The sequence below is a fragment of the Engystomops pustulosus genome, chromosome 7, assembly GCF_040894005.1.
Source record: "Engystomops pustulosus chromosome 7, aEngPut4.maternal, whole genome shotgun sequence".
Classification (NCBI taxonomy): domain Eukaryota; kingdom Metazoa; phylum Chordata; class Amphibia; order Anura; family Leptodactylidae; genus Engystomops; species Engystomops pustulosus.
The window spans coordinates 61,167,372-61,239,460 of NC_092417.1; the positions used below are offsets into that span (position 1 = coordinate 61,167,372).

At 39.6% G+C, this 72,089-nt stretch overlaps 1 protein-coding gene across 4 annotated transcripts; it reads left to right on the forward strand.

Annotated features, from left to right (window-relative positions):
- Positions 1–26,771: 26,771 nt before the first annotated feature.
- BMP4 (bone morphogenetic protein 4) lies at positions 26,772–38,024 on the forward strand. Of its 4 annotated transcripts, none has more exons than XM_072116138.1 (3): positions 26,772–26,900; positions 33,013–33,386; positions 35,320–38,024. In XM_072116138.1, exons 2-3 carry the CDS (start codon positions 33,020–33,022, stop codon positions 36,159–36,161), a joined length of 1,209 nt encoding a protein of 402 aa, XP_071972239.1. In that variant the 5' UTR covers positions 26,772–26,900; positions 33,013–33,019; the 3' UTR covers positions 36,162–38,024. The 4 variants fall into 4 exon arrangements, with proteins under 4 accessions (XP_071972239.1, XP_071972237.1, XP_071972238.1 ...); XM_072116136.1 differs by lacking the exon at positions 26,772–26,900 and adding an exon at positions 31,931–32,277; XM_072116137.1 differs by lacking the exon at positions 26,772–26,900 and adding an exon at positions 31,945–32,281.
- Positions 38,025–72,089: the final 34,065 nt, after the last annotated feature.

Below are 72,089 nucleotides of genomic sequence, written 5' to 3' on the forward strand. Positions count from 1 at the left end.
TATGCAGTTTTTTCACCTGCAATTTTTCCTGTTCGAAGTTGATTTCGAATAGCCTACATGCATGTTGTTTTTCACATGTGTAAGGTCTATGATCTGCAAATAAACAGAGCATGCACAATATGTTTTGTGGATCACACATAAGGGTGTTTTTAAGGACATCCACTCATCTCAGCCACATTTTTAGCTTTTCTTCATTGTGGAGATATGATGTGACTTTTTTACCGATGCATCGCTACAAGTCCTGAACTCATCCCACTGACTTACAATGTGAAATGATGTTCCAGTTGTAATGACAGTAAAAATAGAACTTTTTAAAAAATTTTTTATAAAACTAAGGATTCTTTGTTGGGATTTCATAATATTTTTTATCTACTTAGAATAAATGTAAAGCCTTTGATTTCAGTAAATCAAATATTGATTGATCCCTTTTTACTTAGGATACAGATATCTGTCTTAAGTACCATATTTTACAGAGCAGGGGTACTAGACACTGCCACACATTTTTCTTTTACCCCTTTATCTGCCACCCGTACCCCAAGTGCATCTATAGCAATTCTTAAATTTATTTTGATAAAATGTTATTCAGATTTTACCCTCTTCTTCAGAACTTCATGACACTCCCCCAAGAAAAGGCACCGAAAAGTAGCATTCCTGGCCAGTGACTACTCATTCTAAATTTAAAAACAGAAACCTAGTAATTATCTTGATTGTTTTGCAGCCAAAGGCAGGAACTGGGAATTTTTGTGTTTACCTCCAGGAATATGGTCACAAGCCTTTATTTTGGTACATTAAAATAATTAACATTATCTGAATGAGCTTAGCATGTTTTATTATGGAAATGTCCTTTAGGTAAAAATGTACTGCTTGGTGTAACTAAGATCAAGCCATAAGTGAGGAGGTTAATGCTGTCTTTTGATACCCCTTTCTATTGATCCAAACCAAAAGATGGGGCTCCCCCTTGATCTTTTTTGCTATGGTCCTTCTATTAGGTCCTACTCATGGTACTTTGGATCATACTGCAGAGACACAAGTGAACACTGTTGTGGAATACAATGTTGACTGGGGAAGAAGGCTGGTTTACTCAAATGGCTGCTTTTTTAGGTCATTTAAGTGGAAAAAATAAAATTTTATGAAAAATGTGGAAATCTTTATTATTACTTTCCATTATCAAAAGTAAATGGATGATGTATTTGATGGATTAATTAACCCTTCAGCGTTAAGAGAAAAAAGTAAAAGCTTTGAAAGTCATATTAGTGTTTGAACCGGACAGGAATGTACATGCTGACATCAAAGTGGACCAGTCTGTGTGATCTGCCCAGATGTCATCTGACCTGCCATCTACTGCTTGCTATTACTGTGATAGAACTTTTACAGGTTTCTCAGACGAGAGCCTTTGTCTCCGGTCCGCAGACAGCCCTATGTAGTCATACTTCAAACCAATGTAAAATAAAGATGCTACAGTTAAAATTCACTTGGAAGTTTGGTATCTTAATACAATCTACACTGTACATTTGGGGTTTTTATTTGCTTACTTAAAGGAGGCCTTCATGCCTAAGTGGTGTGTCTCTGAAATTACAATGATGACATTGAAACTGTGAGTGGAATCGAATTAATATTTGCATGAAAAACCGATAAAAATATGCTTCCACACTCTAGCGTTTGCCTACATTCACAAGTAAAAACACAGTGTAAGGCTCCATGCACACACCCGCAAAGATAGCAGCTAGTTAATGGCTGCCATAGACGTTCATTGTGCACGGGCAATGCAAAAGATTTGAAACATGGCCGCTCAATTCCCTATGGAGAGGGGATAGGTGACCAGCTGACCTGCGGCTCACGGCACTCATTTGCTCATGCGTGTGTACATGGAGCCTAAAAGAGCTTTTCCTATCACTATTAACATAGCAAAACTCATTCTCTTGATCACCTGGTCAAAAGTCATGGTAACAATCAATTGCAGTTGTTCTACACTGTTTTGGTCATCTCTATTTAAGCCCTTAACGTACCATGATGTTGGGGAACGTCATAGTGTGCTTGTACATAGTGCACCATGACGTTCACCAACATCATGGAGATTGCACAGGCTCTGCTTCTGCTCCGTGCAGGGGGCTGGCTATATTTAACAGCCGGAACTCTGCACCAACAACCGGGATTGCAATAGTGGTGATCCTGGCTGTTTAACCCTTTAGGCGCTGGAGTCAAACATGACATCCAGCATCTAAAGCGCTAACCCATCTCTGCACCCCACAATCAGCACCGTGCTAAGTTCGGGGGTGCCAATAGTCTCCACGGCAACCAATGAATGATCCCAGGGCTTCCAAGTCCACCTGCCGGTTGGGTCCTTCCAGGTACAGGACCGAGCAATGCAGGTGTTTATATGTAAATGGGATATCACCATAATCATACTGACCCATAGAACATAAGTAACATGCTATTTGGTGTATACAACACACAAAAGAAAAAATCAATGACAAAATAGAAATTTTTTTTGGCATCCACCCCACCCCCCCCAAAAAAAAGCTAATAACAGTATATTGCACCCCAAATATAGTGTTACTTTATTCCTTCAGTGGTATAGTTTTCAAAATGGGTCCACTCTTTGAAGGCTTCTACTGCTATACTATCATTGCGACATCAATGCGTAGAACCTGAAATTTGTTCAAGCAAAATCGCGCTCCAAGAGCCAATAGACGCTTATTCCCTAGGCGGGTTTTAGACAAAGTGGGGCCCTCTGGCAAAACTAAAAGTGGGGCCCCAAAATAAAAGTATTTTATGAACAGTCACAGTCAGTAAGATGCTCCTTTAGCCCCACACAATAATAACACTTTGTAGATTACAAGCAGTGGTATGGTGAGGCAATCTGTAATATGGGACTGTATGAGAATTTTATAGGAGATAGACAGATGATAGGTAGATTGATGATAGTAAATCATATAGATTTATAGACAGATGATAGTTATATAGATGGATAAATATAAAGTAGATTATATATATATATATATATATATATATATATATATATAGATAGTGAGATAGATAGATAGTGAGATAGATGATAGAAGATAGATTGGAGAGATAGAAGATCGATTGATAGTTAATAGATAGAAAGATAGAAGATCTATAGATAGACAAAAAGCTAGATAGATAATTGGTTAGATAGACAGATATATAGAAAAGAAATAGATAAATTATAGTAGATAGATAACTAGACGGATAGATAATAGATGTATGGACAGGAGATAGATGATAAGCATCTACTCTAAAGCACCATGACGTCAGCCACTAGGTGATATTATAATGTGAGTGCCGCCATCGGCACACACTATGTCACCAATTGGCCAATGTCATGGTGCGTGCGTTGACTCAAGTCATTAGGCTTTTCCAGTTTTTGTGTTAAAATCGGGTACCTTGGCTAATACTAAGGTCGGCTTATACTTGAGCATATACGGTAAAAGAAATTTGGTAAACATCTTAAAAAATTTGTAATTTTCTGATTTCTAAAGGTTATTCTCATCATACAGTCTAACCGTCCAAACTGGTCGTTAAGTAGCCTTTACCATATGTCTGCTTTATGTTGACATAACTTTTTATATTTATTTTATTAAGATAAAATGTCAGGAGGCATACAGTTCAAACAGCAATTTCCCAAATTTGTAAATTTCAGATTACTTGAGTATATACGGTACATTTTATACAATTTCAACCAAAATATAGCATTAACGTGAAGTACAACATGTCATAAAAAACTGTCTAAAAATAAACTTGGTTTGAAAGGTTTACTCTGGTCAATGTATCCTCTGCCAAGTGGATTTTCTCAGATCTCCCCATATACTACCCATTCATTGTAACTTTGGCAGAGATTCAGATTTCAATATAAATTACAGTCATGCCCTTTACCTCTCTTGAGCATCCTACATAACCCCAAATTTTCCTCAGGAAAGGAACCAAGAACATTTGTGTGGTGGATTAGCAAAAATATAACCTTTGTTAATAACTTTCGGTGTGGGAATTACTTTTTGACTCTGGCTAAATTCCCAGCTTTTTATAACCACCTACCCTCCCGATTCTGAGATTGTTTGCCTTAACCAGATCCTCTGTTTTTTAACAACTCTTCCGAAAGTCACCTCTCTACCTACCCCCACCTTTTTTGAAAGAATCTGTACGGATACTCAGTTTGCAAGAGGTTCTATCGCCTATGTTTATTTCATATTTAATGCTCCTCCTCCTAATGTTAAAACAACCTTCATGGAACATTGGGAACCTGATATGGATCACTCGCTATCATTGGCGAGATGGCATCACTGTTGTGACACATTATCCAGAGGCAGTAACCTCTCTTTTACAGAAACAAACTACTCCATTGAACCTACCACGTTCCATCTAGGTTTCATAATTTTTTCCCTTCTGTCTCTGTATCGTGATTCCACGGCTGTGACAAAGCGGGTAGTCATTGGTACATATTGTGGTTCTGCCCTATTGTCTCAAACTTTTGGTCAGCTGCAGGATGGCTCATAGACTCTATATTTGCAGGACATCTTTCTCTTTCCCCATCAGTATTGCTTCTAGGTGACAAGCCAACTCGATTGACAGGACTCATTGTTTTATTCAATATCTTGCTATGGCAACAATAAGTCACATTGCAGCTAACTGGTAAAAAACCACACTTTGTATTTTCGCTATTGCCAACAGACTCAATCTCATTATGTTATATAAACGCATTGAAGCTACGAGATTTGATAAAATGGATCATTTCAATAACAACTGGCAACCCTGCAGATAGCATCTCCGACCCTGAATAGAGCTCTTAGACTCTCACCTTAAGTTGTTGTACAATATCCTCCATCTGAATTTGTTATTCGGGTCTTCCCCATAATCATACCCCCCATTCCTTTCCCTTTCTTCACTTTGTCTTGATCCCCTGTTTTTGTCTACTGCCTTGTTCAAAGCATATGGGGGTTTATTTATCATAAGCCGGCGCTTGTGCGTCAGTGTATGAAAGCCCCGCTGACGCTCTGGCCTATTGAAGTAACAAGTGGAGGCATATGCAGAGTTTATTTGTAAGCCCCCCCAGCGGCCCAATCCCTGCCGTCCCTGCCCACCCTCCACCCTCGCGCCCCACTTCACTCCCCTCCATTCCCCTCTGGTGTAGAGGCTGCGGAAAGGGGAAAATAATTGCAAGTGCTAGCAATGAATTAGCATTTGCCACTGACATTGCGCAGAAGCCCTGATAAATACCCCCATGTTGTTTTATCTTTTGCTCTCATTGTGGCATTCATTACTGTGTGGGGAATTCTTTAGTGTGACTGTACAGCTTTCCATATTAATCTCTTTGACAATAAAATACTTTAAAAATTAAAAATAAACTTGGTGAGTTAAAGCTTTCCAAAGTTATAACTGCATAATGTGAAGCATGGCAGATTTAAAAAATGTTGCTGGGTCCTAAAGGTGTAAATGAGTCCTTATGGGGTTAGTGAATGGAAATGAGATGCAATGCCTGATTTTACCAGAATAGGATATTATTAGCAAGCAATGCAATCATAATGGGGTTCATTTACTAAGGGTCGCGCTGCTAACATTTGTCGCACTGTGCGCCTTTTTCTGGGATTACACGACTTGTACAGGTATTTAACAAGTGTATGCGCTAGGATTTGGCACATGCAATCCTTTTTTGGCGCAACTGTGCTGGCTTCCATGCGACACAAGTGGGGGGGCGCATGTCGTCGGACGATCCGACTGATTCGGACTGAGCACGAGATATAATATTCAAATTGTGTCGCAAGCCCATGCACTTACATGCACCACTAAAAAGATGGTGAGCTATGTCAGACCTGAGCAGGGAAGCGACACATGCAGGATATCGGGAGCACAATCTTAGTGAATCGTGGCACAGTGCATTATCGTTGGACAATGAACTTTTGGTAAACTCCAACGTCCAGGTATGTAAATTCAATGCAAATCCAAAGGATAGCAAATCCTCTCTCATAGATTTCCTTGAAGTATAGCTGGTTGGTAAAACTATAGGTATCACAATAAGAATGTCACGGTTCAGCTGTTTTGTAAGGCAATGCAAGCTAACGTCGGGTGCGGTATCTTTTCAGATGAACTGTAAGATCCATAATTCGATTTTACCAGTAAGGGTAGTACTGTGCTATGAAATACATCAGCGATAATCAACAAAGACATTTGCTTGCTGAGAGCTTGTAACAGAATACAGAACGAGTGAACAATATTGCATTTAGCCATCTTTTTCAAATATGTTTTCTTTGACAGATGTTATAGGTTTTAGTTCTTGGCACCAGAATTACAGCTGGGGATTTTTCATACATAAACTTAGCATGTTTAAATGAGAAGACAGTTCTGTCCAAAACCAACAGCATGTACATATCATACTTCATATTAGGTTTAATCAAAACTGAACCCATTGCCCATGAACCAATAAATTATCAATGCATGAGAGTGCTGCTAACTGCCTGTTTATATCATATTAATGAGATCTGATAAAAAAGACACATATGGAGTGATATAAAAGCCAAATACTTGGCACACGTGAAACATGTGATTTCCACCATGTGTTCCCATAAATCATCGATTTCCATACATTTAAGAAAACTCCTATACAGACACATACATGAGCCTGCCATATTTATTCAACAGCATTTCCAGACAGATATGAAAATACTTCTACCTGTTAAAGGGACATGTTCAGCAGTTTTTACCCTGTTGAGAGGCTGGAGGGCTTTTGGTGACATATTAAAGATAAGAATCATTTCTTTCAGATTGCATCAACCTTGTGGTTCTGTGAGATACAGAATCCGGAATTGGATTTTTATCCGCATCTCACATTTCCAACTATGTATTTATCTGCATGTATCTCTATTCCTGTAGCTCTCCAAACCACTAGCCATTAGAAAGATGAGATACTTATCTTTACTATGATACCAAAGGCTTGGCCATGAAATGTCAATCCCCCTAAATTAATAAGCTTATATGTATATACAAACTTAATTAGAACAAGCACAAAGACTCCCCCCCCCCACACACACACACACACTGATTTTTTTATATACAGTGCACCACTAAATAAATAATAATAATAATTATATTTTATATTGTTACCCCTGTAATAAATATTATATGTATTGCCCCCATAATTATTATATAAATAGAGCACAAATATATGTGTATTTGCCCTAAAATGTAGCTCATTACTGTCATGGTATATGTGGCAATATTGCAGTCCCAAACACAGCCACATGTATGAATTCGCTACTAAGGATACGCTATTAAAGTAAGACAGACTTAAAGAAAAAATACAAGTTATGAGTAGTGATAAAGCTAATCGGAAGTGGCAAATTGGGGTCCATACCAAATTCGGCAGGTTCTGGACCCACGGACCCAAAGCAGAATGTCGAAAATAATACATGCTTATAAATTTCCCTTTTCAGGGCAGTGTGAAGAACTGGATCTACTAATTGGCTGCTATTCACCTCACACCCATTCAAATGAGAAAGGGTGTCTCAGCCTTAAGTCATGGAGCAGTCACTAATGTTCTATGATAATTCTATTAGCTCGGATTTCTTGGGCCATACACCTGCCACTGTCCCGGGTGCACACCATCCCAGGGAAACGTTCCAGGGAAATTTGACAAGCAACCCGCTCATCACTTCTTATGAGAACTAGATTGTGTGAGTGGAACTTGATCCAGGGATTTATTATGATATATTTGCAAATCCATTCCATCTATGAAGTTGCAAATATTTTCATCATATATGGCTAATTGGTATCTGCCTCTTTGGGATTGTTTGCTTTCCTCTGAATGACTTTACTGTATTTTGGACTTGATGGACATACATTTTTTCTTCAGCCTGATGCAAAATATTACTATTGTCCAGTGATATGACCAAACAAGAAATGGGACAGGCACTACCAATAGATAAAGATAAATATTTAGTCCACGTATCCTAGGGAAGCATATGACCAACACAAGAACAAGAGAGAGGATACGTATAATGGACTGCGGTAATATAGAAAAAACTTTATTAATACATATGCATAATCACAATAACAACAAGACCATGAAATAAAAACACTTAAAAAGTACACCATGCAAGGTGTACTTAACCTCCCAGGACCTGTGTGTCCTGGGCTCCCCAGCCCAAAACCGACCCAATCAAAACGACAAGTGTCTACAGCAGGACAATAAGGAAAGTGCTAAATACAGCTGGAAAATATCAAGTTGCAGCAGGAAATATGTACATACATAAAGTGACCTGTGCAGAAAATAAACCAAACAGTCCTGTATGGAATAGCCTACATGCCTAGAGTATACGGTACCTAGTGTAGATCCATATAATGAGGTAAGGGAGGCAGGAAGGCAAGGTCGGAGTGGGGAGGAGGAGAGAGGAACGAACCCCACGCGTATCGTCACCTACTCCGGTGACTTCCTCAGGGGTATGTGGCTCAATACTGACGTGGTCCTGTATATATGGGGTCCACCCGCCCACAGAAACAGCTCCCACCCACACATCAACGTGTACTGAGAATACTGTTACCTACTGATTAAACAGCAGCAGACGGCTTGTAATCAAATGGATCGCGCATGTGCAGAAGTGAACTAGATCATGTGACCAATCACGTGATCAGAGTTCAAAAAAAAAAAAAAACAGAGTAAATGCGCCTGCGCTGTATCGCCGATTGAAGGTAAGTATAAAGTACGATGAAACAATCACATAATGTTTGTTCAAATGAACACAAATGTCACCATCCATGTTGCAAATTCTGGACATATAAAAAGAATATTGGTATAGTGAAGCAAGAACAGAGAGAGTCGAAGTCCTAAAATCAGGAAAAATGTGCTCAGTTATTTGGAAAGAATCAAAAACAACGTATGATAATGAGTCGCTGGTCACATGATCGTAGTTTGCTTAGATGAGAACACGGACGGGTAAATGCGCCTGCGCTGAAAAACTATATCACCTACATCGCCGATTATAGACAGCTGTGGTCGTATTTTTATCAAAAGGACAGATGCGTGAGTATAAAAAGTGCAATAATAAAGAATAAACAGATAACATGGAGAGAATATGTTCAAGTAAACACCAACGCGGAAGAAACCACCTATATTGAAGATACTGGATAGTGTAATGGGAAGAGAAAAAAGAAGGTCAAAAGTACTGAAGTGCAGAATGTATATTCTGTTTTTCAGAGAGAATAAATAACGACGTATAATCACTGGGTGATATATTATGACCACATGTGATAAAAATATGAAAAATGGTCTGGACAGTAACTATATTCCTACAGAGGGGTACAATGTTCAATGCGTTTGAACCCTCCTTTTAGGCGGCGGTGTGCCGATTCAATCAAATTATGCAATGAACAAGTGGTCATTAAACAGATCAAAGCCGTGCCAAACCTATATATATACCAATAGTTTAATAGAAATATGGTCCAAGAATTAAATAAAGAACCCCAAGCAGTCAAGACGATAAGGTATTGTGAGGTACAAACAGAAATAAATTGCCCAAAGGCAAGATGCCCAGTATTAAGCAGCAGAATGGAGAACTAAGAGAAAATATGTATGTCTATGGTGAAGGTGTTACAGCAAGTAATCAGCGAAGATAAAATTGGATCTGAAAACGGGGAAACAGGTAAGTAGTGGGCGGGGACTGATCCCATGGGCAGGAGGACCACCAAAGTCAAAAGAACATATATTGAAATCAGGTAACAAAGTATGCAGACTAACACGTAAGCGCAGCCCAACGCTTATCAGGGTCGGGGCTCGAAGGAGTAGCCACATGGTCATCACGGTAGGGCAGAAGGATATAAGGTGTCGAAAGGTAGAGCCCCACGTATTGGTTAATGATGACCATAATTAATATATCCTATAATAACCTCCAGGGGGAGAGGCTTGTAGCAAAGCTGGGTTTACAGGAGAGGACAGTCTGTGGATATCAAGGATCACAGTGTGCAGGTATGTAATGTCCCTTGGTCTGATGGTCAGAGCGTCCTAGGGTGAAGCCGCACATCATGGTTGGAGATGTCATGTTTAGAAATGCCATGGTTAAAATGTCCAGTAGAGGCTTCCGAAAAAAGAGGCTTGTGGCAAGACAAAGTCGGCAGGAGGAGGCGGTCTCTAGACATCAAGGTATACAGATGTATGGGGTCGCTCGGTCTGGTACGTAGACATCAGGCAGATCTCTGTGGGGAAAAGGGGTGGTGTCCTCAAGGTTTCCAACGAGAATAAATGTACTGAATACTAGAAAAGTATGATAGAAAAAACTTGTTTTAAAAATTATATATTTTTTTTTAATTATTTTTTATATAAACATTTGTAAAATGAATACAGTAAGAGTGAAGAGGGAAGAACCTGATGCGTGAAGGCTATGTGTGTGTGTGAATCTATACGCCGGCAGTGGTGAGAAGTACACTGTGACAGGAGGAGGTAATAATGAGTCGTGTGGCATGAGCAAGTGACCGAGGGAGTGTGCAGGAAGGAGGAAGGGTCGGTAGTCGATCCAGGATCCGTTAAGAGGGGAAGTGAGGAAAAGTGAAGACCCCAAATGAATATGGTGTGTGGTGCTAAGAAGAAGGTAAGTTGATAACTACCATGGAATACATACGTGATAGGACGGGACTTGTTCATCTGTAGGTGTATCTGTGCTGGTGGCTCCTTAAAGATGTGAGAAAGAAGGGGCATGGTGCCCAAATGTTGGCAGCTGCCATGTAAGTGCAAAATAGCACATGTTCCTGTGGAAAGATGAATAGTACATAGGACACGAAAAAATATATGTAGTTATGGTATAATGACCCAGAGAACAAACAAATGACCCACCTATGTAAAAGGGAGAGGGTCCATAAGTTAAAACATCCCATGGATTATGAGTATATGCTATTATAGAGGCCTATAGAACCCAGTGAAGAGAAGATCCTCATTGAGCCCTTTTGGCGCTTGACTATTGAGCGTGTAGATCCAACGGCTTTCACAGCGTAGGAGGGCCGGGGTATTATCCCCCCCTCGTTGATTGGGTCGAACATGGTCCAGACCTGTTACTTGGATCCCAGATGTTTTACCTTGATGGAATCTTCTAAAATGTTCCGCCACCGTAGATAGAGGTTTGTCTTGCTGGAAATGGGACGTGGCATTCACTACGGTGGACAGGTGTTGTTGCACCCTTTTACGTAGCTCCTGTGAGGTTTGCCCCACATAGACCTTTTTGCAAGGACAAGTAAGTGCATAAATAACATTCCGGGATCGACAGTTCACAAAGTTTCTCAAGGTAATCCGGTCCTGATTGAGAGGGTTGATAAATTCTTTTTTTGGGTTGTACAAGGGGACAGATCGAGCAGGATCCACAAGGAAATGACCCCTTTGTCTTTTCCCCTCTCCCTACATGTCGAGTCGGTCTTTCGAAATGGCTACGTGATAGGATATCCTTTAAGTTCTTGGCTCGTCGAGCTGTTAGGGGTGGTTTTGCCGGGGTGAAAATCTTAAGACGTTCATCGCTTCTTAGGATGTTCCAGTTCGCAGTGAGTAAAGAGCGAATCTTATTCCAATCATCACAGTATGTCGTTACCAGTCTCGGATGGTCAGCATTTTGTCTTTGCTGGGATCCTAGGATCCTAGGATCTATAGGCCTCTATAATAGCATATACTCATAATCCATGGGATGTTTTAACTTATCGACCCTCTCCCTTTTACATAGGTGGGTCATTTGTTTGTTCTCTGGGTCATTATACCATAACTACATATATTTTTTCGTGTCCTATGTACTATTCATCTTTCCACAGGAACATGTGCTGTTTTGCACTTACATGGCAGCTGCCAACATTTGGGCACCATGCCCCTTCTTTCTCACATCTTTAAGGAGCCACCAGCACAGATACACCTACAGATGAACAAGTCCCGTCCTATCACGTATGTATTCCATGGTAGGTATCAACTTACCTTCTTCTTAGCACCACACACCATATTCATTTGGGGTCTTCACTTTTCCTCACTTCCCCTCTTAACGGATCCTGGATCGACTACCGACCCTTCCTCCTTCCTGCACACTCCCTCGGTCACTTGCTCATGCCACACGACTCATTATTACCTCCTCCTGTCACAGTGTACTTCTCACCACTGCCGGCGTATAGATTCACACACACACATAGCCTTCGCGCATCAGGTTCTTCCCTCTTCACTCTTACTGTATTCATTTTACAAATGTTTATATAAAAAATAATTAAAAAAATATATAATTTTTAAAACAAGTTTTTTCTATCATACTTTTCTAGTATTCAGTACATTTATTCTCGTTGGAAACCTTGAGGACACCACCCCTTTTCCCCACAGAGATCTGCCTGATGTCTACGTACCAGACCGAGCGACCCCATACATCTGTATACCTTGATGTCTAGAGACCGCCTCCTCCTGCCGACTTTGTCTTGCCACAAGCCTCTTTTTCGGAAGCCTCTACTGGACATTTTAACCATGGCATTTCTAAACATGACATCTCCAACCATGATGTGCGGCTTCACCCTAGGACGCTCTGACCATCAGACCAAGGGACATTACATACCTGCACACTGTGATCCTTGATATCCACAGACTGTCCTCTCCTGTAAACCCAGCTTTGCTACAAGCCTCTCCCCCTGGAGGTTATTATAGGATATATTAATTATGGTCATCATTAACCAATACGTGGGGCTCTACCTTTCGACACCTTATATCCTTCTGCCCTACCGTGATGACCATGTGGCTACTCCTTCGAGCCCCGACCCTGATAAGCGTTGGGCTGCGCTTACGTGTTAGTCTGCATACTTTGTTACCTGATTTCAATATATGTTCTTTTGACTTTGGTGGTCCTCCTGCCCATGGGATCAGTCCCCGCCCACTACTTACCTGTTTCCCCGTTTTCAGATCCAATTTTATCTTCGCTGATTACTTGCTGTAACACCTTCACCATAGACATACATATTTTCTCTTAGTTCTCCATTCTGCTGCTTAATACTGGGCATCTTGCCTTTGGGCAATTTATTTCTGTTTGTACCTCACAATACCTTATCGTCTTGACTGCTTGGGGTTCTTTATTTAATTCTTGGACCATATTTCTATTAAACTATTGGTATATATATAGGTTTGGCACGGCTTTGATCTGTTTAATGACCACTTGTTCATTGCATAATTTGATTGAATCGGCACACCGCCGCCTAAAAGGAGGGTTCAAACGCATTGAACATTGTACCCCTCTGTAGGAATATAGTTACTGTCCAGACCATTTTTCATATTTTTATCACATGTGGTCATAATATATCACCCAGTGATTATACGTCGTTATTTATTCTCTCTGAAAAACAGAATATACATTCTGCACTTCAGTACTTTTGACCTTCTTTTTTCTCTTCCCATTACACTATCCAGTATCTTCAATATAGGTGGTTTCTTCCGCGTTGGTGTTTACTTGAACATATTCTCTCCATGTTATCTGTTTATTCTTTATTATTGCACTTTTTATACTCACGCATCTGTCCTTTTGATAAAAATACGACCACAGCTGTCTATAATCAGCGATGTAGGTGATATAGTTTTTCAGCGCAGGCGCATTTACCCGTCCGTGTTCTCATCTAAGCAAACTACGATCATGTGACCAGCGACTCATTATCATACGTTGTTTTTGATTCTTTCCGAATAACTGAGCACATTTTTCCTGATTTTAGGACTTTGACTCTCTCTGTTCTTGCTTCACTATACCAATATTCTTTTTATATGTCCAGAATTTGCAACATGGATGGTGACATTTGTGTTCATTTGAACAAACATTATGTGATTGTTTCATCGTACTTTATACTTACCTTCAATCGGCGATACAGCGCAGGCGCATTTACTCGTTTTTATTTGTTTTTTTTTTTAACTCTGATCATGTGATTGGTCACATGATCTAGTTCACTTCCGCACATGCGCGATCCATTTGATTACAAGCCGTCTGCTGCTGTTTAATCAGTAGGTAACAGTATTCTCAGTACACGTTGATGTGTGGGTGGGGGCTGTTTCTGTGGGCGGGTGGACCCCATATATACAGGACCACGTCAGTATTGAGCCACATACCCCTGAGGAAGTCACCGGAGTAGGTGACGATACGCGTGGGGTTCGTTCCTCTCTCCTCCTCCCCACTCCGACCTTGCCTTCCTGCCTCCCTTACCTCATTATATGGATCTACACTAGGTACCGTATACTCTAGGCATGTAGGCTATTCCATACAGGACTGTTTGGTTTATTTTCTGCACAGGTCACTTTATGTATGTACATATTTCCTGCTGCAACTTGATATTTTCCAGCTGTATTTAGCACTTTCCTTATTGTCCTGTTGTAGACACTTGTCGTTTTGATTGGGTCGGTTTTGGGCTGGGGAGCCCAGGACACACAGGTCCTGGGAGGTTAAGTACACCTTGCATGGTGTACTTTTTAAGTGTTTTTATTTCATGGTCTTGTTGTTATTGTGATTATGCATATGTATTAATAAAGTTTTTTCTATATTACCGCAGTCCATTATACGTATCCTCTCTCTTGTTCTTGTGTTGGTCATATTGTCCAGTGATCTTAGCATTATTTGCATTAGAATTTATTTGCATAAATGGATTAGCTCCCACACATTTTTAACCCCTTCCTGCATTTGGACGTTTCCCTGAACGTCCTGTTGTGGGAGGGGGAGTATGAAGGGGCTCATTGGTGTTTGCTGCATTATGCGGGTGTTCACCATTTAAATGCTGCGGGGTGGCGGGGGCATATAATGGTGGCGGCGCAGGGGTGCCACCAAGTTCCATTCCATCCGCGTGCTCAGTGACATCATTGTGGGGTGACGCTTGGTGGCCAAGACAGCCAGGAGTTTAAGTCAAATTCAAAGGCCTATCTTTAGGCAGCATCTGTAACGATCTGTGAATAACAGACTGATACGGATGCAGTGCAAAATCCCTGTATACTGCAATACAGTATTATTCCAGTATATGGTGAGAGTGTTCAGACACCCTAGGGTTCAGATACAGTAAAAAAAAAAAAATTAAAGTTTAAAAAAATAAAAAATACAAAAAACTAAAAGTTCAAATCATCCGCCTTTTGTAGAACTGATATTAAAATAACTACAAAAGTAAAATCATAAACATGTTAGGTATCGCCGCGTCCTAAAATGCCCAATCTATCAATATATAAAAACAGTAATATTAGCGTCAGATTAAGAAAGAATTTTTTTTTATATACAAAAGGTTTTAATTTTTTAAAATCTGTTAAAACATAATGAAACTTGTGATCGCACCGCACCAAATAATACATTTGAGATGTCATTTGGAGTTAAAGTTGCAAAAACAGGGCCCACAAAAAATGTGTTTTTTTGCTAATTTTACCACATTTGGAATTTTTTTCCAGCTTTCCTTTGCACATAATGGAATATTAAATAACATCACTAGGGAGGACAATTTTCAGCGTAGAAAATAAGCCCTCACACAGCTCTCTACACAGAAAAACAAAAAGTTATGGATTTTTGAGGGTGGGGAGCAAAAAATGGAAACTGAATAACGAAAAAGGGTATGTAGTGTTAAAGAGGGCCTGTCACCAGGAGAAGCTTACTAAAGTTTCCGATAACGCTAGCAGTGTAACACTGCGGCATATGCTGTAGCACTAGGAGTTGCTTACTTTAGTGCAGTTTTTAGAGGTGACAGGTCCTCTTTAAGGGGCTAAAGGTAGCTATTATCAATTCTGTAAAATCAGATGCAAGATTAGAAGAGTCTTCTCTGTTTACACATATTTATATGTCTATAAAAACACATATTGCATATCTTAAGATAACTTATAAAAATACCCTCAATCTAGCAACTATATCCAACTGATGGCATCTGATACATGAGGCGCTACTGACACAGAATCTGGCAGTAATGATGTTTTCAGTAAACAAATCCTCCCAAAGGACAATACTGATTAAGATGTTTACCGGCCCCTGATGCAAGACCCCACAACATTTCTCATGGTTAGGTAGTTGTAAAATGGTTTTCTTACCTTAAGTGACTATAGGGATTTGTTGTACAACAATGAGGCTGCAGCTCGCGTGTGAAAGCTTTGTAATGCTCAGTGGCACAAGGACAATACTTCTGCATGACTTTCTTTCACGTTTTGTGAGTAATTACTTAACGTTACCATTTGCATTGCACTTTTAATTTGAAAGTCTAGAATCTGTTAAATAAGTATCTTTGCTTTAGGGAGAAACATGACTGGGGCTAAGCAATGTAAATCACATGGAAATAAGATTGGAAAGTATTAAGAAGCTGAAAGAGAAACTATCATTACCCTGTTTAATCCTATTTTCCTGTATAATATGGACTGAAATAATGGAGGGAATTCCAACTACCGGATTCAGTTTCAATAATTGGAACTGTATTTGTGGTATGTAGAAAGCCATGTTGTATCTCAATGAGTCTTCCTACATGAATTCCAGGAAGCGCTTTCTAAGAATGAATGTAAAAGAGCTCATTACTTGTTACACTATTTTGGATCCTTGTATCCCCTCACCTGCTTGCCATATATACCAGGAACGCAGAGTGTGAGCAAAAGCAATACCAGGAACGCAGAGTGTGAGCAAAAGCAATTTACCTACAGTGCAATTTCATGTCCTATATGACCAGACTCCTGTTAGATTTCTCTTTTCCAGTGCCCTGCTATTAATCCCATGATGCCTCAGAATGTGCTCACAGCTAAAGAGAATACCATCTGTGCCTGATAGAAGGACATTGTAATTATTTTTCCCATTATATTTTCCACCAAAAAACTAACACATTATTATAAAGTAAGGGTGGCTGCACTTAACTCATTAGCAGTAATCCCTTACAGTCCATGCATACAGGTGATCACTGAGATCATATGAACCAACTGAGGAGAAGGATCCGGTGAACTTTCAGATAGAAAATAGCAGCAGCTAAATAAGGTCATAAATTGATAATTATGGATATTGAGGAGAAAGGGACAAAATGACACTGGAAAAATACAGGTTAAATTCTATATATAGCCTTACACATATGACATTTATGGGGGGGGCACTTTTTAATTTTAACTTCATGCAACATGCTCTGGGTCAGGCAATTTTGCGTTGCTTTCCTATAGATTTCATTTGAGGAACAAAAATAGTTGAACAAAAATGCCATAAAAACAGTTAGCTTGACTGGCATTTTATATGATTTTTAATTTAAAGAGAAAAAAAATCTAGTGGAAAATGTAGTAAAAGAAGGACCAAGTAGAAACTGTCAGGAGAAGATGAAACTTGGATACATTACAAATGGATTTTTCACAATATTAAATTGCTTAGATATCACAGTTACATCACATCCTTTAACTGTTTTAATTCCATTATTCGTTTAATATGAAAGTTTATGTTCCAATTTAAAGTGTAACTGCACATTCACCAAACATTTGACACATTACACACCTGTCACAAGTTTTGATCGGTTAGTCCTGAGACCCCCATGATCACTGAAACAAAGAGGCAGAAGCCGTACACTGTCTTTCCACATTATTCACAAGCCTCTCATTCAGCCAAGCCATTCCCTACACTGTACTGAAGAGACCCAACCAGGTTGAAACAGTGCTGTCTGCAGTTGGGAGTCTGTTCCTTCTGGAATAGATATACTGGTTTGGCTTAATCCCACATCATGTTCTTAGGCTTCTTGTAAACCATACTTGATGGTAAGGGGGCATTGTTTTCCATTTCCCACCTTGGAAAACATTTTGCATATTTCCCACATTAGGTGAAGACAGGTTCATAAAGTCTTGAAAGGTCAGTAGTTTCTTGGATTCACTGCATGTGATTCGTAATTTGTAGCCTATTTGAGCCACCCCATCCACCGTCATATTGACTTACATTTTGGTTCACCATATTTATCTAAATGTTTTTTTATCATACTTGATTAAATTTTATAAGCCAAGATTAAGAGCAAAATGCAGAAAAATTGATGTAAAGAAGGCCCGAGGCCCTCCTACATAAGTAGGACCTACAAACAAATAATAGACTGTGTAAGAACAGAGCTGTATTTGGCTTCAGGTACTTGAGAACCTGAACCAAGGGCATCCGGTTACGTAGTGGGCATCATCGGGAGAATGAACTTTCTTCATTTTATTGTTTTCTTTTTCATTTTTTGGGCAGACTGCAACCAGTGTGTCATAAACTGAAGGAGAGAAGACAGAGGGGTAATAGTTCATAGGAATGGGTTACACATGGTAAACATCTTTAAATGACATATACCACCAGAGATTATAAACCAAGAACACTTACATTCAGGTGTATGCCCCCTCTAGCAGGATCTGCTCTTCTTTTAGCTTCTTATTACCTGCTTTTTAAAAAAAAAAATAATAATAAAGCTTTTCAAGTTATGCAAATGAGTCTGAGGGGCTCCAGGCTCCATAAGTGTTAATGGAGCCGGGAGCTCCTCAGGCTTATTTGCATAATGTTTAAAGCTGTTTTTTTCTTTAAAAAAAATTGTAGATCCAGCCATAAACGTCACACATCTGCATGTCAGTGTGCTTGGTTCAATCCTTCATCCTGGTTATAGATGCCCTTTAACATTGGGATGTTAACAATTGAATGTAACTAAGAGATCTTATTAACAAAAATACCAAATATAATTTTAATTACTTAGAAACATGATTATCATAATTGTTGAGAATAAATGGCCATTTTCGGGGTGCATTTAGTCCCTATGTCAGCGAGAGTGACTCCAGTCACTAAAGGTTAATTCTTTATGAGTCTTCATAGCATTTTACTCTATATATAAAGTAATACTTCAAACTTTCTTTTCAATGTGCATGTCATACAAGCCTCACTAAATGTTATTGAAAGATACAAACAATACAACCTTTACCCCTCCATATGACATTCCCTTAGATCCTCAATAGATAGCATTACTATTGAAAGTATTGTTTACTAAGACCATTGCAGTTGCAGACATAACATTGTGCTTCCCTGGGGGGATAGATTTACAGTAACTCCAAATAGAAGGTCCTGTTGCCGGATTATATCAACACGAGGCTTTGTAAACACTGTGTAACAAAGACATTATATTAGCATAATAATCTCTCCAGTAGAGACAGAAAAGATGGCTGAAATGCAAGCGAATTGTGTAGCAGCTACTGAAAGCAAGAGCGAATGTGAACATGCAGAGCTGAATGACTAAGCACGCTGGGCCAACTGATTATAGGTAAACCGCAAGGCTCAGACAAGCTTTTTTTCCCCTTGCTGGTTCACGACAAAACATTAGTCATCTCAATCATTGGGATTACTCAAGGGATGAAACACTAGCTACTCAGGCCACTGGCTATGCATCCATACCTGGGACTAATTATAATAAAATAAAGAATTGATCGAATCACATTAGGAAATTGACAGCCACAAGAATGAGAGGTCAGCATAGCAAAACCAGAGCTAAAGCTTAATAAACTGACCCTTACCCCACTAATGGAAGATATTTACATAGCTGCAAACTGAAATCTCATTGAGGGCCATTAATAGACCACACTGCGGCTAATGTGTTTCATGGTCAAAAAAGTATGTTGTGGACAAATCAAATTATAAAGCCACTTACATTTACCTTCAAAACTAAACCTTAAACACACAGGCAAACACTAAACATTTGAAATAAAAACTAATAAAAATAAAATAATAAAGTTACGTTAAAACCAAGCACATCATTGTTTTTCTTGTAAAATTCTCAATAAGTTTGATGTGTTACATGCCCCTCTTCCCAATAAAGTTGGATTTAGAATGACCGGCTTCAAAATGGTCCGCATGGTCAACACCCATCTTGAAAACTTTCCCCTCTCCCATATACTATCACCAACCATTCCCATTTTATTTATGTGTATCCATATAAATTGCCCATCCTGTGTGTATATATATATATATATATATATATATATATATATATATATATAGCGTGTGTGTGTCTATATATATATACATATATGTATATATATATATATATATATATATACAATTATTTGCAGCTGTATCAAGATAAGATAGATGTGAATATACATTGGATGGTATGATTATATGGTATAGTAACAAAATAATTTTAACCTCTGGGCATCAAAGGTCTCCAGCCGTGAGTGTAGCGACACTTGCGAACCATTCTAGTGCTAATGCACTCTTCTAAATGTCCATTTAAGGCTGGGTTCACATTGCATTTTTGATATACGCTAAGCGTATATGTAGGGTAAGCACGCAATGTATATGCTTAGCATATCCATTGCAAAGTAGTGGCAGAGGGAGGCATAGTTGTTTCCTCCGTCTGACCACTATTCTTCCCATGCGCCAAAAAATGCAGGACAGAAAGACTTAGCAAGCTATGTCTTTTCATCCTGCAGCCTGAGTGACGTATTCACTCAGCAGAGGCAATAAATCGCTATGGGGAGTGGAACTTATTGCATCTCTCCCCACAGCCCCACAGAGCGCATAGGTCACTCAGCAGGAGGGAGGACCCGGTGATGTCACTCTCTATATTAGGACAGTGACATCACTGGGGGAACACCCACACTCAGGGGGAGGATGCTTCCCCGGGCGATGTATCCCACTGTTGAGGCATACAGTGGAATACATCTGTGCCATACGTTGTAAGGACCCATCAGAATCCTCCTGACGTGTCCTTACAATGTATGGCACAGAATGTGATGCGAACCCAGACTAAGACAGAAGGACTTGAGGTTTGCTGTACCCTGTGCTTTCTCGGCTGAGATTGTCTCTCCAGTTCACTCCCTTGTTGGCAAACATTGGAAAAGATGGGACTCAGTATCACAGTACCATTCACAGTTTTCTTGGGTTTAGTTAAGAAAGTACAAAGATCATTCAATTTGATTGGGCTACAGCTGAGGAAATGAAGATGTTCAGATCACAGATAAGGGAATTTTCTGAAATAAACTGTATGTTCTGCTTGGAAACAACTTACAGCGTAGACAAGGGCTTCCTATTGTGGTGCTGGTATCTCTAGGTGCATATTTAATAGCAGTGCACCTTGGGAAGATTTACCAGTGTATCGCACATTAGACCAGTGAATACTACGGATAGACCAGTAATGTAGTGCGCTAGATTTATCAATGTGCCTGATGCTTGATCTGGAGTAGTTGAAGACTTTGGAGTTGTACTATGCATCATCTATTAGCTATTAGACTTCCAGTGAAGTCATGCCCCCTTTTCTTGAGACCATGCCCCTTTTCTGCACAAGTCAAAAAATTGCCTAAAATGGTCTAAAACCCTTTAAAAAAATGAAGCGCAAGACTTCTAGCATAGACAGCTTGATAGATGATCTCCCTTTTGTACTGTGTAGCAGTTGTTAAAGAGGTTGTCCACTCTCAGCAAATGATTTGTGTATGGAAAAGCTATATATTTTTCCAATATACTTTCTGTATCAATTCCTCACGGTTTTCTAGATCTCTGCTGGCTGTCCTACTATCTTTACTTCCAGTGGACAGAATCTGTCCATGGTCACATGTTGGACACGAAAAAGCACAAGCCATTATCAGGGTCGGACTGGGGTACCTGGGGCCCACCAGTGAAATTTATTTTGGGGGCCCACCTACCACTACATAGAAATATTCTGGGATAAGGGAATTTCTAAGCACTAGTGGGGGCAGTGAAACAAAGGATAAACTTTCTTTATTAAGTGCCCCCCCTCCCCTCCATATTTTGTTAAGGCCTCCATCCCTCCCCTCCATATTTTATTAAGGTCTCCCCCCTCCCCTCCATAATTTTATTAAGGCCCCTCCCCCTCCATAATTTATTAGGGCCCCCCCTCCCCTCCATATTTTATTAAGGGCCCCCCTCCCCTCCATAATTTTATTAACTGCCCCCCCTCCCCTCCATATTTAATTAAGGGCCGCCCTCCCCTCCATAATTTATTAAGGGTCCCCCTTCCTCTCCATAATTTATTAAGGCCCCCCTCCCCTCCATATTTAATTAATAATTTATTAAGGCAAAAAAAAAATCACTTCCCCTGATCCTGAGTCTCCAGTCACTGGTGCTGCTGTGAGAGATGAGCGGCTGCGCGACAACGTCACAGCGTGGCCGGTCATCTAGGGCCTGAGTGCGGCGTGCGCCGGAAAGTACCCAGCGACATCGCACTCAGTGTTTCGCCTGCAGCCAGTGATAGTACTTGATGCGGCCATTTCTGGCCGCATCGAGTACTATTGCATCGACTGGCAGGGCCCTCAGTTGCATCCGTTCGGAGGCCCCTGCCATAGTGACAGGAGTCGGGGCCCACCGGGGGATTCCCCAGCCCCCTGGTGGGCCAGACCGACCCTGGCCATTATTATCACAGAGAGTAATGAGAGCCGTGTGATAATAATGGCTTGTGCACCTGCCTGTCCATCACATGGGACAGCTTCCTATAGAATGACAGCAAGCAGAGATGTAGAAAACCGTGAGGAATTGATAATGAAAGTATATCGGAAAATTGTATAACCTTTCCTTACACAAATCATATCAGTTATTTGCTGTAAGTGGACAACCCCTTAAAGTTCACAGATGCTTTCAGATATTATTTTTCAACATATAAATCAAAATGTAGAGACAAAATAAAGGATTTATTCTGTTTGTATTAATCACCCACTAGCGGTAGTGTTGGAGGAACAAATCCTGCTGGTCTTCTGTCATAAATACGGTAAATAAGTACATAATTAAAACTGAAGGCACAAATGGTAACTGTGGGCAACTGAGTTTCAAAAAAGCCAAGCATAACGTTTTTTGTAATTTTTTGTTATCCAAAGGGATCAACAGAACAGAGAACACAATGCAGATGTGACGTCAGTCTAATGTCTGTTATATCTGTTCCTTTTTTATTACATTGCTCATCCCTATGAAATGAGGCAGTATGACTCAATATTGTATATTATAAATCAATCGTGTTGGGCTTGTCCCTTTCTGACCTCACTGAAACCAATTATGGCCGTATAATTGTAACAATAGCCCCATGAGGACTGGAGTGCTTAAAGAGCATTTTAGTTCTCAATTACTTGACCTAATAACCCATTTCTCTTTAGGGCTTCATCTAAGTTTCATATAACATCCTTACCTTTACAGAAGACCACCGTATGGTCCGCGTCAGTGACAAAAATGATTGATGCCTTTTTTTCAAAGACCCAGCACCTGCAAATGTTTTCCAGTCTCCAGGAATGGGAATACATTATAGTGGATCCACACAAAATGATGTGAATGCTGTATGTTACTCATGGACTGCTAATATCTGACATAATATTATAAAGTAATCTATTAGTAGTAAAGAAATAGACTTACATTTTTAGTAGAAGCTTCTAAGAATCTGATGCCAAGTCTAAAGATATTGGGGATTACTTATCATTAGGCAGTTGGCACAGTTCTATGTCTGTCTTATGAGCTCTGCTGCGCGTCAGATTCATTAACCTCTACACGCTCCGTGCCGTCATATTACTGTAACGAGGGCTTTGCGACAAACACCCACCGCTAGCACTGATCGCGGGTGGTAGCCTATTGATTGCCGGCGGCAAAGTCTGCGGGTGTGTTAGCTCCACCCACTTGACGTGACATCACCGGGAAGCAGCAATTAGTTGCCATGACAGACTCGGGCTTTGGAAGATGCAAGGCTGTATGGTTTCAGTAGGACATTGTAATGAATCATGAGTAAAAATGACGTATACCACAATATAGTAGTATTGCAGTATATGGTAAGAACAATCAGACTGTCCAGGGCTAAAGTACCCTTGGGGGTCTCAAAAATAGTACAAAAAATGTTAAAAAAAAGTTTCCCAAAAAGTCTGATCTATCAAAATATAAAAACGGTTATTCCCAGCTGTGAACCCCATTACGGGAAATAGTGCCCAAATATCCAAAACTCCACTTTTATGCCATTTTATATCACATAAAAAAATGAATAAAAAGTGATCAAAAGGTTGCACAGTCTTCAAAATAAAAAAAATTATGTATTACACAGCTCAATACACTGAAGTATGACAAAGTTATTACTGTAGCATAAGAAGATGGCAAAAAAATGTGTACACATTGGGGGTCATGTGTCTTATTTATTTATTTTGTATAATTGAAACTTTTGGTAGGTTTTTTTTGCGCCTTATGTATGATCATTTCTTTTTTCTGGTGATACATGTTTAGTTTTTCTTGTCCTGGCTGGTGCAACTTTTGGCTTTTTTTTCAGACTTTTTGTTGCAAATGTCTCAAATGAACCTGGACACAAGACATGTGAGGGGGTTATGTACATGAGAAGAAACTACTGTAAAATTTGGATTTGAGGAGGTGGCCTGCATTTTAAGCACTCTAGCCACACCCCAGGGAGATGACAACATATGAGGGTGTGGTCACACATGGCGTTTGGGATTTGTTTTTCAAAGCATCGCAGAAACGCATGCATTTTACATGTTTCCATGCATTTGGTTGGTTTGAAAGTGTTTCTCTTAATTTTTGGAATTGTAAGTAGTGTAAGTAGCAGTGTTAACATTTTAACAGCTGCTCACAGTTCCAGCAATGAAGACAAAAATGCATGGTAAAATGTAAAACGCATGTGTTTCTGCAATGCTTTTAAAAATGCAATGTAAATGTCATTCTCTCCCTGGACAGGTGCAGATTTGTGCCTAAAAAGTCACAAAAGTAAGCAAAAAAAAGTGAAACACAAGTAAAAAGTTACACTGCACAAGTTGCAGATAAAGGTGCACATCAGAAACAACAGCAAAAGTTGCAGTGAAAAGTTGTGAAAACACAAAAAGTCGCAAAAAAAGAAAGAAAAAAACAAGCAAAAATAAAGATACACGTCCCCGATTGTTTTACTTTTTAAAAATGTATTAAACACATTAAAACCTATATAAATTGGTATCACTGTGATCATACCAGGCCAAAGAATAAAGCAGAGTGCTCAAAGAAAGTCGTAAAAACTGTTCCCACAAGAAACTACCGCAAATGCGTTTTTTCGCCACATTTGAATTTTTTTCCAGATCCCCAGTACATGGAATGGAATAATATATAATATCACTGAGAAGTACAATTTGTTATGCAAAAATTAAGCCCTCACACAGCTCTGTACACGGAAAATTTAAACATTTATATATTTTTGAAGCTGGGGAGCAAACAATGATCGAAAAAAGGCTGCAACTCAAGGGGTTAAAGTGGCTGTGGCCCTTTGATAAATGTTCTTAAGCTGTACTTGCTGTCTGGGATTTTATTTTAAAAAGTCACAAAAATGTTGCTGTGCGTGGCCCTACACTAGCAGTAGTTCTATGTTTATGCAGGTATAGTGAAGTGGTGGAAATAGTCCTGTACGTAACCACAACGCAACGCATGGCAACGAAAAAAAAAACACAACGCAACACTTTTTTAAGCTAAAAAAGTCTGGCAAAATCAGTAATAAATAATTACCATTGTCCATAAATTTTTATTGATGGCCTATCAGTAAGGGCTCATGCACTCGAACGTATGCCTGCGGTGAGCCCTAAGTGGTCATCTTATCTCTTATAATGGAGTTGTGTCATAGTTAAATGTACAGTAGGTGGCTGGGAGTTACCTTGTAAATTGAAAACCTTATAAGAGACTCTAGTATTATATCTTTTAGGGTATGTTAACACAAAGTTATCTAATAGAAAGAGGCTGCTAGGACATTTATAGGTCCCAGTGTGTAGTGTATAGGATCTTCCATATTTTCAGTTGTCATCGGAACAAGCATTAACAATAAAGCTTCATTGAAGACACCTTTGATAACTCTTACAGTTGATCATTGAAGCCTTGGGCTAAAGTACAGTAAATTACCAGATATCAGAGAGCTTCACCAGGGGACAGAGTGAGCAGAGATGCCGTTTGTTGGAGTTGTCTGTAAGTTGAGTATACTTAAGTTAGAGACTGCCTGTATAGTGTTCCCAGATAACACTGTGCACCTAAATAAAATATACCTCCATACATCAAAAATACACAATAACCCTAATGTCAATATATACTAAAACCCCTGAATAAATTATAAGACAGTGTGCCGTGAGTAAATATTTATACCCCCCCCCCCTTAATGGAAATGTATTCTATCAAGATAACCCAATTCCTTCTGTTCCTGAATGCTGGATTGATCTCAGAGGGTTTCTGCAGCCAGATCCTATACTTATGATAATCCTGGTTTATAAGGCACCTGTTACTTGTCATCTCTATGTCATTCCGCTAGTACATGTATCACTTTATACATTATGTATAGGGACGACCCTGATGACTACAGCTTTGGAAACCTGGTCAAAGTAAACTCAATGCCCTTATCTACACACATTGCAGTTAAAGCTTTGATCTGGCATATATAGCATGTAAACCTGAATCCAGCTACACTAGCACATTTTTCCAGTTTTAACCCATGGGCTAATAGTACTATAGAATCTCTTTTTTGTTTTAAATTTGTAGCCTTAGACACCTTGTTGAAGAAAGGATTGAACAACCTTCTAGCTGCCTTTCATTGTACTCCACTACAGTCACCGCTATGACATCTTCTGTAAAGTAAATCAGAAAAGTACAATCTATTCATGTAGTGTAGCACCTGCACATTTTGAACAACTTTCCAGAATTTCTTCCTAAATAAATTTGTTAAGATAAGGCTCCTCTACCTCGGAGACTGGCAGAGATATGACATCCAGACAGCTGGAGCAGACCCTGGTACATCTGAGGACCAGGTTAATGCTCCTTGGTGATGTCAGTCAATGGGCAGGCTAGTGGGTTGGGCTAATAGAAGGTTGGAGCCAAAGGTTGCTACACTGTAACATTCTGCTTTGCACAGTCTGACTTGCTATGAGTTGGGATTAAAATGCACTTCCTTGCCAGTCTGTTCTGCTTGCCCTCCCCCACCTTGAATGGAGCATGTCACCCAATTTGACATTTTCTGGACGTGGGGTAAGTGTTTGTGTAGCAGAATGATTTATAAATAGGGGAGGGGGTTGGATGGTAAGTGACTGACAGCTTGCCTATGCCCTAATTTTATGGACAGGTATTCAACCCCCCCTCCTTTGTTTTAATGAGTGCATTGCTTTACTTGTGATCTGTTTTTACGTATTTGCTTGGATTTGGAAACTTCCGTCTGCTCTCAGAAATGTCCTTAATTACTCAGAGGAAGCGTGTGTGTGTTTTTGATGTTCTTAGCTAAGCATCCAGTGTAAGATTTCAGCTCTCCCACAGGCCTATAAATCAGTTTTAGTGCACACATTGAGGTTCTCCTGTTGCATGTTTGCTAATCATGATGTGTCTGGTTTGAATTCTTCCATGCAGGAAACACTCCTGTCCCTGTTAAATGAGGGAAAATTAGCAATTTTTTCTATCCAAGCTTCTTGTTTTATGGAAACGGTTGTTTTATATTCTCCAGTTGTTTCATTAGAGTTACATGTTGGGTGAGGAACATTTTACGTTGAAGTCAACTTCTGCAAATTCGTTTAAAGGGTAAAAATATGTTTACAGCATCCATTAGATGCAGCTCATTTCTCTACAGAAATATTTAGCATTGTGAGGTTGTGTTGTACTTGTCAGTGTTTTGTTGCACTCGTCTTTGAAGAGTCTTCCTTTTTTTTTCCATTTGTGTTTTGTATATATTAGGTTGCCTTGGTGATCATACACAAATCCAGATGATAGACTATTATTGCTGTAAGATGACGAAATGTCCCAATAGGTTGTTTTCTTTGGTCTAATTCCTACCCACACCATGCAGAGGCACGTCACTGAGACTGGAAGCCTCGGTATACATCATAGAATTTGTCACTGAACACAACTTGGGATGCATCACTTTTCTCCTTGTTTCAAGTGTCCACCTAAGCATTTTGCCATCAAAAAATTATATATTTTGCTCTTACAGTAATATGGGAGAGGTGGGGTGAAGATGGCCAAACATATAAGTTTCTCTATAAAAGTTCTTATTACTACTATATAAAGAGTTGCTCTGTTGTGAGGTACACTAAAACCCAAAACTCTGTCCTTGGAGCTCTGGAGAACATTTGAGTGCTATGTAATTGGCACAAGAAAAAGAAAGGACACCCTCTTTGATTTTCATTGTTTTACAAATCAGGAGATAATAAAAACATGTGATCCTTTATTAAATATATTGAATATATAAAATATATAAAAAATTCAAAAAATACAACCTTAGATGAAGAACACAGAACAAATTCTACCACGTCATCATTTATTCTTAGTGTGTGAAAAATAAGGTATTCCCAAACTGCTTCCATAGGAGTTAGATGGGTTGAGGGTTGGTAGATGCCAGTTTGTTGGTCTGGAGCATTTAGGTGTGGGCATCATTTTCAAATAAAAAAAAATATAATCATCCCAGAAAACTAACCTGTGGACATTCCAAAAAACTCAAGGTCAGACCATGCAATGCTCAGAAATACTGCAAAACAATAAGCTACATCTCAGACTCTGAGGGCCTCAGTTACCATGTAAATGTTCAAGTTCATGTTCATATTTGGTAGAAATGGCACAAGAAGATCTCGTTTCTCTAAAATGAACATGGCAGCATGGATTTAGTTATCATTTGAACAAACCAAAAGACTTTCCTTTGCAGTCATTGGGGCACATTTACTTCCGCAGTCACCGTTGTCCGTGCATTGTCCGTGTATAATGCACTGTGCCGCGATACACTAAGATTGTGCACCTGAAATAATTTGAAAGTTAAATCCTGCGCTCAGTCATGCCCCCTAAATTGTGTCGCATGGAAGTCAGCGCCGCTGCGCCACACAAAGGGTCGCTTGTGACACAATTTGTGCGCACCGACTACTTAAATACCTATGCAAGCCATTTTAACATTGAAGAATGGGCACAGTCCATCTTTTCAACATGGGCATGCAACAGGACAATGATCCCAAGGTGTTGTTTTTTGAGTCATTTTTTGCATCTTTTCTTTGCACATTTGATATATTTGCACCTAAATTTGTGACCTTTGCACTCGCCTTGCAAAGTTAGCCGTGCAAGAATTTTTCTGTGTTGCAACATATCTTGTTTAATTCATGAGTGGTTTTGCTGACAAAATAATCATAAAATTATGATAATCAAGCTCTGTCCTCCTGTGGCTGGTTCTCCTTTTACTATGCACTGCTCAACAGTAATCACTGTTTTGTGCCTGACAGGCAGAAGTAAGCAATCGCTGCATCATCCCCCAGCTGATGTGTTTGAGTGATCCAGCTAAGGTTGATTAATCCTGTCTGGACAGTTCAGGAGCTCCATGTATAATGTGTTTATGTATGCCAGCAGCACCCAGCTTTTCCAAGGTCCTGAATGTTATAATTGTTTTTTCAGCAAAACCACTCAGCTCAGGGAATAAGCAAGATATGCTTCTGCATCAGTGTAGCTATAGTATTCTCAAGGTTTGTTTGGTTCATAATGTATGAAATCAAATGGTAGTGTAGTGCAAAAAACAGATTTTGTGCGTATATAAAGCCAGAGAATGGTCACTCACCCAACCTATAGGATTATTTAGTCATCTATAGGTTTATGTACTACTAGTTATTAGTATGTGTTATCTATATAGTAGTGATTAACAAGGAATGCACTCAAATCCTTTTTGCTCCAGGTGGGTCCATTGCTTATGTGTGTGCTGTATTCTATACACATAAATATTGGATGAGAAAAATGTACCAGTTCTCCTGTTAAGATTTAGGCTAGGTTCCCAGTGATGGAATCTCTAATCTAGTGTGCTGGGTAGAAATATAATATATATGGAGAGTACCTAAAAATACCATTTCTTTTGGTAATTGTAGTTCAGCTGTAGTCCTAGAAATACAAGTACTATAAATTTGCTAAATCATAGAAATATGTACATTTTAGTATATGAACCTGCCAAAACCTGCCATAGGTTTGAATGCTTTCCTTTCTGTACATTGGGGAGATATTTAAAGTAATTTGCCCCTGAAATGCCTGTGACTGTGGTAATCTTCTTTTATTTGTTATCCATGGCCTCCTTCCTTCTAAAATCAACTCTTATAATTATGCTAATGAGTCAGAGGGGCTCTGGGGGTGTTAACAGAGCTTCTCCATCAGTCGTAAACTAGACCAACTAATAGCTGGTCTAAAGTAGACGCATGATTTGTGGGGGACATTTATCAGTGCTTCTACGCTAGTTGCTTCTACTCGTAGGTCTAAGCCCCTTGACGTATCTTCCGCAATGTGGGGGGCATGGCGGCGCATGAGTAAATTTCCCTCATATGTTGCAGAATAAGACTGTTAGTCTAACTCTTTACTGATCTATTCACCAACAATTTGATAAATCCTCCCCATGGATTTAGGAAAGCCCCATGTGTAAGTAGTGTTTATACATGGATTACATAAAAAATTGGACTCCATAGTATTTCCTCTTTCCAGAAAAATTAAAATATAAGTTAAACCTGTGTATTTGCAGTATAACTGATAGTGTAAAAGCTCTGCCATTATATACACAACATTAACAGTCATCCCTGTTTATTGGGTTTAGCATAATTGTACCCGAGTCATAATGTGCCAAATGCCTTTACTGGGCCAGCACTTGTGTAAACCGGAATATAAGTTTAGCTAAATATGACATTATTTGCACTTATTCTAGCAGCCTAACCTTTTAACTAGGGGCATTCCCCACACAGCATTAGTGTTCTGTGTGTATGACTCTGTGTAGCTTCCATTTGAGTCTTCCCCAACAGATCATTTAGGGGGAACGGATTAGGCATGTTGAATTTCAATGCCTGATCTTTTTATGTTGTAGTCAGAACACCTGAGTGCTCACTATTGTTAAGTATTTGTAATGTGGGGTGTAATTTAGGCTGTATGGCACACGGCTGCACTCCTCTAAAAAGCATAGCAAGTCAGCAACCGTCTTTCATGGGTCACTCATAGAGAGGAATTTAACAAGATCTGGGGCACCATGTACTGGTCCGTGATGTTCCTCTTGCTCCGCACATTGCTCCAGACATGATCGGAGGCTCTGGCTATATTAATTCTACGCCAGGTCCTCCCTCATGTAGAATTGCGCTACAACCTGCACCAGAAACTGGCGTATTTTGGACTTGTTCATGTGCAGATAGTCTATGGCTAGCTCTTCCCAGATATATTTTAGATAGCTGAAGAATCTGAAACTGCTAATGCTCTGGGTGACTTTCCTGAACTTGAGGAGATGGCGGTGTGGGAATAAAGAGCGATGGGTGCCACTGACTCTTTAGAGTAGAGGTGAGAGGACGGTGCAAGGTGAGAAATGAGTGAATTGTAATGGGAAAGCTTATTGCAAAGTACAAGCCACAGGATGGACTTGTGATGTAACAAATGGCTATATCTCTAGACTGGCCCCACTAACCCTGGATGCCAGATTTTCAGTCAACTTGTGCTGTGCTGCCTCCCACATTAAAGAGCTGGAAACTCCCCATAGAATGAATAGATAAGGAATGTTATGGAGGGCACATTCTATGTTCTGGGTGATATTATCAGCTCCTATTGATAACATGTTATATCTGTATGACACTAAGAAGTATGTGTAGGATACTAGAATATAATAAGTGATTTACACAGCTATATATATATATATATATATATATATATATATATATATATATATATATATGACTAAAATCATGAGGCAATAATGTCTGTGACAGTCCAATAGCATCCATTGCATGTGGTTGGTGTATACTGTATATATGTGACCTCTTTCCCGCGTAGATGTGAAGTACCTGTAATGTATAAGGTTTAGTGCTGTGCCTGTGGCAGTACATTGTGTGAGTCCCCGGCTGGGGGTCCTGCCATTAGGGTGTGGTGGAGACATTTGTGTAAGAATGGCAGGGATGTGGACTACTTGGGGAAGACTATAATGCTAATAGCTGAGGTGAATGAGAGCTTCTGTCTCCTTCCCTGTCTCCTTTTATGTGGGCTATTAACCCTTCGCAGGCTGGTGAGTGCCAGTAGTGAGGCTGAGGATAGATGGAGGACGCGGTGCCTGTGCAGGGCAGCAGCAGCTCCTTCCTCCCCACCTCTAGGCAGCAAGTTCACGGGAGCAGGGGGCCGAGTCTGCTTATATAGGACGCCTGGTGGGCTGGAGGGGCAGCCTTGATGGACAGGTTCCCGGAGTGACTGCGAGCACGTGACCGCGGAGGGGGGCTGGAAGAAAAACAGACTGTCTGGCCGGAGTCTCATTATATTCATTTTAGGAGCCAGCTCCATTCTCCCAGTATCATCCTGATCTGCACTCCGAGCCCCTGAGCTTTCTCAACACCTTTGTCCAGGATTGGCTGTCAAGAATCATGGACTGTTTTTCTATGCCTTGTTTTCTGTCAGTGAGTAGACTTTAATATTTTGATTTCTTTTTTTTAGGGGATGGGATTGGGGGGGATTCTCGTCTCTACCTTTCTTCTATGCCCCCTCCATCAGGCATTGTCCCCCTCCTGATGGTCAGCTGCAGTTGTAGTGTCATGTGTTGCAGTAGTAGCCTGGCAGAGGATGCCAGTTGTAAGTGAGAGGAGAAGGTGGATGCTCCCAATCAGCTGTTGATGGCAGAGAGTGCACTGCTTCCCAGATAAGAGAGGTTGCATTGACAGAAAGAATCCAGCTTTTTCCGGTGGCATGGAATTCCGGGTGCTCCAGCAGGGATCATTGCTGGAAAGTGCATGGCGATGCTGCATGTTGTCATCTGTGCAGGTTTCTAATGCTGTTGGCTCTTTGACTGGTAAGCGACACCTATATATAGAGTTTTATTTGCTGCAGAGACAATGAGATTGGATTGCACTGCCTGGACTAGCTGTTTGTTCTGCCAGAAGCCAGGCTTGAGATAATTGTGCTGATAGTCCCAGAGACGCACACAGATTAGCAGGATGGTGGCTATCTGATAATGAGCTATTTGCCAGTAAACAAGTTAGACCACGACATGATAGGAAGCCCTCCTCCTGCCCTGGGACACTGTGTACTGCAGGACTGCTCTTCTTCTGATATTTGTCTTTACCATTTGATTTAGAAGTTTCCATTTCCAGACCTCCTATTTATTTTGTATGTATTGTGTTCTGCACCCCAGAGACACCATGATTCCTGGTAACCGAATGCTGATGGTCATTTTATTATGCCAAGTCCTGCTAGGAGGCACTAGCCATGCTAGTCTGATCCCTGAGACCGGAAAGAAGAAAGTGGCTGAGCTTCAGGGCCAGGCGGGTGGAAGGAGGTCCGCTCAGAGCCATGAGCTCTTGCGGGACTTCGAGGCAACGCTGCTACAGATGTTTGGCCTCCGCAAGCGGCCACAACCCAGTAAGGAAGTGGTGGTGCCCGCATATATGCGGGACTTGTATCGATTACAATCAGCAGAAGAAGAGGATGAGCTACAGGAGATCAACCTGGAATATCCTGAGAGACCTACCAGCCGTGCCAATACTGTGAGGAGCTTTCACCATGAAGGTGAGTGTCACTTAATTCAGAACCCTCAGCCCTTCCCAAATATCATTTTTTCCATTTCCTAAAAGATTAGAAAATGTCAAGTTTTGTTAAACTTGTAATCTAATGTAAACTGAGCACCCAAAAGACCATGATCGGGTCTATGCATGCTCCTGTTACCTCTTATTTGTAGAGGTCCTGCCTTCTTTACCCCTGACTGACCTTTTCCTAGCCCTTGACATGACAGAATTAAGCAGTACCCATTAACTCTGATTTTCTTGGCTTCCTGAGTTCATATAATTTTTAGATAGCTCTTCTAAGTCTGTTTCTTCCAATAATATTCTCATGTTGTTACCTATTCTAATGTAACATCTTGGTAACACCTTCCATTGTCTTCTGATTGTATAGAATTACTGACCATCCCCCTTAATTTCCATTAAGCATTTGCACAGTAGTGTTAATTTAACTTTGTAAATTAACCATGGAGCTTCTCCACAAGTATCCTTGTGTTTAGTGATTCGCCTTAATCTTTTATTGGACTCTACTTACATAGTTACAGGGGAAAAAAGGCCAAGAGTCAATCAAGTTCAACCTGTTATTTATTGGAAATGTGTTATTTTGTGTGATTGTGACCCCCAGAACAGGCTCTCCTGGTCGCTCTTTTGTTGTCCATGTAACTTCTAAATATTACATTAAGTGTTTAGAATGGAGAAGTCTCCACTGAGTCCATAGCAGCCCCTGCTATTTCTAGAACACTATAGTGCCTTTACGTAAAAAGAAAAAAAAAATCTGTATTACATTTCAAACACCTGCAAAAAGCTCTTTCCACAGAACTGCAAAGTATGTTGGCCCGTGTAGTGCCAGGCAGTCTGGACAGAAAATAAAACACCTGTCTCTCCAGAAGAGAAAAATTAAATGTTTCTCAAAAATGCAAAGTATATACACTTATGTTCTTCTAAGCCACTAAAGCTTTTTATATTATGGGTGCAACTGAATTGTTGAGTGTTCATTCGATGGTAAAAGTAGAAAGTACAGGAGCAAAGATTCACAGCACTTGTACAGTTATAGAACTTATGTGGATGTTATTTCTAGAAGTAGGAAAGCTCTTATTCCTCAACTTCTTAGGAGCTACGAGTCACAGTCTGGCCCCTGGGACTTGTACAATGACGAGAGAGCCAAACGTTGCTCAAGGGGGTTTTAGGATGATAAAAATGATACATCTCCTTGTAAAATGTGTAGGTTGTCATAATATATTTCTTGGGAATTTACAGAAAACAAGTCGATTACATGTTCTACACTTTTACAAACAGCACATTGAGTTGCTCCGGACAGATTAAGAAAAAAAACCTAAATGCGTATTTATGTTAAATTTATAACACGGGTCCATTTAAGCAATTTATAAGCTTCTTTATGTATCTCCACTCATCAAAGGCAAAGGCGTAACTCCCTGTTTTTTCCACTAGTTTTAATACTTAAAATACACTTAGTGTATTTAACGCTACAGCCGTGTGTTTGTAAGATTTGTTCAATGAAGCCTTGTAATCTGACCCAAATGTTTCCTAGCGGATGTTTCTCTCCCAAAGTAAATCTGAGTTATTAATCCACAGCATCATTACTGTGCTGGAATTTGCTTTTCCCTCTTCTGTAATATGATCAACAAGGCATGCTCTATGTTTTCAAAATCGTTGGATATCCCAAGCAATACACTTCAGAAACCTTGTATGTGATCTCAGCTGCCAAGTGATTTTGAACATGGAACTAGAAGGTCTTGTGGTCTTTCCACCACAAAAGGCTAAACATCTACCAAAAACGTGGATGTGTTCTTATCCTAGTGGTTCAGCTGCAACAATGTGTCCTTGAATCCATGCTAGCTACAAGCCTAGATAGATATCTGTTGTCTTAACCTGCATCCTACAAGTATTCACTCTCCTCTTTCATTTTTTTGTTGTTTTGCTAGAACATTTGGAGAACATACCAGGCACAGCAGAAAACACCGGGGTCCGCTTTTACTTCAATCTCAGCAGCATTCCTGAGAATGAGGTGATTTCTTCAGCTGAGCTAAGACTTTATAGAGAACAAATTGAACATGGCCCAGCATGGGAGGAAGGCTTTCACAGAATAAATATATATGAAGTTATGAAGCCGCTGACGACTAATGGACAGATGATTACTAGGCTACTGGACACCAGACTAATCCATCACAATGTGACTCGATGGGAAAGTTTTGATGTAAGTCCGGCAATTATGAGGTGGACCCAAGACAAGGGAATTAACCATGGGCTTGCTGTTGAGGTCATTCATCTCAACCAGACTAAAACTTATCAGGGGAAGCATGTCAGGATTAGCCGATCGTTATTACCTCAAGAGAATGCAGACTGGTCACAGATGAGGCCACTTCTAATCACTTTTAGCCATGATGGCAGGGGACATGCACTGACCAGGAGGTCTAAAAGAAGTCCAAAGCAGCAGAGGGCCCGGAAAAAAAACAAAAATTGCCGGAGGCATTCTCTGTATGTGGATTTCAGCGACGTTGGCTGGAATGATTGGATTGTGGCACCACCTGGATATCAGGCTTTTTACTGCCATGGTGATTGCCCGTTTCCACTGGCTGACCACCTGAACTCAACCAACCATGCCATTGTACAGACTCTGGTTAACTCTGTAAACTCAAGCATTCCCAAAGCATGCTGTGTCCCCACAGAACTGAGTGCCATTTCCATGCTGTATTTGGACGAGTATGACAAAGTTGTCCTTAAAAACTATCAGGAGATGGTGGTAGAGGGGTGCGGATGCCGTTAAACTCCAAAACAGACTGCTCGTTATCAAACGGACTTCTTCAAACTTTCACCTTGACCTTATTTATGTCTTTTATGTGCAAAAATTGTTTTGACAATATGATCATATATTTTGACAAAATATATTTATAACAACATATTAAAAGAAAAAAAAATAAAATAAGTCATTATTTTCAACAACAAAAAAAAAATACAAAAAACATAAGCTACTTTTTTGTACAGCTGTTTATAAATGTACATTAGGATGAATTTATATGGGAATAGAGTATTTTTTTTTTCTATACGTAAATATCTTTTTATAGTGTTAATATTTATTGGCAGTGTGGCTTCAATCCATCTCTCTAAATGAATGTAAATTAGTTGAAGGCATACAGCAGTCTGGAGGTCACAGTGGGGCTTTGATTCCCAGCTACTGCTTCACTCGCTAACCTGTGTTAAATGTTTTTCTTGTTTTTTTTCTTCCACTTAATTCATCTGAAAAGACTCTCGGAAGCACCTGAGTTGTTATGCTAATGCCAGGCATAGTTCACCTCCCATCGCCCTGCTGTATACTGCAGGTTCAAAGCCATTCATGTGACTATTTTGTAAAAATTGAGCAGAACTTAGAGTGGACTGTAGTGAGAGAGTATTGTGCAAAATCATTTCTTTTAAAACATCAAAGCTTCCAAAAGTCTTTTGAAGGTTCAAACACATAAAAAATGCAAAGACACTTGACAAGTACTGTATTTAAAATGGCAGATGTGTTCATCTGTTTTTCCATCTTCACCAGCAAACAGTCAGCGATATCTTATTTTTTTAAATAAAATCTATAAATATATATAATATTTTGGTAATATTTTTAAATAAATGTATTTATTTTTCTCCTTCACATTGAAATAATCAGTCATTCTAGAGGTGCGTGTCCGTGCATCCAAGTATCACCAGTAAAATATCTTAAGCTTTGTCTTTTAATTATTGAAAGCTCTGTAGTACTTACAAATGGGAAAATGGTGAAGGGGGTAGCAGGGAGGGGGCTTAGTTAAAACCAGTAAAAACTCAACAGTGGAAACTTTGCCAAGCCACAACTTCCCGGAGAGTGCAGGTGGAGGGACCAGATCAGAGCCTCAGGCTAAGGCAACAAGACTTCATGCTGCTTTTGTAGCTCCCTTCAGAAAGGGCCTTTTTAATTGTACAGAGCTTAAATAAATTGTTTAAAAGAGATTGAACTTAGTTTTCCCGGAGGACTAATTTGTTTTGTGATGTTTGATTTACAAAAAAAAAAGTCTTTTTACTATGTACTGTCAATGTAAATAGGGTTGTAAGGTCAGATCTATGCTTTTTAGATTCTAAACCTCCCCTTGTTACAACGTGTTTTTTGTTATACTTGGCATTGACAATTCCATTATTGAAAATTTTTTAAATGTCCAATTTTTTGCTTCTTGTTCAGTATAATTTGGTCTGCCAAAAGTCCACTGGAGGTCACTTTTTTGGGGGAAAGTATAGTAGTTTTATTTTTTTCCTAGGATAAATGATGCCATCTCCTGCTATTCATGCATGTTAATGGTCGTAATTAGAATAACTTTAGTATAACAGTGCCTCCTTTTTTTATTCACATTGTTGCAACATAATGGCAAAATACAGCTTGCTGCAACTTTGTCACTTTTGATAACTTCCTAAGTGCAACAGCAAAAGTTGCAGAGTGAGTGACAGTAGCGACTTGCAACGATCCCATTTGTGCATTGCCTTGCGTCAATACACCTTACAACATAGGAACTCAAGAAGAACAACAGCATTTGATGCACCACTGTCTGACTGCGTCTCCTGAACAAAGTCCTGACCTAAACCCTTCCTGTGCAATGAATTCTTTATTAAAGTGAATACAAGAAGAGCTGCAGCGGCTCCTGTCTTTTATTCGTTTACATTCATGAGTGGACAGTGCTGTTTGTTTGTCAAGGCAAATGTTTGGTCTAGGAATTCTGCATGAAATTTGCAGGGTTTTGTTTTGCCCTTTTAGCATTGTCACTCTAATGATCCTAATGTGTGTATGTAAATAATGTACAGACCTCCCACTCACTTTGATGAGGAATTGACACCATTGAAAATAGAATCATACAAGTTCCTTTCTACTTCAGTATTTATGGCTTTATTTTGCTTTACATGTACCATCCTGGTAGCTCTTCTTGGTTTTACGTTAACAGGAACCTCCTCCCCTTTAGTAATTAGAAGGGAATTATGAAGTTCTATTTACACAATAGTGGTATCTTTAATGAATAGTAACAAAAATCTGGAAAATGTATTCCTATTTTACATTTATTATGGTTCTAGATTTGTTCCCTTTGACAACCAGATTTTTCTAAAATATTGTCGTCTATTTCTTATATTGATCCAATACTAACTTTAAATGCTGTGCTTTAACAAAATGCTGCACTGTGTAAACCTGACCTAAATGAATTTTCCATGTCATTTCAGAGCTACCACAACTGAAAATGAATTGTCAGCTTCATCTAACCCCCGGGTCAAGGATTGTAAACCAAGCACACTGACATACTGGTGTGTGCCCCCTATGCCAAGATCCACTCTTCTTTAAGCTTTATATGCCGTTGTTTGTGACAAAAAATGCATTTAAAATTATATAAATGAGCCTGAGGGGCTCCATTAACTCCTATGGAGCCCGTAACCCATAATAAATAGGGCAAAGGCATAGGAAGCTAAAAGAAGAGCAGATCCTGACAGTATGTCAGTGTGCTTGGTTTACAATTGTTCATCCTGGTGGTAGATTTCTTTTAACTATAATGGTAGCTATAGATGTCATCATCCCTACTATCAAAACCAGAACAGTAATTATATAAGCAATACAGATTGCACAATACACTTCTATATCAATGGTAAGCCAGTCTACCCCTATCTTTTCTAGAGCAATTTACCAGGATTGCTTGCAAATATATAAGAATTTTGTTTGGCCCTGTCAAAATTAGTGATATTAGTTGGTTAAGCTGATAGTTGCCCAAACAATTCCATATGTATTGCTTGACTGAATATATCAATCCTCCTACTCAATATTTATGATTATGTCTCAATAATAAAGTGCTTTTATTGTGTTCTGTGTCCTTTAATGTAAATAGAAATTTGTTGACCGTAGATTTAGAGATGGTTGTTCTTTAGTAGACTCCTTCATGTACAGGGCAAACGATATGTATCCAATCCACAATAAGGCAGGAAGAGGAAAATGGTGACATGAAACTTCTGACCCTGAATGTTGATAAAGCCAGGAGACCACTAGGTCTTTTCATAGACATTCCTCGGACCCACTTACCAGCGTAAATTGTAATCAGTTACTGATTACTGTCTTGGAAAGTGAATGTTTTTGGTCACTACTTACTAATTGCTTTTGATCCCTGACACAAAGAGCAAAACCTTAATGGGGCTACAATGAGCACATTGAGGAATCTTTATCAAGTGAAAGGTAATTAAATTGCTAAATGATCTCTTTATTCTCCTTTTATTTCTACAAAATCAAAAATATTAAATAAGGTGTAGCAATTTTTTTTTATTTGAACTTTTTAGGATTTGGGAAATTAAATATTTAGTTGGCCTTATTTTCATAGAAAATTTTGGGACAATGAACATTTTCAAGATTCACCTTAGAGACTTTCGATAATTGTTTAAACCATTTTTTCTTAGAACTTGTGATAAGGAAATACCTGCCTATAATAGTTCCACCAAAGTTATTAAAAAACTATTTTTCTCCTCTTTATCAGACCTGCCCCTCACCCTCCTACCCCTGCTCATTCTTCACTTTAAAGGTTAGCTGTCTTGCCTTAGGCACTGGTGACCTGCTGCCTTGTCTTTGATGCCTTGAATATCAGGCATAACCATTCTGCAGAAAGAATTTCATTTTAAAGTGGCAATAAGCTAAAAGCTGAGTGCTCTTCAGCTGTTTGACAGAGCAATTACGTACATTTCAACTGATCTGCACAAGTCCGATAACCCCGGCTTCTGAGATAATTGTCTGTTAACTTAATATCCACAAACCCTTTTCATTCTCTACAATGGAAGAAATAGGACATCAACAAACATGGTGTCCAACTTCTATTAATTACATCTATACTCATGCCCTTTCAGTCAGAGGCAATAAAGATTTATATTAATCACCTATAAGCTGCAAGTGTAATAAGGAATAAAGAAATTTTGTCCGGTTTAGAAAACTCATTTATTTCGCCATTCAGGGCTATCATCCTTTAGCAATTAAGAAAGTCTTTCACTTTGGAAGAACTGCCACATCCATGCATTCATATCAATAATATAAGTAGTGGTGCAGAAATCAATCATTTGTTTTTTTTTTGCTAAAATACAGCTGGGTTCCTAGGGAAGGCAAATTAGGTCAGGTTTTAATTAACCATCGGACAAAAAAGGAATAGTTCAAAATGGTCGCCTCCTTTAAATGATAAAATAATGCTATAACTCCTAATTGTATTCCATCAAGGATTCATTATCATAGTTTTATACTTTGCTGTTATGCAGAAAATGTTTTAGATCTGTGGCATTATTGATATATACACCCTGAATGTTGAATAATAACGCAATACACAAACTATAGTTAAAGAGTGAGCCATAATGGGTACTCTAAAAGATTCTAGATTCCTGGTTATCCATACTAGACCTGAATTATAATTGGTTCCAAAATGAATAAATACAACTTGATATTCAATATATATATATATATATTTAGTTATAAAGAAGGTATGTTACAAGGGCTGTTGTAAGGGCTGTTTTATAGGAATAGTTCATGATTTTGAAGTATCATTTATTTTATAGTATGGCCATCTATTGCAGAAAATGTTAAAAGGTCAAATTTTTCTGAAAATGTCCTAGCTGCTAGCTTTCACCGACCCCAAAAGAACACTTCAGGCAAAAATGATGCTAATGCATGAACGGAGCCGCGGTTTATTACACAGGGGTTAAAAGACCACTAAAGTATGTGTCTATGTGTCATGCTCCACCTCTTCAGGCACCTGACAAAACACAGTGGAGGAGATCCACTAAGTAATATGCACCAGAATTATGACCTAATTTTCACTGTTAGTGAAAAAACTATTATGGTTTCCACTACATATATGAAGGGTTTAGACAGTTTGGCAACTGGTGTCGAAAAGAACTGGCTTACCGGTAAAGGTGCCAGTCTTTGTGGGTGTGGCTTAAATTTAAAAGGCTATTTTCAGGCCGAAACTAAGCCAACAAATAGGAGGCACAAAGTATGACTAGTCTAGTAGTATAACTGATATATAAACATCAGGCACTGTGATAAACCTGTCACAGTATAAAACAACAGTCGTATCTGTCTGACCCAATATGTTTCTCTGAAGTGTTACTTTGAGTCAAGCACTGAAAGTAGATTCATGTTTGGCAAATCGGTCGAACATTACTTTTATTTGTTATCCACAATAGTTATTATAACTGCATAGACATTGTGGAAATCAGCATTGGATTGGGATCATAGATTTATGTGGTTATACCTGGTTTGTAGCATTAAAAGAGTTAACCTGATTTATGCCCTCAGCTAACGTTAATTTGCTATTGACAATTTTTCCGTTGGTCTCTTTTGGTTGATTTTGGATGCCGGACAGGTGGTTAAGAGTTAGAGAATCCAGTACTGACCGCAACTTCCCAGTCTTCTGTGGTGTACATGCAAGGGAAATAGCAGTAATATTTGTAAAGCACTTTAGAAGTCATGCCATTCTCGCTGACCGCACTGGAGAAACACTAATATGGGTATTGGCTGTCCATATATTACTGCACACCTGACAGCTTCTAAACTATTGAACTCTCTTTAGCTAAGGGAAAGTGAATCTGTAGATTGTTACTGACCTTTTCCTATGTTAATTTGTAGATATTACAATGCTATCTTAAATGATCTGTCCGGGTGTTTCAAAAAATATCTGCAAAGAGTTTGTATGTTCTCTCCCTGCTTGTGTGGGTTTCCTCCAGGTCCTCTGGTTTCCTCCCACACTCCAAAACATACTGGTAGGTTGATTAGATTGTGAATCCCATCAGGGACAGGGACCGATTTGGCAAGCTCTGTGCAGCGCTACGTAATCTGTGTGCACTATATAAATAAAGGAATTATTATTATTAAGGATTTGCTTCTCCGACGTTCCAGTTGTCACGTACCGCCAGAGCACTTAAGGCCAGTTATATATAACACCCACACAACCCATTTAATGCCACAAGTACATGAAGGGAACCTGTCACCACATTTGCACATATACAGCCAGTGACAGGTCCCTGTAGAGCTCTTTTAACTAACTGACACCCTTCTTTTAGCTAAAAATTGTTTTGCTTAGATCCACATAAATCACCTTTTACCTTATATTCCCTGGCATAAGAGGCGGGGGGAGGCTTGCCCTGCTTATCCGGGCCCCTCCCATCTAATCCTCCCCATGCCTTATGCCTCCTTACTGGTCACACTTCATGTCTTGAGCAGCTTCTTAACAATAGCAATCTGTACCCCATGCATGTATCTGACCACATGTAGTCACAGCTGCCTCGATGGACTTCTACTCCAAAAAAATTGGCACAATATTTTCCATCTGTACATAGAGCTTTATATGTCTGTAGTTGAGTATTAGCAGACGGTCCATAAGTACAAGGAGGCAGAGCAGTGATTTGAAGAGACACAGAGATGTCAGTCAGAATAATTGGGAGTGGTTCACTGCCAGCATGAGAGAGAGTCACAGATACCAGATATGAGTCAGAAAAGCTAATTTGCATATCAGAAAACATCTGTAATTAAGGTACAGTGCCCCATTGGCAGCTAAATTTGATATGGGTAGGACTTGTAACCCTTTATCAGCAAGCATTGGTCAAAATGGTCAAAATCTGGTGACAGGTCCTCTTTAAAAAGAAGCGGCCAACAGTTTGTACTTTTACCATCCTTTCAACAAGTCAGAGGCCTATACAAAGTGAGACAGCCATCCTAGCGGCAAGGCAATTATTTATTCTTCCACTTTGGCTTTTCTTTGCCCAAAAAAAGCTTACAGAAGGGAGGAGCTATTTTCTATCACCAATCACTAATCTATTTGGTGTTTTGGGAGTTCATTAAGTTAAAATGTAAAAAGCCATCCAACTGTCCCAACTACATTGTTAAACTGTATATTCTTTGCCTCAAGGCTATAAATTGGCAAAGTCTTTAGTATGTGTTAACACAGACACATCCTCCGATTTTGTATGCAGGGCCTCTGTCTGTGGTGCTGTTGACCTTCTGCCTGTTCTAAAAATAAATGAAATGAAATCTGCCCTCCAAGATCCCTGGGATACTTTTATTAAACTTTTTAGTGTTGTTCATGCTCTTGTGGTCACAGTTTGCAAGAGGTTGATAATCTAAAGGACATGATATGGCATTTGCACTTCATCGTGCCTAAAATGTATGGCACCGTTATTTAGAGCCACAAAGATATATATATATATATATATATATATATATATATATATATATATATATATACATATATATATATAAATCCAGTAAGTAGGCAGCACTCCAAAGTACGTGGAAAAGGGTGAGTGCTGCCTATTTACTGGATTTATATTTGGGACCTCGGCCAAGGGATCTACGGCTTCTTGCATCCACTGAGGTCTGTGCTGCTCTGGATATATTAGGCCACTTTATTAGGTACACCATGCTAGTAACGGGTTGGACCCCCTTTTGCCTTCAGAACTGCCTCAATTCTTCGTGGCATAGATTCAACAAGGTGCTGGAAGCATTCCTCAGAGATTTTGGTCCATATTGACATGATGGCATCACACAGTTGCCGCAGATTTGTCGGCTGCACATCCATGATGCGAATCTCCCGTTCCACCACATCCCAAAGATGCTCTATTGGATTGAGATCTGGTGACTGTGGAGGCCATTTGAGTACAGTGAACTCATTGTCATGTTCAAGAAACCAGTCTGAGATGATTCCAGCTTTATGACATGGCCCATTATCCTGCTGAAAGTAGCCATCAGATGTTGGGTACATTGTGGTCATAAAGGGATGGACATGGTCAGCAACAATACTCAGGTAGGCTGTGGCGTTGCAACGATGCTCAATTGGTACCAAGGGGCCCAAAGAGTGCCAAGAAAATATTCCCCACACCATGACACCACCACCACCAGCCTGAACCGTTGATACAAGGCAGGATGGATCCATGCTTTCATGTTGTTGACGCCAAATTCTGACCCTACCATCCGAATGTCGCAGCAGAAATCGAGACTCCTCTTTCCAATCTTCTACTGTCCAATTTCGATGAGCTTGTGGAAATTGTAGCCTCAGTTTCCTGTTCTTAGCTGAAAGGAGTGGCACCCGGTGTGGTCTTCTGCTGCTGTGCCCATCTGCGTCAAAGTTCAACGTACTGTGCGTTCAGAGATGCTCTTCTGCCTACCTTGGTTGTAACGGGTGGCGATTTGAGTCACTGTTGCCTTTCTATCAGCTCGAACCAGTCTGCCCATTCTCCTCTGACCTCTGGCATCAACAAGGCATTTCCGCCCACAGAACTGCCACTTACTGGATGTTTTTTATTTTTCGGACCATTCTCTGTAAACCCTAGAGATGGTTGTGCATGAAAATCCCAGTAGATCAGCAGTTTCTGAAATACTCAGACCAGCCCTTCTGGCACCAACAACCATGCCACGTTCAAAGACACTCAAATCACCTTTCTTCCCCATACTGATGCTCGGTTTGAACTGCAGGAGATTGTCTTGACCATGTCTACATGCCTAAATGCACTGAGTTGCCGCCATGTGATTGGCTGATTAGAAATTAAGTGTTAATGAGCAGTTGGACAGGTGTACCTAATAAAGTGGCCGGTGAGTGTATATATATATGTATATTAAACTTTTTAGTGTTGTTCATGCTCTTGTGGTCACAGTTTGCAAGAGGTTGATAATCTAAAGGACATGATATTGCATTTGCACTTCATCGTGCCTAAAATGTATGGCACCGTTATTTAGAGCCACAAAGATATATATATATATATATATATATATATATATATATATATACACACAACTAAATTGCTGCTCCTTTCTGCAAGTTTATGTTTTATAAGTGCATGAGCTACATATAATTAGGGATAAGCGGACCCACTTAAGTTTGGGTTCGACTTAAAATCCTGTGCGGGCCTAGGTTTCAGTGCTGAACGCAGATCACGCCCCCAGTAACACCCGCGTTCGATGCAGTGTGTGTGTGCCAGTAGCATGATGTGCGTCGTCATTGGGGAGCACCGATCCTTTTCAAAATGGCTGTCTTTGGGGAGTGTTGAGCTAGATTTCTTATTAGGTCTGGGGTTGGGCGTGGGGATCCGAAACAGCAACATTTTGTGTGAACTAGAACTAGAATATTAATCATAATATTTCTGAGCCCATGTTACAGAGCTTTGAGGCTTTGTATGGAGATACATCATGGACAATACTTAGACTTCACCACCCAATGGACTTTCCTTTGAAGGATCTATATAATATCTTTCAGAAAAAGCCTAGTGTATTTGAATATGACATCTGATGCATATAGATATTACGGAGTACAGTATACAATTGTATTTTAGAGTCCTTAAATTCAATTTTGTATACAGTACTTGATCTATAATCAATATCAGATTGGTGAGGTTTGAACCCCCCCCCCCCCCACTGATCAACTGTTCTCAGCCATGAATATATGATAAATGAAGCCAATATCAGGTACAATTTCTCATAATAAACTATGGCTAATATATATTTGTATAATTTGTACAAATAGGTGTTCAAGATACAAGAGAAGTAGACACTGCAGCGATTGCCATTTAGGCAGCAGTGCCACCTGCTGTGCTCATAATATTTTCCTACTTTCATATAACCCATCTACAAAATCTTACCACAGGAAGCCTTTAAAATATGGCTGTAAAATCAGTCCTCTACATACACCATATCTCATTAATTACTTAACATATACCAGTTTTTTGGTGTAAAAAAGTCACATGTTTACAAAAGTGTTAATTTCTCATCCTTTTGTATTTCTCTTTTCTAAAAGGAGAAGAGGTAATTGGGTTATTGGTGGGAGTGTCAGGAAAAAGATGACCTGAATCACTTTCAGCCTGAGATGAGTCATTTTTAGAGGCTAAATGGTAAAATCAATTCAGCTGCCCTTATGTTGGATGGTTTAGTACTAAGAAGCATGGTTAAATAGATAGTTGGGAATTTGAGTTGGAGACTAGAATCCTAATTCCAAAATGATGTGATTTGAATGATGAGAGCCTTATCTTGAATACGATACCAAAAGCATGATACTTCAGAGCCCAAGATGGGGGTATCTGATGATGACAATCCCCTTACAGCCTCACACTGTGACTCATCTCAATGTCTCTTCAGATTTTCTCAGCTCATTTTAACATGACTTTGAAGTATGTTAACTAAGGGATAATTTATACATAAAAGAGGGAATGCTAGAAAGGATATATCATACCCTATCTAAGGGAACTGAAAGCTTAGTGTGGAAAGGCTGGTGACTGTCCCTTTAAGGCATCTAATAGATGTCTTAGTAATGCAAAATAACACAACAGAATAGCAAGTTCCCCTCTCTGGGCTTTCCCACCCAGACAGCTATAATTACACCTACCTATATATTGATATACTAGCAAGTCATACAAGGATTTATTAGGGGTTCTCACTTTTTTTTCTGCGCATTTTAGCTAAATTGTCCTTCTGGGGGGTTCTCTCTCATGTTGTCTAGTGTACAGCTCGTCTAAATTCCTAATATATCTACTATACCTATTCCTAATATATGTACTGTATATAGACCACATATATAGGTCCTTGTGATTTGTCCTGAACAGGTGCACTTTAACAGTAAGGACATGAATATCTTTTGATAGAAAATAACAGATACAACTTGGCCATAAGACAAGGCTTACAGGGAGGGATGTGCAAACACAGGTGTGTAGTTTTACGAACATTTCAATTAGTTTAGGACTATTCATGCTTAAAATCTGTTTTTAGTTAGGAGTCAGGAGTGTCGTCTCGGAATCAGCCCGGATTCAAATGCTTTATGTTCAGCTGCGGTGCTGGTTTTCCGGAGTATATTTTTGTTTTGTGGTTATTGTTTGGCATTACGAAAACTAGTGAGGACACTAAAGGAATTCTTAGAATGTTAAATAGAAATGTCTTATTGACTGTATATCTGCAGATGCAAATAATAATTTCCTGAGATGTGAAGGCAGCTCACCACTTAACAGCACAGAGGAAACGTAGGCAAAGGCAGTAAAGCCCAAAGCATTTGTGTTTTTGTATGAACAGGTTAAATGTTGGCTCTTGTTGACATCCCCCATAGGATCATAATTAGTTTCTGTGTTTGCTTTTGGATTCATGCATTGTAAAACATTGTACACAGCGATGACATAGAGATCTCATTTTATTTTAACAGAGGAATTGCTGACAAGTTCAGATTTGCTGTTTGTATGCCCTTCTGGGATGGAGACCGAAATACATTTTTGAAAGTGCGTAAGCTCCGGTGGAGGTGGAGACCTTAGATCAGGGAGATCAATTGAGCCAAGAGACAGGTGGGGAAATACACTCTTTTTTCATATTACTCTTTATTTGCTTGGTGAATCCAACAAGTCGCAATATTATGAAAGCCACAAAGAAAAGGAGAATGGATGTATCTCTAGCACAGGTAAAAAGTAATATTTACAAAAGATTCACAATGTGGTAAATGTATCAGTACTCCAGCATTGCTCTCTTTCCTCATTGTTCCCTATTTTTACATAAAAGAAACACTATTAGTCTAGTATTAAGTGGTATTGAACAGGGTATAGGGCTAGCTAATCACACCAATCTAGGACCAGAGCTTGCAATGAATCACATTTACTGCAGAGGTAAACTCGGCGGCTAATTATCAATAGTGTACGCCTTAAAATAATGCATGCACTACCTCCATGGCAAGTGGGTGTGGAGGTCTTCAAAGGATGTTGTCCCCTGCCAAAGGGTGGGCCAGCACGGGACGTTCCTGCTCGACACTAGCAAGCACAGGTTAAAGCGCAATTCTTTGCATGCCAGCTGCCAGATATATGAGGAGACTAGAGTCTATAAAAAAATCTGGCGCGGTGGGAGAAAAATAGAAAAAAAAAATAGAAAAAGAGGTGGGTTTTACATCAAATGCTAGTGCACTATGCACTAGTGCGTCAGAAATCCAGCATAATAGGAGACAACTTCACAAACAGTTTTAAAAATGAAAATACACTAAGTTCTAAGTAAAAATAGAAAAAAAAATAGAAAAAGAGGTGGGTTTTACATCAAATGCTAGGGCACTATGCACTAGTGCGTCAGAAATCCAGCATCATAGGAGACAACTTCACAAACAGTTTTAAAAATGAAAATACACTAAGTTCTAAGTAAAAATAGAGTAAAAATAGAAAAAAAAAAAGGAAACAGAAATTATACAAAACTGCTCAAGGGCCCACCATTACATTTTTAACATGGGACCCTTCACTGTATAGCTACATACTTATATTACCTGATATCCATTTGCAAATTATGAGAATGGACGGCACCCAACTGTATAAAATGCTAAATGTTAATGGACCGTGCAATAAATTTGTTAAAAAGTAGAACATGTCCTACTCAGAACCGTTTTTCACAGATCACTCATAAACTATAGTTTATGAGGATCTGTAAAATATTCATGCGGACTGAAACAAATTGGCTGTGAAAAATAGACATTATTGTTTGATTTTCATGGCTGATTTTGCCCATGTTTATGTGCCTTAGCCTTAGAAATGGAGGGCCAGACGATATTGAAGGGGCAACTGATTTATTCTGATATTCCCATCTACATTATTCTACACAGTAGGGGCTATGCACATGAATGAGTAGGCTAAATAAGCCCCTTCAATGTCTAGATTTGATATTGATCATAAAATAACCTTCCCTTGCAATATTCTTGTCACATAAGAAAAAACATACATGGAACATATGAGAATTTATGTGTTTTTATATGGAGTCATCTGTTCATCCAAGACCTTAGCATAAACATGGTAATTGGCTAAAATGCAGTGTATATAACACTGTACTTACAGAGGATGTTCCCTAGGGCCTTAAAAGGAACTATGTGTAAGTTACCTTGGCTCTTTAACCCACTCAGTCCCATTGTCTTTAGTCAACATGTTTCTACAAAGTTTAGATTTTGTACCATCACACTTGACTAAGCCACGTGATCTCCTTAATTGGCTGAATTCTTGCTTCCAGACCATAAATATTGATCTGGACAATGTCTGTAACATCCTTTTATGCCTTGCCTCTGGGGCTAGCAGTACAAATAAAAACATAGAGGTCTCACAAGTCTTTGGTTATGTACATGGATTCCAGTCATTAGTGTCTCATTTTTTCCTGCTCTTGTCAGTAATTACAAAGCTAAAGCCGTCCAATTATTGGTTTGACAACAAAGCCTTTCTAGAGTGTCCGCCTCCTCTTGGGGTGATTCATTCATATTTTAGTGATGTCATCGCAGCATACCATGACCATATATGTGCACAGGTATATGTGCCTGTACGGCTTCTGCAGGCTGAGACACGACTCCCTGTAGGTGACACTACAGGTTGAAAGACACTCGAGAAAACTTGGTTTCCCAGAAGTAGTTATGTTCTCTTTAACATTTTGTGAAGTTGGGGACAAATGATGTGGTTGCTGTTATCTGTAAGCAATTGGCAGCATAATATAGTGTTCAAAAGTGACTGGCATATCCTGTGAAACACTGTTGGTAGCATATATAATACTAACACAAAGTGATCTGGTGCAGTATATAATATGCAGTCAATGACGCCGTTCTATATTGTCTAAAATCTATGATCCTCTTGTAGAAAATTGTACTTTTAGTCAAACTATTTCTACAATTTTATAACAACTTCTAATAGAGTTGTAAATTCTTTACCATATTACATTCCAATTAGCCTAATGTTTGTTTGGCCTGACATACTTCCCTGCCCCCACCCTACTATAAACATGTATGCTGGGTTCTGCTGAGTGTCCATGTGCTTTGAACAGGAATAGGAGAGAATAATCAACGAAAGACATCAACACTAGTGAAAATCACAATGCTCTCACAAAATTTATAAAAGCTTTATGGAAGACCCCAAAAATCCATATTAACCTACAGAACCTCAAAAAAGCCAATAATTACTGAGACCAATACATCATATGGTACAAACTATTTAATCTTTATTAATGTCACCTATTTCAAATAATAGAAAGCACATAAAAAACACACCTATTAAAAGAGACACATATAAAACCAGACAGTGTTACAGGGAAAGGGAGACCATTAAACATATGCAAGGTCCGGGTATCATACACCAATACAAAACAAGCCAAAATACTTAGGGGATGGGTTACATATACACCATGGTATCAGACACCCAAACCAAGCCTCCACAAAAGTTATTAAAGGCTATTGCATATCATATCAAAGCTACCCACCAGAGGCCATGCTACACAAACCAGTACCACACTGTCCAAAACACCCCAACGTACATTTCGTCAGGGGTGGCAGACAATGGATTAGGAATAGTAGACACTTTGAGCAGCATCATATCTTGCCAAAGATTAAAACCCTTCTTCCCCCATACACAGACAATGGCAATTATCTTCTTAAAGAAAGTAGAGGTGTCTTCACATATAATTAGCTCTTACCTAACATGGTATACTGCAGTATACATTTCACTATGTCTGTAAGATAATAATTTGCTTGTGATTGGCTCACATGCACTTGTAATTAGGTCATTTACATAATTTTATCTTTTCATTGATGCATTGGCAATCCTCTGAGATTGTGTTATATTATACAATCACCCAGACTCTTTCAGCATTCAATTACCACATAGGATATCCGGTGATGAGAAAGGGAGAGTCTAAATAGAATGGGAAGTTGGCAAAGATAGGTGAGTACAAGGTCAAGAAAATGTCCATCATTGAGAGCAGTGATGACAGCTATGTTAGTGGGAATGACTGAGAGAAACATTGACAATTTCAGCTTCAAAGGACTGTGATGAGTGATGGGTTAGGCAGCCAGGGCTTTTTAAGTGCTGTATGGTTAAAATCTTGTCTAATAGTCTCCAAATCAGAGCCCATCATGGGGAATATCCTGTAGTCTATAATGTGACTGGGGGAGGTCTTAGATTTAAATAGGGCAGAGTTCTCTACACATTTGCCCCAATCATTTAAAAATATCTGTAAATGTTTCTGAAGGTATTCGGAACCAGAAGTATGAGCCTGTATGGCTCAGTCATTCCATGAAAAACACCTTCTTCTTAGTTTACAATGTCTGTGCATATAATAGATTTGGATTTTTTAAATAAACACTAAGCCTAAAGCTAACAAATGACAAATTATTCCAAGTAGAATGGACAACTACTGTAGAGCTGATCCCACCATCTTTAGTGTTTTCCACTGAAGATCCTACAGGCAGCAATCAATAGAAGACAATACCAAATATAATCAATTGAATAAATGATATATTGAATCCATGAGAATCCATAGGCATCACCTATGTAAGTGTCAGCCATTGTGTAAAAGCCATGAATCTAATATATTTCTATCTCACTTTTTATATATCATCTAATTACTAAATGTGAGATCAGGGGATGAGAAAGGAAGACTAAGGAGAATGTGAATTATTATCACTCACCCAAGTCACACCACAACTATGTAGGTGGCATTCATTGTGTAGAAGTAACAAATCTAATCTATATAGCAATGAAGAACACAGTGAGGGTGGTTGCAAAGAAGGACGGCTTGGGGTGGCTCCTGCTACAATAACCTGTGAGTTTGGATCTTTTCCTTCTTCACCAACCTGTGGCCATCTGCTTCTGGTGCTTTCAGCGTCCACATCAAAACGCTGAACAGGGAGTCTATTGCTTAGTAGATTTATGTCAATCGGTTCCTAATTCCCAAGGCCGGAGAGTAAGTGGGATGGTGGCTGGAATACATTTCATGGGCCAGTGGGCAACACACAGCATGGGTTTTTATCTATATTATGTGCATTCAAAATAGTTGATGCTATTTTTGAACTCTTTCTTATGAAATATATATATATATATATATATATATATATATATATACACTCACCGGCCACTTTATTAGGTACACCTGTCCAACTGCTCATTAACACTTAATTTCTAATCAGCCAATCACATGGCGGCAACTCAGTGCATTTAGGCATGGAGACATGGTCAAGACAATCTCCTGCAGTTCAAACCGAGCATCAGTATGGGGAAGAAAGGTGATTTGAGTGCCTTTGAACGTGGCATGGTTGTTGGTGCCAGAAGGGCTGGTCTGAGTATTTCAGAAACTGCTGATCTACTGGGATTTTCACGCACAACCATCTCTAGGGTTTACAGAGAATGTTCCGAAAAAGAAAAAACATCCAGTGAGCGGCAGTTCTGTGGGCGGAAATGCCTTGTTGATGCCAGAGGTCAGAGGAGAATGGGCAGACTGGTTCGAGCTGATAGAAAGGCAACAGTGACTCAAATCGCCACCCGTTACAACCAAGGTAGGCAGAAGAGCATCTCTGAACGCACAGTACCTAATAAAGTGGCCGGTGAGTGTATATATATATATATATATATATATATATATATATATATAGCAATTTTTCACAAGAACTCTCCTCTGGGGATGCATTTCCATCACCATCCTGGGACAGACTATCTACTACTATAATGTATGTGTGGTGTGACCAGTGTGGAAATATCTACAGGCTGGTTGTTGAACCAACCACATGAGTTTCCTTAAGATACTGGCTCATGGTTTGAGTATTATGTTTGTAGCTCATCAAAGCTGCCTTGCCATCATCCACATACCCCCATAATGATGTTATCTATGCTTTTGATGACACTGCACACGTGTAACAAATCTTACCCTCCGTCGCCTCAGGGAACATTTTCGTTTTGTTCAGCCTGTGGCTAAAAAAGTTGCTTTTTCAAGGTAAATTCTTGTATGTTTTTTCAGGCACTGTGCCATCTGTTTTGATGGATATCTTATCATAGGTTAAAATTCCTCTGCTCTATGTACTTAAAACTCATTAGCAAGCAGGTATACAACCCAATGACAGCAGACAATGCACCTTGAAAGGAACATACTTTACATGAAGATAAAATACCTAAATACTTTGTGTCTTTTTTTTCTGGTCAACAGCAAATTCGAAAAGATACTACTAAACTAAAAAGACAAAATGCATAACTCAAAATGGGGCGAACATTTTCAGGAATTTTCATGGACTTGTATAATCACTTGTAAATCTCAAGAATTTTGGCAAAATTGAGGCCAGAGGTTACTTAAGAGGCAAAGGTCACAGACAGTTTGGGGCATTAAGTAAAGGTTTATTAAGCATTTACATACTTCTTCTGGTAGAATCTTTTAGGATTTTTCCAACTGGCAGAATATAACATTCCAAATTAGAACATTGGCAATAACGTTCATCAAGTGAAGATTTAGTTATCTGATCTATAATTCATTTTTTATCAAGAAAATTAAATGTCTTAGTTTGAATGTCACTTTTCATAGTCCCCATCCACATAATTTTATTGTATGCATTTATTTTACCAGATTCTGCTGCTTGAATTTTTCTATTGCCTTGTTCCCTCAACTCCTGCTGAGCTGGGTGTCAACTAGGTTCGATCAACATAAATTGGTGGAATTGTATGCAATCTGTGATACTTTTTATACTCTATAGTATAAGGGGCATTTATAATATGTTGGCGCATTGTACACCTGCATATGATGTTAGGATGCTACAGCAATTGTGCAAATGCGGGACAGGAACGCCTTGTAAATGGGGAAGTAATTGCAATTCCTGGTGGTTTGCAAGGAATTGCTATTATTTCAGGGCTTGTACACAAAAAAAAACTGGCATAAAAGCCATCACGGTGACTCCCCCCACTTTGATTGTATGTCATTGCAATAGAAAGCCATAAAAACCCATCCCATGGTCCCGTTCTTCATGAATCTGGCATCACTGCACATCTCTGACAGAGGGCCCCAAATTTTTTTCAGTGCACTTTTAAAATAGGGCATACGACACACTTCTGTCAGACTTTGCATGTTAAATCTGGTGCACTGTGCGACTGAGCACCGGAACGTCTCCTAATTTGTGTCGTATGATGACTAGTGAAGCCGCACCACAAAAGGGTCATGTGCAACACAATTGTGGTGCAGGCACTTCTTAAATACCTGTGCAAGCAGTTTAACCTAAAAAATGTCCAAAGTCCAACATAAAACTGGTGCATGCCCTTTATTAAATGTTCCCCAATATGCTAGACCAGTGATGGCTTACCTATGACACACATGTTTGCTGACACACAGCAATCTGACAGCATCCGAAAGCATCCAGTTCTCCTGCTGAGAGCATTGCACAAATGCCTGCCATCTTACCTCCGTTAGACAATGAAGCCAGAGCTCTCACCTGTACTAAATTTATTGGTGAATTGCTCCCAGACAGCTGGAAACAGACATCTGGACCAAGGTCTATTCCAGTGACTACAGGGTGAAATTGTAGTCTTTTTAGGTGTGTGTGTGTGCTCCTTAAACTCCACCTATCTTAAAGAGAACCTGTCACCCCCAACCCCCCCCCCACCAAATATGCCCCCCATAATCCTCTCCCCAGCCCCTTTCTATGTATGCCTGTAACAGATACGACCTCTTGCCAAATAAGAGATTGGATGCTCGTATCTACTGCAATGGAAGTTGGCTTTATTCATGAGGGGGGCGGCCGACACTCCCCCACCACGTGCCTATGTAATATACATTCGGCCGGCGCTGTCAATAAGCACGGCACACCGCTGTCAGTTGGGCGCGACCATCCGGCGCTGTCAATAAGCACGGCGCAGCCACCTTGCAGAGAGCCGGCAGCGATTGCATAATATATGCACTGCTGCCGGCTAGTCTTACAGGTACCCACTGACAGGGACGTGGTGGGGGAGTGTCGGCCAGCCCCCTCATGAATAAAGCCGACTTCCAGCGCAGGGGATATGAGGATCCGACCTCTTATTTGGTAAGGGGTCGGATCTGTTACAACCAACTTTCCCAACATAAATTTTCTTAAAAATGGCATATATAGAAAGGGGCTGGGGAGAGGATCATGGGGGGGCATATTTGGTGGGGGTCTTTTTGGGGGTGACAGGTCCTCTTTAAAGAAGCAACTACCAAAATCTCACCATGCTGCTACCACAGTTAATGCCCAGGAATACTGGAGGAAGAGAAAACATAATTATGAGATATTCAAATATCATAAATTATAGATTTTCCTAGAAGTGACACCCGAGTTATGCTTGATTTTTTTTTTGGTTTTATAAATTTTGAAACACAGAGCTAAAAAGCTTTGCCATCACTGTTCTAGACAATGGTCAGCATAAAAGTAATGATGTACAGATTTCTATAAACGTATGTGCAGATTCTTTAATTTACTCAAATTCTATGCATATGAAGCCTTTTTTAAAATGATGAATTCCATAACTCAGTTTTCCTTGTCTATGTTTTCACTAGTATATTGCTTATATTAATTATTACACATGTAAAAAGACATCAGCCCTTGAGAGTAAATTTACTAATACTTTATCACTAAAGATAAGTGACATTGATAGAAGGTAGGATGTCATGTAATAAGCGCTCAGTAGGCTCTGACTATATACACTACTCCAAACAAGCCTGTAGTTTATAGAGACAGGAGATTAGCTATACAAGCGTTAAGACACAACTACATCAAAGTATTATTGAGCTACGGAAACACTGGGAAATATTCTAGCCTGTATATATAGGAGATTTACTTTGTCACAACATGATCACTGTAATCTTTTATCATACAACAACTTTTTAATGTAAATTACTTAAAAGGGATTTCATAGAGATAAGCAGGCAATCAAAAGCAAATCTGCTATCTATCTATGATTTTCAGGAATGTCCTCGGAACTTTCCATGGTTTTCCTGGGTTTGTTCTTGAAATTATTTAGATTTCAGGCTATTGTGATGTAAAGGGAATATTCATTCTTCATTAAATTGTCTTTTTTTTAAAACAAGTCTAAAATTGTGTGCTTTTTTTCTTTATCTACTATAGTCAGTTCTCCATATCCAAGGTGTTTTTTCTGAAGGTTTCCTGGACAGGATGAATGACCTGCTGAAAACGCCAATATGAAACTGAAATTTATAACCCCTTCCATTTGGAAATAAAGAATTCCTAAAACCTATGGTTTTATGGTTTGGTCTTTTCTTGCAACTTCTTTATTCTGGCAGTGTGCTACCTTCTTTGTCTCAAACCCCTGATAATCCTTATTGGGACATTCGTACTGTAGCCTTAGGAACACACCCTCAGTGAGGGCTCAGGCAATGGTGAACCATTTTACCCAAGATATGAGCTACTAGTCACCCTTATCAGGTGGACAGATCTAATTTTATCTCTCATAACCAGACCCACTACAGCCTACAAATAAAAAATGGGAGTTGAGGATGCAATTATGTTTCCTATTGCACAAGGCCTACTCCTATCTGGAACATGGAGAATTCAACAATGAGAATAACCTAGTTTAATTTCTTCAGCCTGTTTAATACCACTGGCCCGATGCTACTAGGAGAAAAAATGATCATCGACTTTCTAAGGAACAGGCCACAATTCGTACAAATGGGCAAAGTGCCCTCAAACAGAGTAATTGTGGAGCACACCAGGGCACAGTACTTCACTTACCTCAGACTTCAGACACCATTCGGAACTATGTAATCTACACAAAAAATTTCAACAACACAGTTATAGTTCATTGTATTATGGACAGAGAAGGCCATCTCTTCCGGGAGGTCATTGACAAGTTCGCCGATTGGAGTGACAACAAAACACTCATCCTAAACGTGGACAAAACCAAGGAGATGGTCATGAACATGAGGAAAAATAAAACCACCTCCAGACCCATCTAAGTCAAGAACCAGGCAATGGAATGGGCTCACACCAACAAATACTTTGGCATAGTCATTGACAATGAACTTAAGTGGTCAGCCAACATTGACAATTGTGTAACAAAGCCTAAAGCATTATCTTCTTCGCAGTCGTGTTCTTGGGAGACAGAAGAGACACAAATAAGGTGGCAAAAATCATAAAAGAGTTCATTTGATCATGAATAAAAGAAACGATGCCTCCACAAATTTAGGGAAATCAGCGACAGCACCCCATGTTCTCTACACTACAGCTGCCATGCAGCACCATCAGCAAACGCTACCGTCAGATTTGCTGACGAACCGTCACATTCTGCAGCTTATTTATCCACAAATCCATCAAACTTTTTAACCAAAATCTGGGCTCTAGGAATACCATAAACCAGCCACCCCTCTTGCCTTTGCAATGTGTGCTCTGCTCTTTTTCTGTTCTTTTTTTCATTGAATTGCTATAACTATTGTGTGTATCTATAACATTATGCCCAGAAACTTTGTATCAATAAAGTGTCCAGATCAATAATGTTGCATCGTATCGTATCATAAATCCTAGGAATAGATGGTGGTAAGAGATAATATTCTGTCCACTTATAGCCACCACTAGAAGAGCAGTATGCAGTCAGAATCTTCTATTCTAAGTTTTTATATGGAAAAAGAATTGTGAAGTTGTTATGTAGGTTTTTATTTTTTTGTTGGGGTGGCGTATAACAAATTTCACCAATGGTATGGCTTTCCACTTGTTTCTGATTTTTTTTTCCACTTATTTTTTGTCCTAAAAAGCTAACTAATTATGTTTGGCTATATACAGTATATCAGAAATATATAAAGGAATTTTGAAGTAAAAGACAACTTTTTTGGAAAAATATCACACTAAGATATGGTATAAATGAAGGCACATATTTCCACTGAAACTCTTTGAGACATGTTTGCCCTTAGAAATCATAAAGTATAATAGCTTCCCTATCTTTGTCTCACTGTTACATACACATTAAGTGTGATCACTAATTTACACTACTGTTTACTGGCATGTAAATGTTTCCATATTCAACCATTTGCGGCCGCACATTGGTCCTCCATTGACGTCTGTGGCGCCCAGTCACTGTGAGGTGAGCACTCATCTCAACGCACAGTGACCGTGCAAGGCGACATTGCTTTAGATCTCTACCTGTATAATTGTGGCATCATTAAAATATAAAAGTTATGGCTTTTGGTACATTAATGATAATATTCTTTCCATTAAGCCTCAGTATGTGAGGGAAAAGCACTAATCACATGAAAATTGTATATTTGGTGTAGCTGCATGTAGAGTATTCATGTTACCAGTCAATGGTACATAGTAAGTAGCTTAGAAAAATGCCCAACATTTGGAAATTGCTGTTTTTATTCTCTTCTCATGTGAAAATGTAAAATGTAAAAATGGTGCCAAAAGAAAATACAATTCATCCTGCAAGAAAAATCATTCATCATATGGTTTTATGTTCCAACAGGGGTCAATATAAATTAGGATAAAATTTATATTTTATATAGTCTGTATTTATATAGTCTGTATTCAAATATAGGGCTAATGGCGGAATATTCTCCTTTTAGGACCTAGAATTATTTGTTACTGGCCCTTTAAGACATTCTGAGCCTTGCTGACAGATGAAAGGTATGCTGATAGAGTTGCAGTACAGTAGTTACAAGTAACCTAACATGCCCCCATCTCTCTGGCTGTCACATACACAAGAGGTCAGCATTCGGGGTTAAACAAATAACAGCAATTCTGCATGTACTGGGAGGTGCAAGTAAAACATTTAAAATGACTTAGACGTTGTCAGGAAAATAGCTGACCTGGAAATTAAGCCATTATTTAATATTTCAGGGGACTTTACCAATTTGTAAGCCAAATGTTAAAAATGAAATATTATTATACAACATAGCTCAGATTTATGGTTGAAAATGATTTTTTTTGGAAGTTCCAAGAGTATGTTGGAGATCGCAGTGCATTTCTCTACAACATGCTGCCAGCACGCTTGGTTCAGGGGCAGGAATGTCAGAAAAAAAAGAAAATGTACTTACCTTGCTATGGATCCTGATTCCTGGGTTGCTTTGGTAATTCTGGTCTTTGGCTTTTCTGCCCAGAAATGCTGCAGGGAAGGGTCCTGAAAGTCATAGGAATTTAATCATTGGACTCAATGGATGTGAGTGACTTTCCAATAGAGGGAGTGTCGTCCTATGATCCAAGGAGGCTACTAAATGGCCAAAGTGGGTCAGGTACTTCCTGCATGGGAGACCAGAAGTTACAAAGAAATACAGTAATCACCAGCTGTAGTATTATAAGCACACTTTGTTTTCTTGGTACCTCTTCCCTGGTCTTCACAGTGTTTTTCGAGAATTCCCTTACAGTATAAAATTGCAAAACAAAGCTAGAACTATTGTCCTTACAGAAGTCAATGTAGCAATGATGTCAGTATTTTGATTCTTATTGTGCAGTATGAATTTTTAGATTGGGCCTTTGTTTTCAAACTAAAAAGCATGTAATCATTTGGTTGTATTCCAATCCGAGAAATTTTTACTTATAATAAATCTGACTGCATAGATGTCTCGGCCACACAGATTCAGCCTATGTGGCCTTTCCCACCGCAGTTTCTGGTCACAGCTGTACACTCTTCAGCCCATACATCTCGGTTATTGGAATGTTACTTGGAAACAGTAAGTGAAATCCTCTGGCAGAGCACTGTTTAGTGAATATAAACCTAGGTCGGCTATGGACGGCGGAATCCCACGCATAGTAATTCTGTAGTGTTTGAATTGCTCTTTCAGTTATTGTTTAGGATCTTATACCCAAAAAATGACTGTGCATGCAGTAATGAATATGGTTAAATGTAGCCAAGTGTTTCAAGTCTCTTCTATTAATAGACCTAAAACCTCCAAAAACATATTTGTAGGCCAAGCGATAATTACACATTTGGATGCATCTGCAGGCCTTCTCTGAAACCATCTGAACTCCAAAACCACACAGTGTAGAACTAGCACTCCTGTTCATTATTATTACTGGATGGAAATAGCAACAATTAACCGGACATTTTCAACCCATGTTAGAGGCTCCCTTTACAATAAATGCAGATCAGCTTTATGAAAAAGTGGTCTTTGTAAACTGGAGATATGTCCACACTACAAAACACATAGATAAAAATATCTCACCTCTATCAGTGCTTTCAAATAATTGTGAGATGCTGCATGCGAACATTTGTATAGAAATGTGTAGAAATAAGCTTTTGCATGTTGTCACAAAGTTCCTATTGTGGTTGTAAATGTGCCTATATGTATTTCTACATGTATGTTTGTGTACGTCTGATGCGCGGGATCGGGCCGACGTCGGGAGAGGTTCGTGGCAGCCGTTTTGGCGTGCACAGCTGTTGGTATGTACGCCATTCGCCATACACAGACATGTTAATTACCGGCACTATATACACTCACTGGCCACTTTATTAGGTACACCATGCTAGTAACGGGTTGGACCCCCTTTTGCCTTCAGAACTGCCTCAATTCTTCGTGGCATAGATTCAACAAGGTGGTGGAAGCATTCCTCAGAAATTTTGGTCCATATTGACATGATGGCATCATACAGTTGCCACAGATTTGTCGGCTGCACATCCATGATGCAAATCTCCCGGTCCACCACATCCCAAAGATGCTCTATTGGATTGAGATCTGGTGATTGTGGAGGCCATTTGAGTACAGTGAACTCATTGTCATCTTCAAGAAACCAGTCTGAGATGATTCCAGCTTTATGACATGTCGCATTATCCTGCTGAAAGTAGCCATCAGATGTTGGGTACATTGTGGTCATAAAGGGATGGACATGGTCAGCAACAATACTCAGGTAGGCTGTGGCGTTGCAACGATGCTCAATTGGTACCAAGGGGCCCAAAGAGTGCCAAGAAAATATTCCCCACACCATGACACCACCACCACCAGCCTGAACCGTTGATACAAGGCAGGATGGATCCATGCTTTCATGTTGTTGACGCCAAATTCTGACCCTACCATCTGAATTTCGCAGCAGAAATCGAGACTCATCAGACCAGGCAACGTTTTTCCAATCTTCTACTGTCCAATTTCGATGAGCTTGTGCAAATTGTAGCCTCAGTTTCCTGTTCTTAGCTGAAAGGAGTGGCACCCAGTGTGGTCTTCTGCTGCTGTAGCCCATCTGCCTCAAAGTTCGACGTACTGTGCATTCAGAGATGCTCTTCTGCCTACCTTGGTTGTAACGGGTGGCGATTTGAGTCACTGTTGCCTTTCTATCAGCTCGAACCAGTCTGCCCATTCTCCTCTGACCTCTGGTATCAACAAGGCATTTCCGCCCACAGAACTGCCACTCACTGGATGTTTTTTCTTTTTCGGAACATTCTCTGTAAACCCTAGAGATGGTTGTGCGTAAAACTCCCAGTAGATCAGCAGTTTCTGAAATACTCAGACCAGCCCTTCTGGCACCAACAACCATGCCACGTTCAAAGGCACTCAAATCACCTTTCTTCCCCATACTGATGCTCGGTTTGAACTGCAGGAGATTGTCTTAACCATGTCTACATGCCTAAATGCACTGAGTTGCCGCCATGTGATTGGCTGATTAGAAATTAAGTGTTAACGAGCAGTTGGACAGGTGTACCTAATAAAGTGGCCGGTGAGTGTATGTTATTCATGTTTCTAGCACCACAGCACCCCTGAGGAAGCTACATTTGTTTTGTGGCGATACGCATGGAGCCATCAGCCCACATCACTCCCACCTGCAAGTCAGTATTCTAGGTATATTTAGCATGTATCAATGCCTTCATATTTGTGATTTTAGGCTATTTTAGCCTTTACTTTGGTCTGGACTTATATATTATGTTTGCATTGGCACCCAAATGTGGTTTTGTTCATATTTTTTTAATTATCTACTTGCAACAATACCTTTGTGGGGAGAGTGTGGAGGGTTTCTATTTGTGGTTATATTGCAATAAAACCCTGCCTGTGCACGTTGTATGTACACATGCTTTTTTAAGTGTTTTTAATGGTGTTTTTGTTTAATAAAATTGATTATTTGCTACTTTTGTAGTTCTATATGTGAACCTCTTTACACACCACTCTTTTTTTTTGGTATATCTTGTGTACATATGATGGTCATCAGCTCAGACTCTCGTATGGTCATTTATTTACTTTAGTTTTGGCTTCATTTGTCCTTCAGAACATAGTCTTATGTTATAATCCACTCTAGATGATTTCCTTTACCACATATATGTTTCAATGTCATCTCGAGAGAACCAAACATCCGCCCTCGACCCCACAGTAAGCTGCAGGTGGACCGAGGCAAGAAACATTTGCAAAATGAATGTATGCGTAAACAGGAATAGCTGGGATGGACCAAATTCCATCAACAAGCCAGATCATCTTTAGAAACTTTGTTTTTGGAACATGGCATCATCCGTCCTGGCCAGAGTGTTTAGTTTTAGGGTGGGTAGATCTCCTCTAAACCCCCTCCCACCTTCCTCTTCTGAACATTAAATGATGCTTTAATGTCCTGAAAACTTTAAAAGGACTTCAAGAAACATAGATAATCCCTTAATCTTCTGTGGTACTTACTGGTACCTTTAACTGTCTGAAGCACCTTTGTTACCAGTAACAGCTATGTAAATCCATTTGTCATTATTTAGGCATGTTGGAAAAGATTTATTGGAGAGGGGGAAAATGCATATTTATTCAGTGATGCAATGTAACATATTATCTCAGGAGGGGGTGGAACCTGGCCTAGTAATTGCTAGAAGATTTATGTGACTGGAAGTATACTTGTCTGGTGTTTCTGGCTAATGTATCCATGTGGAAGTTGTACGAGCACCTTTACGAGAAAGCGAGAAAAGTAACTCCAGAAGGCGTTTAATCTCACAGGGGAGAGGCAGTAATGTTACATTAGCACGTTGTGCTGACAGGAATCCTCTCTTTCTTTCAGCCAAAGTATGTTTACTTTTCCATCTCTGGGAAGGTCTTGGTGATGCATCACGTTGAGACAGGAGGGCAGCTTGATAGTGTTAATACTCTGACTGGACTCTCATATCCTAGGCTTTATAATTTCAGATAAAGTTACCTGATGTGTTTTTCAGAAGCAGTAGACCCAATTTTAACATATCAGCAGTGAAGCACTGCCTTTTGTGTTGTATATTGTATTGTGCATTGTACAGAACAGATATAATATAAATGTTAACCTCTTGTCTAACCTCTTCTAAAATGGCTTAGTGTAGCGTTCCTTTAATCCAGCATGCTTTCATTCCCAATAATCCAGGATGGTATAGCAGTGAGGTTTTCTAATCCGTCAGGGGGTGAGCGTTCAGGTCTGGACTGAGCTTCAACGGGTCCGCTCATCGGGTAGTTGTGAGGTATCTGTCCATGTATTAAAAATAAATCCACTATTGCTTCATTTGTGTGTGAGAGGATTCTGGATGCTGACGTTACCTGCTATGAGAAGCAAGATGTAACTCTTCCTGGCTCAACATCTCCTGATGTGATACACAGTCTTGGAAGGAGATTAAAGGTGAGCAAAATGTATACACCTTTACTCCACCATCCAGTCATCAACTTTTGTACTTGTATCTGTGGTTTTGTTTCTTCTCCATGGTCTCTGGCAATCATATGGTTTGAGGTTACGCTAGGGTGCCCACTGAGCCATCCCTTCCAGTTATCATTTGCCACTTTCTGACCTGCGCAGAACCCACTGAATTATAGTGATTAGAGATGAGCGAGCACTAAAATGCTCAGGTGCTCGTTATTCGAGGCGAACTTTTCCAGATGCTCGAGTGCTCGTCTCGAATAACGAGCCCCATTGAAGTCAATGGGAGACTCGAGCATTTTTCAAAGGGACCATGGTTCGGGAATAAAATGTGTTATTTAATTGAAAAAGAATGTCTTCTGATAAGTTAGCAGATGTATGCAAACATCTGCAATCTATTCTTCACTGTTCCGCGCGTATATTATCTCCCGACAAGTTAGCAGATGTGAAGAACAGTGAAGAATAGAATAAAAACAGTGAACACAGGATCATTTAAGTGAAAAACACAGTGAAGAATAGATTACAGATGTTCGGCACATCTGCTTACTTGTCGGGAGAGGAGATACGCTGTCCTGGGATCCGCTCCTCTTCTTCCACTGAAGTCTCCCCGTGCTGCCTGATGTCTCCCCGTGCTGCCCGATGTCTCCCCCGTGCTGCCCGATGTCTCCCCCGTGCTGCCCGATAAGTCTCCCTGCTGCCCGATGTCTCCCTGGTGCCCGATGTCTTCCTGCTGCGCGCGATGTCTCCCTGCTGCGCGCGATGTCTCCCTGCTGTGTGCGATGTCTTCCTGCTGCGCCCGATGTCTCCCTGCTGCGCCCGATGTGTCTCTGCTGCGCCCGATGTGTCTCTGCTGCGCCCGATGTGTCTCTACTGCTTGATGTCTCCCTGGTGCGCGATGTCTCCCCGTTCCACGCGTATCTTCCGACAAGTAAGCAGATGTGCCGAACATCTGTAATCTATTCTTCACTGTGTTCTTCACTGTGTTTTTCACTTAAATGATCCTGTGTTCACTGTGTTCACTGTCTTTATTCTATTCTTCATTGTTCTTCACTGTGTTTGTTTAATTAAATGCTCGATCTCGAGCAGGGGAAATACTCGTCCGAGCAACGAGCCGTTTCGAGTACCTTAATACTCGAACGAGCATCAAGCTCGGACGAGTATACTCGCTCATCTCTAATAGTGATGTCTGATGTTGTGAGCTCATGTCTAACCATTGGTCTACTGTTTTGGACTCACAGCATCATTTATCAGAAATATTTCTGGATTTAAATGTAAAGGAGAAGACAATGATTGTGGATAAACACATCTAGAAACATCACTAGCCCCTGGTCACTGGTCATCCCACGTAGCCCCTGCCTTTGGAATTATTCTTACAATCTCTAGGCAATATCAGAGTCTTTCTCTGCTTACATCACTGCTTGTCTTTAGTGTAATTCTAAATTAAGTTATCAACCTTATCCTACATTTCTGGTGCAACTGTCCTCAATAAGAAATCTTCTTGAAGTAAAGTATTCCTGTTCAACATGAATTCTAAAAACATGCACCCCACACCCCTCAGGGTTAGTAATGAAACAGCTACTGAGATACACTATGTGAATGGCATAGGATGCATGAAGTTGGGTTTACCACATATATTCTCATTAGGAATGCATTTATTTACTTATTTTATATTGTAAAACAAGATAGCGCTTTCACATGGTCGGGAAGTAAGAGTTCTCCTTATGGAGACTGTTAATTAAGACCGCCTTGTAGGTGTGTGGAGACTCATAGCCATTGACACTCCACTAGGGGATTCTGGGAAAATATGTAAATAAGTTTATCAGGATAGGATAAGGTAAACCATGCCTCATTTAGTTACCTTATAAGGCAGCTCCCTTGACATCAAGCATGACCTTCAGGAAGCCTCATCTGAAGGTCATGCTTGATATCAAGGGAGCTGCCTTAAAAGGTAGCTAAAAGAGGCATAATTTTTCTTATCCCATCCTGGGAAACTTATTAGCGTTTTTTCCCAGATATATTACACGGAATTCTAGGCTGACAGATTTCAAATTTTGTTTCCAACATCATGACTGCTGTGTACACAAGACATTAGATAACCGCATATGTACTAAAAGGAACGGTAATTGCTAGTAGCAATTAGACACACAAAAAACTTTACATGTAGACTTCATGTGGTACAAGGAACTACCTTTTTGAGAATTTTTCTTCTTTTTACTCTCCTGTTTTTTCTGGGTCATATTTAGTCTAACCCCTGAGGAAGTCGCATGGCTGTGACGGAACGCGTGGGGTGCCTCCGGTCACAAGCCTGAGACAGTACATGTCTCCTGTCCCATCCCATGATTCTGGTATTTTGTATCTGGTGCCTGTGATCCTGGTTTTGGCATTAGGGAGCCTCATTCTCTATTCATTACTTATATTGCATTTGACTTTATATTGATGGGGGTTCCCCATGCTATGACTGTGTGTTTACCCTTGTTTTGCATTTAGAACTTTGTATACTTTTCCAGGACGGAGAATTCAATTGCATACATCACTTTGTAACTTACTAGTTGGGACAGTCTTTTACTTGATGTTGCTTGTGGTTGTACGTGGACCTTAGTTATTAGGTGGGGTCCACATGTGTATTTTTGATGTGTCTTTTGTACACTTTTAATTGGTTTTACCATCTATGTGTATGTATTGTGCTCAATAAACTTGCTTAAAATTTTTTTTTCTGAACCTATAGACACCGGCATTTGCTCTCTTTCTCTATCATAGTCTGTGAAATACTGATCATATATCAAATGAGTCAAAATTATCAGGAGCAGTGTCATCTTCACACCAGTAGGCTTGAATGAAAAACTCGTCAATGGTCTATGTTCTATTAACAAACAAAACATATTTAAGCACTAGCAGTAATCCTTAATAGTTTAATATTCCTCATATTTGATGAAGGGCATTGCAACATGAGTCAAAATGGTCACCAGGATTCAAACTTCTCCCAATTGAGTTGAATATGTCTTCTACTATTACATGTCTTCTTCATTACAATATAAACAGTGTCCTGAAGAATTATTGCCGACTTGTTCCTAACAATTAGCACATTCTTTAAAATATCAGCCAAGACTTTTCTAGTGTCCTATTTCCCAATGTAATTGAGGGGAAATGGCTGAAACTAGATGTTCACAAGCAGTGAGCCTATAAATCATATCAACTTTCTGGTTTTCACCTCCCACCATTTTTTTTACACAAAGACTACAATAAATCTGACACTTTGAGCTGTAATAGTGCCCCATGTTACTAAATCAATATCTCACAACAAACATTGTTCAACAGTTCAAACTCTCTGGTATCTACATGAATATATATCATCAATGATTCCAACTCTGACTCATTTGTTAACATGATTCCTAAAAAAAATTCAACCCTGCTTGTGCCATATTTTACCACTTCTACTGTCTTCTAATGGGATCTCATGATATCATTTTAACAAAATGAAATTTTCATTCAATTGACATTTTATATGTACCATAGCATAGGTCTAATGGATGTAAATGAGTTGTCCTGGAAATGTAAAGTGAAGATATCATCAACACTGTTGCTGTGCTTGGTAATGTGGCTAATCCTCAATGGGACTAAGCAGCACACAGAACACACCATGGAAGAAAATGACGTCACTGGCTCATGATGTGAAAATTATGCTGAACAGAGCAACTCAAGACATGGTTATCAGATATTGACCACCTATCTTAAACATTCATGATTCATGTTTAAAAACTAGACAATTCCTTCAAAGGAGTTGTCCAGGATGTAGGATGTGAATTTTATTTTGATGGCGTCTGTTGGTATACAGGAGCTCTGTGGTGACATTGTGTCTAAAGAATCCATCTGCTTAGGCTGTTGAGGTGAAGTCTCTGTATGCCTACATAGGCTGTTCTGGATTGAATTTAAAGGGGTATTTCGAATACAGCAAACTAATGTTATTGTTTAATGATAAAAAAAAGTTATACAACTTTCCAATATACTTTCTGTATCAATTCCTCACAATTTTCTAGATCTCTGCTTGCTGTCCTTCTATAGAAAACTTCTGTGTTTACTTCCAGTGGACAGAAATCTGACCATGGTCACACAGGTGCACAGCTCATTAGAACACACACATCTGATTACTCTCTGTGACATAATGAGCTCTGCACCTGTGTGACCTTGGATTTATGTCCACTGGTAGTAAATGCAGAAGTTTTCTATAGAAGGATAGCAATCAGAGATCTAGAAATGTATACAAAAGGAATTTATACAAAAAGTATATTGAAAAGTTGTACAACTTTTTATCATAAGCACAATAAAATTCATTTGCTGAAATGGGAATACCACTTTAAGACTTTAGTTAAATGAAATCTACCACCACCATCATGGGTTCTAAACCAAGCACACTTACATTCTGGTATGTGCTCCCTCTGGCAGGATCCACTCTTATTTTAGTTTCTTATGCTGTTGTTTTTACAAAAAAAGCTTGAAAAATTATTCAAATGAACCTGGGGCCTCTGGGCTCCATAGTTAATTGAGCCCAGAGCCGTCAGTTTCATTTGCCTGATTTTTAAAGCCTTATTTTTTGTAAGAACAAGGGCATAAGGAGCTAAAAGAAGAGATGACCCTGTCAGATGGGGCACACACCAGTATGTAAGTGTGCTTGGTTTTCAGTCCATGATCCTGGTGGTAGATGTCCTTAAAAATAAGTTGTCTGTTATTTTAACACCACTTGGGTCCAATAAAAAAAACCCCATCCTAGACAGCCCCTTTAAGGATAGTTCTCAATTTCCTTTTTTAATGAAGGTCAAATTTCAAACTATACACACAAGCAATTTATTACAGTTTCCAATAAATTATTTTGTATAATGAATATTAATGACTATGGGTTTTCGCACAATAAATACATTGGCGGGGAAATGATCAATACTGGGCGTATTGGGTTTTCTCCCACTGGTGCACGATGCACTGGATATAGTAAGGGGCTCTGGCTTTGTGCACAGAATGAATTCTACCTTATGTCCTGCTTGGTGTAGATCGAGTTGTATCGTGAGCTAAGATTCCGTCGCAGGTTATAGTAAATTATCATCATACTCTGTCTGCCAGAAAACTTCCCCCATTGAGTTCAAACTAATCAAAAAAATCTGTAACTAAACATGGGATAGGGTAGGAGGAGGGGGTTATTTTATTTAAAGTTAGTCCACATGCATCTTTGATGGTGTAAAAAATCTAATCACTGTAAAAAGCAGAAATGTTTCAGCCCCAAGAGACTTTGACAAGCATTACAGCCTAAACTGTGAAACACTGTGTAAATTTCGTGTTTGGTGGCACTACTTGTATATTGGACCCTTCTTCAAGGTTCCTCAATATGGCTAAAGGTGGTCCAAGCAACCGGACAACCGCTAGGCAGCTTATTGTGAGTGTACCCCTCTAGTAAAAAGGAAGGGCACATAAAATATGAATTTCCATGTATTTGTGTTAATAGATGTCTGTTCTAGGTGACAGCTTTCTTCTCTCCTCCGATTTTACTCTGACAGGAGACAAAAAGGAGTGGATTTGTTTACAGCACAGATCCTGGGAAAATTTATCTCAACTTCGAATTCCTCTGGTGAACGCTATTTTTGGTGTCATGTTATTGGAAGGGCAAAAAAGAAAAATGCCCGCTCATCTTCAATAACTATAATGTTATGTGCAGAGTTTACCTTGACCAGTGCCATCCATTTTGACAAAGGAATTATAGGATCCTGACATAACATCATGATGCTTTATCCTGTTGTGTCACAATATAATTTGACAATAGTTAGGATTTCTGTGAGCGGATGATTGGACGGAAGCTTTAGTGCTATTTTTCCATCTCAAATAAGGGAGTAGTGGTGCAAATGGAAACAATTAGATTTCCATTAGTATGGTTTTAGTCACAGTAGATAATAACAGGTCCGAACCCAGGTGTGAACTAGGTCTTAAAAAATCGGCTTTTCCAAAATATTTTGATGTAATAGAATAAAAGCATCAAGCCTTCAGATATAAAAAGAGGATATTAGTAATATTGGGTTCCGGGTGGAGAACACAATAAGCAGAATGATGGATGCAAATGCATGCCATTCTGCACATAACCAAGCTAATCAGGACATACACTCACCGGCCACTTTATTAGGTACACCTGTCCAACTGCTCGTTAACACTTAATTTCTAATCAGCCAATCACATGGCGGCAACTCAGTGCATTTAGGCATGTAGACATGGTCAAGACAATCTCCTGCAGTTCAAACCGAGCATCAATATGGGGAAGAAAGGTGATTTGAGTGCCTTTGAACGTGGCATGGTTGTTGGTGTCAGAAGGGCTGGTCTGAGTATTTCAGAAACTGCTGATCTACTGGGATTTTCACGCACAACCATCTCTAGGGTTTACAGAGAATGGTCCGAAAAAGGAAAAACATCCAGTGAGCGGCAGTTCTGTGGGCAGAAATGCCTTGTTGATGCCAACGGTCAAAGGAGACTGAGCAGACTGGTTTAAGCTGACAGAAAGGCAACAGTGACTCAAATCGCCATCCGTTACAACCAAGGTAGGCAGAAGAGCATCTCTGAACGCACAGTACGTCGAACTTTGAGGCAGATGGGCTACAGCAGCAGAAGACCACACCGGGTGCCACTCCTTTCAGCTAAGAACAGGAAACTGAGGCTTCAATTTGCACAAGCTCATCGAAATTGGACAGTAGAAGATTGGAAAAACGTTGCCTGGTCTGATGAGTCTTGATTTCTGCTGCGACATTCAGATGGTAGGGTCAGAATTTGGCGTCAACAACATGAAAGCATGGATCCATCTTGCCTTGTATCAACGGTTCAGGCTGGTGGTGGTGGTGTCATGGTGTGGGGAATATTTTCTTGGCACTCTTTGGGCCCCTTGGTACCAATTAAGCATCGTTGCAACGCCATAGCCTACCTGAGTATTGTTGCTGACCATGTCCATCCCTTTATGACCACAATGTACCCAACATCTGATGGCTACTTTCAGCAGGATAATGCGCCATGTCATAAAGCTGGAATCATCTCAGACTGGTTTCTTGAACATGACAATGAGTTCACTGTACTCAAATGGCCTCCACAGTCACCAGATCTCAATCCAATAGAGCATCTTTCGGATGTGGTGGAACGGGAGATTCGTATCATGGATGTGCAGCCGACAAATCTGCGGCAACTGTGTGATGCCATCATGTCAATATGTACCAAAATCTCTGAGGAATTCCAGCACCTTGTTGAATCTATGCCACGAAGAATTGAGGCAGTTCTGAAGGCAAAAAGGGGTCCAACCCGTTACTAGCATGGTGTACCTAATAAAGTGGCCGGTGAGTGTATATTTACACATGTGGTTAAGGGTTCCAAATCGGTCTCTACTTGGGCCCATGTTAAAAAGAAAACATTTATACTCACCTAGATGTGAGTCCAATGAGGCACATCAGACTGTGCCTGCTGCGTGCCTCTTCTTGCGATGCTGTGTAGTAAAGCTGCGATATGATGCCGCCCTAATTGCGCACCCATGCACCCCTGATGCTGGCACGGTGAAGCTGGTGTTTACTATTCCAGCTTCACTTGCAGCAGAGGTACTCAGGAGGGAGGGAAGGTGAGTATAAAAGTTTTTTTTTAACATTTTTATTTATTTACGTAGGAACCTCATACAGGGCGATTCAGGGCACTAAACCACTAGGACCTGTGGGTAGTTTAGTGCCCCAAATCACCCTGACAGGCTCCCTTTAAATGGTCCCATTCACTTTGCTGCAATAACAGCTCATGGTCACTACATCGGCGTCTGCTTCACTGACTAATAATTTCATGGGTGGGATGTTGGTCCTACCACCCATCAGATATATGGTCCTATGGATAAACTATCAATATTACTTTTCAGTAACCCCTTTAAATAGTGATTTTTTTTCTCTTCAGTAACCATAACACTTACAGTATGTCTAATAATGTGAAACCTATCACCCTTATCCAATCATACACTGTTTAATATCCGGTTAATGTTTAGGTTGCTGTTGCACGGACTAGATTCTGCAGACTTTCATGAATATAGCAGCTTGGTTTAGTTTTAGTTTAGTTTAGTTTAGTCTAGCTAAAAACAAATGAAATGCATAATGTTACCTGCATCCATCTCCTCTTTAGAATTTTTTCCTGTGATTGGCTAATGATACAACAAAATTGCACTCTGTGACCACTAGCAAACTATACGGAAGGCAGCTTCATCAGATCATTCTTGGCTGCTTGCTGACATACTAGAGAAGTGTGTCCTGTTATTAGAGATGAGCGAGCACTAATAGTATTTGAAGAACAATATGTGTAGAGAACAACTTGCAGATGTTGCCAAACATCTGTAATGTGTTCTTCACACATATTGTTCTTCAAATACTATTGCGGAGAACACCATT

Excerpts from the sequence above, each read along its gene's own strand:
- BMP4 (XM_072116136.1), top strand. The coding sequence starts at position 32,249 with ATGGACTGTTTTTCTATGCCTTGTTTTCT. Across the intron at positions 32,278-33,012 it reads TTTTCTATGCCTTGTTTTCT|AGACACCATGATTCCTGGTA; the intron begins GTCAGTGAGTAG and ends TCTGCACCCCAG. Across the intron at positions 33,387-35,319 it reads GAGGAGCTTTCACCATGAAG|AACATTTGGAGAACATACCA; the intron begins GTGAGTGTCACT and ends TTGTTTTGCTAG.